The sequence below is a fragment of the Lissotriton vulgaris genome, chromosome 2_1 (genome assembly GCF_964263255.1).
Source record: "Lissotriton vulgaris chromosome 2_1, aLisVul1.2, whole genome shotgun sequence".
Classification (NCBI taxonomy): Eukaryota; Metazoa; Chordata; class Amphibia; order Caudata; family Salamandridae; genus Lissotriton; species Lissotriton vulgaris.
In genome coordinates, this window is record NC_141687.1 from 618,759,000 (window position 1) to 618,831,088 (window position 72,089).

General features: G+C 45.5%; 1 protein-coding gene across 1 annotated transcript; it reads left to right on the plus strand.

The window, feature by feature from the left end:
- Positions 1-1,930: 1,930 nt before the first annotated feature.
- Positions 1,931-58,257, plus strand: ZBTB8B (zinc finger and BTB domain containing 8B). Its single transcript, XM_086955701.1, has 4 exons — positions 1,931-1,954; positions 11,489-12,461; positions 24,070-24,248; positions 55,541-58,257. Exons 2-4 carry the CDS (start codon positions 11,522-11,524, stop codon positions 55,865-55,867), a joined length of 1,446 nt encoding a protein of 481 aa, XP_086811827.1. The 5' UTR covers positions 1,931-1,954; positions 11,489-11,521; the 3' UTR covers positions 55,868-58,257.
- The last annotated feature ends 13,832 nt before the right edge of the window (positions 58,258-72,089 follow it).

A 72,089-nucleotide genomic window follows, 5' to 3' on the forward strand; every position in this document is an offset into this window, starting at 1 on the left:
TGCCTCACCAGGTGGCCAAGGCAGCTTAGGTTAGTCACCGCTGCCTGCCCGTGGATCGCCCGTAAGTTAACCCACACGCTGGCATACTCCTTGTATGTAATAAACCTGCAGCAAACTGTTTTCCTAACAAAACTTGTGTGGACTGTTTATTTTGCCCAGAGCAACTATTTTTGCTATGCAGGGGGAGGGAGTTCCGGATATAGGCACTATACAATCTCTGCAACAAAAGGATTATTCCATTGCCGTTACAAAGAATACAAATGTGTGACCTAACACTAGAGGCAATGCAGCTGCCCGCGTCCCCCGCAGGGGGCCACCTCGGCGGGCAGCCACCCCTTAGTGGCATCTAGGCGCCTCCCCACTCACTTCTACGGGACTCCAGGAGGAGTTCCCTTACAGGGCGCGCTGGACACGTCATGTCCGGCATGCCGGGGGATGGGGAGGGGTATTTAGGCCTCCCCCACCATTGTTGGGCCTCTTTGCTGCTCGACACGCCGTCTCCCACCCAACCACGTACCCGGCATGGGGCAGGCAAGGGAAGTTTGAGAATGCTGTAATGTTTTCTTTGTCGTTGCAGGCGGAGTTACAGGACGATCTGGAAGCAGTCTGGGTACAGAAGGATACCTCTGCAAGAGCACAAAAGGGTGCCAGAGCCAAATCCCAGGAGCCTCAGGGGAGGTTCCTGGAACAATGAGCTGTTGTGGGCCTGAACAACCGGGGGCTTGCCTTGCCAGCTTCGCCCTGAAAGGGGCGTGAGTATTAAGGGACCAATGTGTCACGTGTTCCGGTAAGGGGATCACCTTTATAAGGGTAGCGTTGATTGGGTTTCCAAAGTGCTTGGCTCATCAGGGGGGAGGGTAGCATAGGTTAGTACGGCTACCTGCCCTTGGATCACCTGTAAGATAACCCACCATAATGTGTATACTATTGTATGGAATAAACCTGCAGCCATATTTTCTCCAAACAAAAAAGATGTGTTGTGTATTTATTTATGCATGCATTTTCTACTTTGGTGCGCGTGGGGATCATGTTGCGCCAATAATGGAACTATGCTACGGAGCACATTTTTGGTAATTAAAACCTGTGACCAGAAATGACTACAGAAAACATGTTAGCTTACCATCATTATATTCTGACACTTAAAGGAAACACACAGCACGGAATCTGCCTGTAGGGACCATGATCGGTTGAGCTAACTTATTATGAGGTATGTTTGTCGCCCAATAAATAAGCCAGAACCAATTTATTATCAACGATTTCCGGTTGGACAGTGTCTTTGGGGGCGTAGTTTGCAAAATACATCAAATGAATAGTCTGTCTGTTACTGACACCATCCATCAATGCTGCTCTTCGTGACTTTACACCCCTGAACTACCGCAATAAATTTCGTGAGATTCCAGCGTAAATGTTTCCCGTTTCCAGCACGGAACCCTCGGACTAAATCCTACGCCTACTACTCCAAATAAGCAGAAATTGTCTGTTGTCTCTTTATGAAACGTCTCCGATTCCATAATAGCTTAATTGCAACATTTCTCTTGTATTTTGTTCAACATTCGTCTATTCCAAAAGACATATTACAATATGCGATATCCAACTCAGTTGGGTTGTCCTCAATGACAGCTTTAATTTTAAGGATGTCCGTGCGATCCTCGATCGCTCCTGTTAGTTCTTATCCCGTTCCAATATGGCGACGCTCTTCGTTCCTGCTGTTTCTGGTGCAGATTGGTTGACGGGAGTAGTAGTTTCTGAATGATTTTCAGTCCCTTCAGTGCTCGGAGACCCAAGCGTATTGGTGTAATGCGCATGCTTTTGGCTCGGCAAAAGGAGAAACCTGCTTGAGAGGCCTTGCTGGTATACGCATCCCTGATTGGAGCAGGGACCTGTCTTTCAAACATGGATGGGCGGGCCGACTGCTCATCCCCGTGCTAGCCTACGCGAAGGGGTCGGTTAAAAGGTAAGGATGAAATGGGCATTAATTCACACAGGGTCAGAAGGAAGGATAATAGGGCTTTTGACCTTTTTCCCGGAATGGACGGTTAGTTTCGTCTTAGTGGAGACCATGCAGAATGGAGAGGGGCGCAGTGGCTCCCACAGGACGAGAGATGCTACTGTTATTATAAGGGGGCAGACGGACAATGGCCATCACCTGGGAGGCAGTGATAGAGGGAGAAGCAGGGGTACCAGAGGAAGGGAGGGACGTGGAGAGAAGAAGCAGAATGACACTATCCGTCACTTGAATTGCAGTACAGAGAACGTATGGGCAAATGCAGTACGTATAATTTGGTTGTGGTATCAGAGACATTAGATACCACCTTAAGTGTGGAGGGTGGGAAACAGTGGGGACACCCAGAAGAGGGGGTGAGGGAGTTTGAGGGGGTCGCTGTCTCCAAGTGTTGGAAATAAAATGGTCTATTACTCAGTTTAAATGGGCTGCTTATTACTATTTACCCCTAGGGCCCACTTAAAGATTTAAACTTTCCTTTTACCAATCGCTGTTAGCAGGTACAGACATTCTTTTGGTTTAATTCAGGCAATATATACCAAAATCCCATAAATCCTAACTTGTAAAATGAAGATATTGGCTGAATAAGTAGTGCCCTCCTGACATGGAGCTGTATGGTCAGCGTGAGTAGGTTAATATTATTTAATTTATCAACCTTGAAAGAATATAAGAGTGGGTTTGGTGTTTCCGTGAATTAGATAGTGAGCTGCAAGTCACATACGCATGTCAACAGGGAGTGCTTCTTTTTTGTCTGTTTTATATAGCCTGAACTGCACCCAAAGGTATTGGAGCGCTCACACGAGCACCAGTTACATTAAACAAAGACACATTCATTTTTAAAACATTTTAGGCGCGTGGAAATTAAGTAATTTGCCCAGAATGACAAAGAGCTATCTTGCTTTCTTAGGGGGAAACGGACAACGAGGATCACGAAGAAGCAGTGCAAGAGCTACAATGAACATCAAACGGGGTTGTGTCAGAGAGACCATGGGGATACAATTGGTTCTCTACTCTCTCTTTTTTTTGTTTTTTTTTATAGTGGGGGTGGAGAGGAGGTATAAGGTCTCTATTAGGTTGTCACTGAATCCTGTTTTTTTGTTGCATAGATCTTATGGGGATGCTGTCCAGACTATGCCCTTAGATCAGGGGTCTCCAAACCGGTCCTGGAGGGCCGGATCCATGCCAGATTTTTAAAATTACTATATGTATCTCAATGGGGATATCCAAAAAATCTGGCATGGATCCGGCCCTCCAGGACCGGTTTGGAGACCCCTGCCTTAGATGGTCTGGCTAAACAGATCAAAGAAAGGTAGACCCTGCAGTGTGAGATGTTTGCTGTTCAGAAGTTGGTAGCTCTGAGCCAGCAAAGGGTGTTAGTCACTCTTTGCCATCAACTAGAGGGAATTCTGTCCTAGTGCAGGATGTGAGTAAACCCTGTACTGGCAGTATTCCAGGCTGCTCCATTAAAGGAAGTTAGTTACATTCTACATCTACATGTTATATAGTTGTTTAGGTCTCGCCTGTCGATGCGCATGCGCATCGAGCAAGGCGAGAGTATTGGCACTTATCCGCTCTTTATCCACACTGCAAGGAATCGTGGCGATTCCTTGCAGTGCACGAGAAATTTAAGCTCAATGCGCATGCGCATTGAGCTTAAATGCGCGTGCCACATGCCCCCAGCCGCCTGCCTTGCCTACTCTCTCTCACAGCCTCCCCCAGCTCCGCCCCCTCACTACTTGATTGCACGGCCGCTAGGCCTACTCTCCTCCCCCCTCCTCCTCTCCTCCCCTGCCTGCCTGCCGCTAGGCCGTGCCTCCCCTACTCTCCTCCCCCCTCCTCCTCCTACTCTCCTCCCCTGCCTGCCTGCAGTGTCGCACCTCTCCCCTCTCCGCCCCCTCCCCTGCCCGCCGTGTTACGGTGAAAGGCTTGTTTGTTTATTTTACCCGCCGTGTCTCTACTGCTTCCCCCTGTCCTGTCTCTCCTCCTCTCCCTCTCTATACCCTCCCCCTCCCCCCCACCACTCCCATCAAGTCCCTCTGGCCCTTCCCTCCTCCCCGGACCCCTCCTCCCCTGCCCCCTCCACCCTTTCTTGTTACCACTTGTTGCCAGCTGCCCTCCTTTCGAGCGAGAGGGCGCAGTACAAGTACCTTTGGGTGTTGCTTCTCAAACCTGGTAGTCCGTTGCAGCCATGAGGACCTTACACAAAATGCTCCTGCTTTTGCTCCTGGCCTTCCCTGTCTCCGTGGTGAAAGGTAAGTGTAGACTGCTCTGCGCACTGTAGGGAGAAGGTGTATGCCTTTGGAGATTTGTGGAGTTTTGTAATCTCGTCTTGTAGCGAAGGTTCTGACTAACGACTTCCATTAGAACTTTCATTTAAAGATTAGTCTCCTTTCCTGGCAACATAGGTTTTCTCTTTCAGTAAGCGTCACACCAAGAACTTGATTGCTCTCTTTGGGAAGCATCCCAAGGGAATTTATCGGTTATGGCGCTGCTTGTTTGGGGTTGATTTCTTATATTTTGACTTGTTTTCTTGCTTTACCGGTAGTGGAATGGGATATTTTGAAGGGCCATTTTATTTAAATCCACGGTGAACCATGTTTTTGCAGGACTTAAAAGGGTTACAATGAGGGCTATTTTGTTGGAACCAGTTGTTGCCTTGTGCCTACTTGTCATGATGAATGCCTACGGAAATTCAAAGAGAGAGACAACAAATACTCTAAATTACGGTTGTTTAATGTTTTCGTTTATTGCCTGATGTCTGCACTATATTGACGTTTGAGGAGTGCCTATGGTTTGAAGTCCCTCCCCCCCACACAGTCTTGGGGCTGACGTGTCCATCCATTCATTCTCTGCACGCGCCGCAGACGTGTTGAGTTTTCACCGTACACAGACCCATTGGAGTTGAGGGGATTATAAGGAAATGGGCAGTTGTATCCTGCATTTTAAATTAAAAATCGGGGGTGCGTAAAGGATCAGAATTAATGTTTCGTTTGGAAGATTTTGCCTCACCTGGTTATTTGTCCAGACTATTTTCAGATCTCTACATTACATCATAAAGTGTGTGTGTGTAGAGAAGGCTTTCACATATGGTGCTGTTTCTCACATCTCTGGTAGAAGCCTTCATGTGCCTGCCTCTATGGCACTGGCGCCCACCAACACCCTATGGCAGTTGTTTTAATTATGAAAAGCAGATTTAAAAAAAGACACGTTGTAATTAGGCAAGTTAAGTCTGATTTCAAATATTATCACATTTTCCTACATAGAGGCTTTCTAAGTCACTGCAAAGTGCTATCCTTCAAACCGGTCTAAGTTTGCTCACGATTTTCCCCAAAAATCAAACAAGCCCTATACTTAATTGAGTGGGACATATGTGCTACATAAGAACGCAGGGCATAGTCTTTCTCAAGAGCCACGAAACCTATCTTTCATTGAGCTTGTGATGGCTGGTTTCAGTTCTACACTTATTGTATTTTGTCAGGCAAGCTCCCTCATGGAGAGGGGCAGAATTATTCTGCAGGATAGGGTCAAATTTTGCTTTGACTGGCTGTGTGACAGGGAAATTGCAGGAATGTGCCATTTTTAAAAGAATACAGTGCATTCCTGCCTTTTCCTCTGCATTGGGGCTGTTTTGGCTCCCTGGCGCCAACGCAGACAACTTTCCACCATGGTAGAAGAGTGCCTGCGTTTGTATGTTTTTTTTGTTGTTGTTTTTTTTGGGTGTGCACAAAGGACATATTCCTCAACCCCTCACTCACCCTCAACCCCTCCCCCTCGACCCCTCCCCCTCAACCCCTCACTCACCCTCAACCCCTCACTCACCCTCAACCCCTCACCCTCACTCACCCTCAACCCCTCACCCTCACTCACTCACCCTCAACCCCTCACCCTCAACCCCTCACTAACCCTCACTCTCACTCATCCTCACTCAACCACCCTCACCCTCACTCACCCACCCTCAACCCCTCACCCTCACTCACTCACTCACCCTCAACCCCTCACTCTCACTCACTCACCCTCACTCACCCTCAACCCCTCCCCCTCGACCCCTCCCCCTCAACCCCTCACTCACCCTCAACCCCTCACTCACCCTCACTCACCCTCACTCACCCTCAACCCCTCACTCACCCTCACTCACCCTCACTCACCCTCACTCACCCTCACTCACCCTCACTCACCCTCACTCTCCCTCACTCTCCCTCACTCTCCCTCACTCTCCCTCACTCTCCCTCACTCTCCCTCTCCCTCACTCTCCCTCTCCCTCACTCCCTCACCCTCACTCCCTCACCCTCACTCCCTCACCCTCACTCCCTCACCCTCACTCCCTCACCCTCACTCCCTCACCCTCACTCCCTCACCCTCACCCTCACCCTCACTCCCACTCCCTCACCCTCACTCCCTCACTCACCCTCAACCCCTCACCCTCACACAGTGCAATAGGTCTCGGAGCATTTGAGTTAGAGCTTTTAGAATTGTTTATGGCTTTTTTTATTTGTAATTCTTTAGCATTGGCTACAGGAAACAAAAATGCTAAAGATTTACAAAAAAAACCCATAAACAATTCTAAAAGCACTAACTCTAATGCTGCGAGACCTATTGCATTTCCAATGCTTGTTTTTGCAAGCTACTTGGAAATCTCACTGATGGTTACAGATACTCTGAATATTGTTCAACAAAACACTGTTAAAAACTTTAACTTTCACAACATATTGTTGGGGTTTCCTGTCCTAGGGGGTTAAAAAATTGAAAGAACCATTAACTTTATCAGTTTCAGTTTATCACCATAGCAGTGGCCAAATTTCTGAGTTGGCAGTGGGCCATCCGACGGAAAAAACTGAAGGGAGGCTAACATAACTCTTACCTTCAATATACAGTTTGTTACTGTTGTAGTAGCTGTTGCACCATTCTTATTTTTATCTTTTTACTTGTCATAGCCTGTGGTAAACCAAATGTACCTTTTTATCGCTGATACTGTTTTAATGATGGTTGTAAATATCGCTCTGTGATGTTAGTTATTTATTTCTGGTATTGTATCGGGCTAAATGGTTTATTGATGTATGATGTCTTTTATGATTTTTTTTGTAAATCGAATTTAAGACATAAATAAACTGAAACAGAAACTGAATAGACATGTGGGCTTTAGCAACTTGGTAGATGACTCCTAAGTGTCTGTAATTCTTCCTAAAATTATCAGGCAACATTGAAGAAGAAAGTACTGAATATATTGTTAAATTTTTATTTATTTATTTTGAGTTTTATAGAGCGCAAACTTGACCCGTTAGGGTAACAGAGCGCTTTACAGTAAACAACAGTAGTATACAAAAGACTAGGAGGGGGGGCTGGATACATAAGGGAAAAAGGGCAAGTATGTACAATTTACAATCACATTTTGCGAGAAACGCAAGGTCCCAAGTTCCACTGTGGGATGCCCGGAGGTGCCGGGTGGATAGTGACTAGGTACTCCAGGGGATACACTAGTCGGAGGTAGAGCAAGGTCTCTGGGAAATTAGAAGGCAAGGAATTTGCCCATTAGAAAGGTTTTCGCATCTTTTTTTAAAAGAGCCATAGAAGGGATTCTTCTAATGGCGGGCGGGAGTGAGTTTCATATTCTTGGTGCGGCCCCAGAGAAGCCCGATTTTAAGTTTTCTTTTTCCACAAACGTGCAGGTTGGAACAAGATGACTCTGGTGGACCGGGAGTTTCTGGTGCTTCCGGATAACACGCGTTTCTGGGCAAGATATGCAGAGGAGTTTGAGTATAATGCCTTGTGCGTTATACATGCCAATTTGAGTTGGATTCTGGCCTCTAGTGGAAGCCAATTCAGAGCTTTCAGATGAGGTGAAATGTGGTCGATTTTCCTTGAGCCTGTTAGTAGTCTGGCGGCAGCATTGAGGCAGGCTTTTCAAGGTGCCAGGGAGATCTTGGGGGAGCCCGAGAGGGTAGAGCAGCTATATTCTAGTCTGGAGATGACTAGTGCCTGGATTGCCATTTTTAGGTCAGGGTGTCAAGTAAGGGTTTCAATTTCCTTAGGTAGCTCAGGTGGAATCTGGCTGATTTGGCCAACTAGTTAATGTGGTCTCGCATGTTCAAGTTGCAGTCAAGGGTTATTCCGAGGGATTTAGGCGAGCCCACAATGTTCGGAGGGCAGTTTAAGGCTGTGATGGCCTTAATCCATATCTGAGTCTCATGGATGGTTTTCTGAGGTGAGATTAGTAGGAATTCTGTCTTATTTGCGTTGAGTTTGAGTTGGTTGGAGGAGAGCCAGACGACAGTCAATTTCAAGGCCTCATTCAGGGAAAGAATCTCCTCAAGGGAGGAGATTTTGATGTAAATCTGGGTGTCTTCAACGTACATGTGGTAGGAGATATTTGCGGTGTGTAGTACTTCGGTAAGCAGTTCTAGGTAAAGGTTGAAGAGTGTTGGGGACAGGGTTGATCCTTGAGGGACTCCAACAGGGACCGGAGAGGGAGCGGACAGGTTTCTGTTAATTAAGAATCTCTGTGACCGGTTATGGAGGAAGGGCCTGAACCATTCAAGAACAGCGCCATCCATTCCCAGCCTGAGTTTGAAGCGTTCGAATAGTATTTCATGGTTGACCGTGACGAAGGCTGAGGAAGGATCAAGGAGGATTAGTAGGCAGGTTTTGCCTTGGTCAAGGGCTTGGAGGGCATCTTCAACAATGTGGAGAATGGTGGTTTCTGTGCTGTGCCTGGGCCTGAAACCGGGTTGGAAGTCATCTAGTTGATGGAAGTTGGCGATATGCTGGCTTAGCTGCTGTTGCACACTCTTCTCTAGAACTTTGGCTAAGAGAAGGATGTTAGAAATAGGTCTAAAGTTGTCAGAGGAGGCTGGATCAAGCAACGTTTTTTTTAAGATAAGGAGGACTTGGCCGGCTTTCAGAGAGTCGGATATTGATCCCTGAAGAAGGGAGGCATTGATTATTGTCGTCCAGCTAGGAATGATGGATTGGGCGGCGGCAGCTAGGCAGTTAGAGGGGAGTGGGTCAATAAAGTGGTTGTTCGGGTTTAAGGTGGAAAAGATTTCCAAGAGAAAGTGTTTGTCATAGAGTTTGAAATCAGTCCAGTGTGCTTGGTTTTTGGGTGAGGCCTGTGGGGGCGTCGTCGAAGAAAGAGGCAGATCAGGAAGGGGTTGAGAATAAGTGGCGGCTCTGAGGTTGTTGCCTAAGTTTTTGATTTTGTCAGCGAAAAAGCAAAAAAGTAGGAGAATTCCTTCGATGTTATAAGTGACTTAGGGGTTTCTTTCGAAGTTTTGGCCAGGTTGTTGGATTAGTGTTTGACTAATTCGAAGAGCTTGCGGGGTCTGTTCTTGGCGTTCCCCAGTTCCGATCTGAAGAATTCTTTTTTTGACTTGAGGATGTTCCTGTTGTAAGCACTTCTGGCCTGGCGGAGAAGTTTTAAGTGTGTGGCTGAGGGGTGCTGTCTCCAGATTCTTTCTGACTGCCGGAGGGATCGCCTCTCGTTGTTGAGGGACCCATTGAACCAGGGGTTTTGGTCTTTGGTTTGAGTTCTTTTTAATTTTAGAGGGGCAAGGTCATCAAGAATGTTAGTTTTAGTCACAGAGTAATGTTGTTAGCCAATTGTTCTTTTGGATATTTTGTTATGAACATTGATTGATTTCCATGATCTGAATATTGTTAATCACATGTTTATTTGAAGATGTTGTTATAAACATGTTTTGGTTAATTGGATTCTGAATTTGAACACCATGTCCTTAGTTAGAAAGTTGATCAAATATTCGCTTTAATTTCTAATATGCCATACATTTGATTGTAAGCTTTTATAGTGTATTGTGTATGTATTCAACCATTTATGAACTATGATGCTATTTAAACATTGTTTGTGTATAAAACCAAAAAATATATCAGTATATCTATGATTAAAGATTATATTTTTGAGACAAAATTGTGTTTCTGGTCACATATGGTTATTACACAGTTTAGGTCCACATTTCTAATTGTTTCCTAAATGTTTATTTGCAAATATAGTCACAAAGTAATGGTCATTGAGGTCACTGACTGGTGTGATATGGAGGGGGGGAGGTTGGATTTGCAGTGAGCTGGCAGTTCGCTGGGATCAAGGTTCTTGATGTCTCTAGCCCAACGTTTAGGAATCACCTGTTACGGTGCCCTCGTCTTGTGGGTGCCAGGTAGAAGGAAAGTGATGACGTGGTGGTCGGACCAGTCACAAGGGTCTATAGTGATAAGCTTGACTGTTGATTCCTTAACGATAATCCAGTCTAGAGTGGCGCCTTTCGAGTGTGTGGGGAGTGAGCAGACTTGGGTTAGGGCTTGGTCGGCCAGGAAATCTTTGATGGCATTGACATGAGGATCTTTAGGGTCGTTCCAATGTAGGTTGAAGTCACAGAGGAAAATGTCTTTAGAGTTGGGGAAAACCTTGGCTGTGATGATTTCCATGAGGTGATCAGTGAAGGTTTCATTCATGGCGGGGGGGTGGTGAAAATTCTGCAGACTGCACAGTTGGGTGGGGTTGCTGCATATGGAAAGTATGAGGTGTTCACAGGCGTCTGTGGTGTCTGCTAGGAGTTCTGTGGCAATGTTATACTATTTAACACCTTCGACGATCATGACGAGCTCAGCTCGTCATGATGTACACCTCTCATACACTCATGACGAGCTGAGCTCGTCATGGAGCATGGGTTTCTGAATATTTCAGCACCCAGCGGGTATTGCTCTAGCAGCCATGGAGTTAAGAATGGATAGGGAGAAATTGGCTAGCCCTTAATGGAAGTAAAGCAGAATTAATGTTTTTGGAATCAGATTCCCCATATCTGCTCAAATTAGTAGTATGATCCCCAAAATTACTAAGGTAAGCACTTAGTCATATGTTAGTCATATATTGATATCACTGGACTCCCCTGACTTATGAAATACTACCATTTCACAGGAAGACCTTCACCTCAGTGGAGGTAATAAAATACGTCAGCAATAGAGTTGGGTCACTGAAGGTACCTTGAAACACGCAGTCAGGTTACAGCCTTGTAATGTGTCAGATCTGTTAAATTAAGCTTGACTGTAATCGCTAAACATATATAACTTTTCTTATTCTCAATGCATGCCCAACTACAATTTTGTGAGAATAAAATCACAATTTATTTTCAAAACCTTCTGTTTTACCCGAGCTCTCCTTGGCTTTAGCAAGGCACAGCACGGCTTTTCCTTTTCAAAACTTCATAAGGGAGGAGGGGGAAAGAGCAGGTCCCGGGAGCACCTCTGGAAAGCCATTTGAAGGGACCTCCTGCATAGGAAGAGTGAATCATTTGGCTTGAGTATTCTGTGGCGCGGCTATCTATAGTGTATGGTCTACTTTGGTATCTGTTGTAGAGGTGTCTTTTGATCCTCGAGTTGTTACATCTACCCACCGGTCTTTTTGAAACGGGGGATTGTTGGATTGGAATCACCATTGGGGATGATGTGTTGTAATAATTTCTTTCTTTAATGCTCCCCTCGAAGCGACCCTGGACAGCCCTGGGCCAAACAGAAGACATGGAAATGCCTTCCTATCACACCAAGCTCCTGGGGGAGCTAAATGAACAACGCAAAAGGGACTTCTTCTGTGACTGCAGCATCATCGTGGAAGGTAGGATCTTCAAGGCACACAGGAATGTTCTGTTTGCTAACAGCGGCTACTTCCGAGCGCTGCTAATCCACTACATTCAGGACAGCGGGCGGCACAGCACTGCCTCATTGGATATTGTCACTTCAGAAGCATTTTCAACTATCTTGGATTTTCTATATTCTGGAAAATTAGATCTATGCGGGGAGAATGTGATTGAAGTCATGTCAGCTGCTAGCTACCTGCAGATGACTGATGTAGTCAACTTCTGCAAAGCATACATCAGGTCGTCTTTGGATATTTGCAGAAAGATGGAGCGAGAATCCACGTTGAACCAGGCGGACAGTGGCAGCTCTGGTTTTGCCAGAGAAGGGACCTCAGGGGGACCAAAGAGTCAGTGCTCAGCATCCACTGTTTCCCCTTCGCAGGACAAGGAGGCAAGCTCTGGCTGCCTGAGAGATCCTCCATGCGGTGACTGTAGCAATTGCAACTCTCTTGACCTTCTTGTGAAAGAGCCATTAAGCAGCAGTTCCATTGAGGACATAAACTGTTCTCGACCCAAGGTGGTGGAGCCCAAAGAGGAGTTTGACTCAGATGATGTGGAGGTGAGTGAGCGGCTGCAGCAGTACACCATGCCGCTGACCCTGGAACAGATGGAAGAGGGGCTGCAAAATGGTCAGGCTTTGGACATGGCCTGCAATAACTATCACATGAAGCAGTTTCTTGAAGCCCTGCTTCGAAACAGCACTGCTCAAAGGAAAGATGAGGCGCATCACTTCCCACGTGGCTTTGAAAGTCGTTCAGATGATGGTGGCGCCCCAATGAGCTCAGTGATGGATATTCAAACTGAATGGTATGCAGATGAATCAGGTGAGAGGAGCGCCCATGTATGCCAGTCAGGCCTGTATTGCCCCTATATGTTGTTACTCAAGAAATATATGATTTAAGGTGCCAGAGATCTTAGCAATGAAAACAAATATGTTGTGTTGTTTCGATAAAACTACTTAAAAGATCTGTTGTCTGAGGTACCAGAAAATAGGTTAAATTATTTAGGGACGACTGCATTCAGCCCCTACCGACTTTTCAAGTTGCTAATAAAACCCTCGATGTTATGTATGATTCTAGAGCATGGCAAGCCAAGAATTCAAGTTCAGGCAGCGCTGGGAACAGAAGAGAAACAAATAGATGGTGAAGGCTGCATAGAGACCCAGACGGAACAAAGCCTGTCACGATATCATAAGAGAGAGGAATGACAATGACTGTTAAAAAACATGAAGTAGGAGGAAGAATGCTGAGGAATTTCATTGGAAGGGTCTTTCTGCAAGTTGCCTGTCACACCTCAAAATGTAATTGCAAGGAGCCATTTGTAGTAGGTCTGGAATAAATGGGTGATGGTAGTGGTTGGATAAGTGTTAGCACATGGGAACCGATCTCCAAGTGATGTCTGAAGTGGGTTCAGTAGCTTGTGACCAACAGACATTCTTGGCGCAGACTGAACGAGTTGAAAAAATTACTTCAGGTGGGAGAAGGCATCTCCAGAGGCCAATACAGGATAGGTGACCACTATATGCAGATGGTAAAGATTCTGCTAACAAGTCTCTTAATGTGGGAGTCTCAAAGCAAAGCTGTCTCTATTGCGTGTGGGTCATAGGCAGCATCTGAAAATGGTGATCTTGGATTAGCTAGGTATGAGTTCCTATTGACACTACCAGAGGTTGAGAGAAGTGTAATGGTACAGTAGAGATGGTATGTTCTAGTCAGTTTTTACATTGATAAGATTGATTGCTGCGAGATTTTAGAGTGTTAGTCCCACAGTTTAGGCTTTTACAGAGTATTTCAGTTCTGGTGGTGTACCCAGTCCTAAAGTGTTTCTTGTACTCTGCCACCAAAAATGATAGTATAGAAAGCCCTTGTCTTAGTTTTAAAATGCTTGATGGCAACTATAAGATCTTACTGTGTCTGGAAACATGTGGTAAACGGAACAAAAACCACTCTGCAGGCTGTTCTGAACAACATAAGGCTTGAAGAAGATCAGGGCAAAATAGTTGCCCTGATTCTACGTGATATCTCGGCAGCATTTGACACAGTCGTTCACTGCCAAATGATACATAAACTCCACCAGACAGGGCTTCACTCTACTGCTCTATGTTGGTTATGGTCATTCTTAAATTAGAGAACCCAGTCTGTCCAGCTGAATACAGTGAAATCGTCACACCATAACTAAAAATGCGGGGTACCACAGGGCTCTTTTCTGAGCCCAACGCTTTTTAATGTGTACGTCTCACCCCTCGCTAAGCTGGTTCGCAAGTGGGGATTCCAGATATGCTCATATGCTGATGACACTAATTGGTCATCTCTATTGGGGAGAAAACTTGACGACACTAGACAGAATATTTCTAGATGCCTCACGGAGGTTGCCAGCTGGATGAAGGCACACTATTTAAAACTAAATGCTGACAGGTCTGAAATTATATTATTTGGCTTTGTCTACCAGATTTGGGACTCTTCATGGTGGCTGGTATCTCTGGGACCCAAGCCTAGATAAAAAAAAGTAGCAAACAATGCCACGTGCTGCAAATACTACAGTCTGCTCAAACTGTTCTACTGGATTCCAGTAAACTGGTGCAGTACTATAGTCCAAGCCTAGTAGTCAGTAGATTGGATGGCCAACTACCGTTTCATCAGATTCCAGGTGATACAAAATATGGCGGCAAATTTAATATGCACCAAAGGCCAGGTACAACTCTGCCTCGGCCTCCCTAAAAACCCTTCACTGGCTCCCCATCTGAAAAGGGCTAAATTCAAACTTCTTTGCCACGCACACTGAGCCCTTCATAACACTGGCCCTATAATTCTTTGTGACATTTGGAATTTGATATACCCTCAAGAAGTTAGAGATAATCTAACTTCGCCTTTGCCAAATCCTTGTGCATCACAAAAGTTATGTCCGGATGCCGATCTTTCACCCATCTTGCTGCGGTACATTGGAATCTGTTACCCCTGGATCTTCGCCTAACGAATGACGACCTTAGCTTCTGAAAAAAGCTTAAGACTTGGCTTTTCCTCAAATAACTATTTCCTCCCCTAAGTGATTTGTCCCCTATGATTTTTTTTTTCTTAACACAACCTGTGACAGCTAGAGCGCTGTGATATCCCCATAGGGATGAGTGTCTGCACTTTACAAATATTGTTACATAAATAAATAACTGGTGTGAGCTTCTTCTAAATTCACCAAAGACCTCACTGTTTGATCAAGCAAGTTCTTTAAACAGGTGTTTTATCCCTAGCCCCCCCAGAGTCACCTGACCTGACTTGCCTTGAAGTTCCTGCATCACACCTCTCCTGGTCGCTCTCTATCTTTCTCCCTCGATCTTCTCTCTCTCTTTCTCCTTGCCTGTTTCTCTCCATTTTCTGATATGTTTTTACCCCCATGTGTGCTTTTAGCCCGATTTTCTGCTATGTTTTTTGACTTTTTTTTCCCCATCTTCAGCTCTTTTCTTTACACAGTTTTGAGACTTTTTGCCCATTTTCTGTTCCGTTTGCACACCATTTTGTGACTATTCAGTTCTGTTGTTTGCCTTTCTTCTACTCTGCGTTTTAGGTCTCGTCTGAGCCAGCACATGCGCTGTACTGGTGAGAATTTTAGTAAGTGGGCTTCAGAAATCCTACCACATGCTTTTGCTTGTGACCTAAAGCTTGCGGTTACGCGCACGGTTGAGAGCAGAGGCGCCATCTGGCTTTCCTTTCTCGTCATGGCTCATTAAGCCATCTGTTGTCTCCTTGCTCCCGCCTCCTCCCTGCTCTCATTGCTGCCTTCCTACGCCGCTGCCTCTGATTTTAATTATGCCTTTATCTTTGGGATTTGGGCTTGTTTTCCCATATCTCGCCCTTTTATTGCTCCCTTTCCTTGCCTCCCCACTCAGTGTCTTCCTCATGCAAGCCGTCTAGCTTCCCTTTCTTCGCTTCATCCTATCACGAATTGCACCCAACATAGTTTCGGTGCTACATAATTCAACTTTTACTTCTTATTCCTTGTGCGCCCTCTTGCGGCTTCTTCCAGTGTATCGTGCTCGTGTATCATTGCACTAAGAAATCAAATACACATATGGAAAGCTTTCATGTAAGCTTGATGTACTTTTCATTAGTGAAAAGTACAGATTGTGGAATGCATTCACTTCTTTATTTCATATGTGCATTGTTTGCAAAAAGCAATCTGCTTTGTTATTTTTTTCTCTGCAAGATACATTGGTTTACTTTGCAGCATAGCAATGGTGCCCCTGCACCCAAATTCAGCTTCTGCACCAAGCAGTTCCTATTCTCTTGTTGTCCAACTGCTGCTGAAATACAAACTTGATGCGCACGTCGGTTTTAGAAAGTCAGCAGATCAGGCTTAGAACTGAAAGTGACTCTTCAAACACTTGCTTTCTCAAAGCAGCTATGCCATCCTTAATGGGACGGGAGCTGTTGGCACCAGAAGAGTAGACAGCGCATTCTCCCCTGATGTCAAACAGGCACATTGTGTGCTTTGGGAGGAAGAATGGTATTGCGAGTCCCTGTTTTGCAATCACAAAGCCGATGTTTTCGAATATTTGCTATTGCAAAACGGGTTTGCACATCATTAGATCTCTCTCTCGCCTCCCACTCTCTTTCTCTCTCTCCTCTCCCCCTCTTGAATTCTCTCTCTCTCTCCCCCTTAATTCTCTCTCTCTGATCCCCTTTTCTCTCCCTCTCTTTCTCTCCCCTTCATTCACTCTCTCCCCTTATTTCTCTCTCTCTCTCCCCTTCATTCTCTTTCCTCTCGTTCTCTCTTCTCTCACTCACTCTCCCACTTGAGCTCCATCTGCCATTTCTTCTTCCATTCTTTCTCTCTTGTATTCAGTCCTCCACGTTCCTCCACTTTCCTCCTCTTTTGCATGCAGGTTGTAACAAGCATTGGTATAGCCAATAGGTCTCGCCTTTGGGACCTTATGTGTGGTTAGCCATGCAACAGTTAATGTTGTTGCAGTAAGGATGAGGTGGAGGAGGCGTGGCGCAGCGGCCAGGGCGACTGACGCTGGACGCTGGGGATCATGGTTCGAACCCTGACACGGGCGGCAGGGGTATGCCCAGCACCATGTGACTCTGGGCAATAGCTTGCTTAATCTTCCCGACGGCCCCCAGCGCCGGGAAACCTACGGGTAGCTGTCTGCTTTACAAATACAGGATTATTATTATTATTATTAAGGATATTGTGCTGCATACCTAAATTATAAGGTCCCAAAGGCGGGACCTATTGGCTATACCAATGCTTGTTCCCTTTGTTTTTGGCTCATGACTCTGTGAATGTGTTTCAATCTCTTTCCTCTGCCCAGTGCTCTTTCCCTTGTTCCTGCTCTCCCACATCCCACAACTGCCTCAGCCCTGCCCACCACCTCTGGGCTCCTCCCCCTTCCGGGACCTACTTAATGGCAGCCGCAGGGTGTAAGAGTGCAGAGGTTGCAGTCATCTCTGGGCACATCCACTGCTAGGAACCATGGTCCTGCACGTACTGTACGCTACCCCACTGCGACCCTCCTCGCTCTCAGTCCTGGCAGCCACTCGCCACACTTTTGCCACATCATACAACACAGAGGAAGAGTTCTGCACCTCTTGTAAGTACTCTTGCATCCCTATAAAGCACCACCCACACAGTCCTCAGCGCTCTCGTGTATGATCCTTAACTCCTGCTCGCTCACCAAACATGTCACAGAAATATGGGATCTGATACATAACCATTGTCCAAACTCGCTCTACCTCACAGAAACACCTAAACCAAACCTCGCCACAGCCATTCTCACTGTCTACAAGATCATCCAGGCAGGACCTCCAGTACAAGCCCATGGGCAGAGTCGCCATCATACGCAAAGACACATTCAGCTGCATCACATCCACAGACACACCTACTAGCTACATGGAACATGTTCCATCAGTAGATCAAAGCAAACTTCAATCTACGTGGAACCCTCGTATACAGACCTCCAGGGCCACGCACCACCTATGCCACCAATATCACAGACTTCATTGAACCCCTCGTCATCGACCTTCTTCCTCCCCGAGACCTGAATTTTCACTTAGAAATTGTGTAAACACGATTTGACTACTAGAAAGCCTTTTGAACCTCGGTCTCAGCCAGCATCTTACCAGACACCCCCCCAGAGGGCAGGACATGTTCTGGATCCAAGTTTTACCTCCTTTAGCAACATCACAGTTGACAAGCCATTGCTTGGACAGACCACGACCACATCAGCTTTAGCATCCCTGTCCTGCAATACCACAAACCTACCACTACCAGACTTACCTGCTACTGCTGGAAAAAACATCCTAGAGGAAGACTCAACTTCTCACTCTCTGCGCACTGGCTGGAGCACACCAGCAGCCTGCCAGAAGCCATTGAAAACTTCAGTATCTGCATTACCACATGTGCTGAGACCCTCGCTCCCCTCAGGCACCACAAAACAGCAAGAACCTAACCACAGACCAGCTGATACACAGATGAGCTCAGGCTGACGAAACGCCACAGCAAATAATTAGAGCGTAAGTGGAGAATAAGTCAAGGCACTGCAGACAAAAACATCTTCACCAACAGATCTGGAATATCCAGCCCACAGCTCTTGCAGACCGTATCAACAGTGGCTCCAACAGTAGCAAGGAAATATTCATCATCATTAAAGAGTTCACCGCACTGCACCACAGCAGGTTCCAGCCCCATCACCCCCTCACAAAACCTATGCAACACGGTCTCTGAATTTTTCTTCAAAAAGATTATCTCCATTATATTGCAACTTTGACCCTCAACTGGCTACCACCACCCCTCCTAAGCAGCTTCCATCTAAACTGACAAACTAACCCTGACAATGTGGCCGACCATCGCCACCAATGACCCTCTACTACCATGAAGTCCATTTACTCCGGGCCCCATCTGACCCCTGTGCCACCACACCCTCACCACAGGGCTCCTACCACTCTGCAAATCACTAACACACATCCTCAGTTCTTCCATGACCTCAGCCACCTTCCTGGATGCTTGGAAACACACCACTGTCAGCCCACTCCCTCCACCCTACAAGAAATCCTCTGCTGACCCTGCATTGCGAGCCAATTACAGACCAATCTCCACACTACCATACCTAACCACGGTCTTAGAGAAGTTCATCATCAGGTGCCTTGACAACTACCTCAGCAACAACCAACGCCACTCAGTCTGGCTTCAGACCAAACCACAGTACAGAAACCGCCCTCACCACTACCACTGAAAACATCTGAATGATCCTGGACAGATGTGACTATGTCACCCTCATCATCCTGGGCCTCTATGCAGCCTTTTACATGGTCTCCCATCACATACTCATCAGGCACCTTCTTGAGATCGTGTTCATGAAAGGGCCCGTTTGCCGCTGGATCCTCCCTTTCTTAACGGATAGGACACAAGCTGTCAGCCTAGTCCTGTACTCCTGAGAAGCCCGCAAACTCATCTGTTGAGTGCAAGGGAGGAGGGAGCACACTGCCTCTCATCTCAGCACAGTTCAGCCGTTGCATTCTGGTAAATGCAGTACGCTTACTTCAAAGTTGCTGTAGTTTTTTACCAAAGTTGGTGCAAATAGCGCTGTTATCTCTAGACACGTGTTTCTGGATTTAACCCTTCACTAGTAGAGAGCAGAGAAAAGTCATCTGGGTTGCTAAAATGCCTCCCAAGTCTTCACATGTACACACTGCCTTTCATCCCTGCACAGTTCACCCATTGCATTCTGGTAAATGCAGTACACTTACTTCAAAGTTACTATAGTTTTTCACCAACGTTGGTGCAGGTAGTGCTGTTATCTCTAGACACGTGTTTCTGGGTTTATCCCTTCATTAGTAGAGAGCAGAGGAAAGTAATCTGTGGTTTCTGAAATGCTGCCCAAGTCTTCACAGGTACAGTGCCACTCCACAGGCACACAGGTGCATTCTGGGTGAGCGGTGTTGGTTCAAAGGAGCCTTTTAAGGACAGGGGGGAGCACACTGCCGTTCATCCCTGCACTGTTCACCCCATTGCAATCTGGCAAATGCAGTACACTTACTTCAAAGTTGCTGTAGTTTTCCACCAAAGTTGGTGCAGGTAGTGCTGTTATCTCTAGACATGTGTTTTGGGGTTTTACCCTTCATCAGTAGAGAGTAGAAGTAGTAGAGAGCACAGAAAGTTCATCTTGGGTTGCTGAAATGCTGCCCAAGTCTTCACAGGTACAGTACCCTTCCACTGGTATGCAGGTGCAGCTAAGGTCAGCATAACAGCTTGTTGGCTTCAGGAAACCTTCAGCGCTATTCACCCCATTGCATTCTGATAAGTGCAGTGCGCCTGTGAGAGGTACTGAGACCTGAGAGGACTGCAGCAGCATTCTCAGCAACCCCTGATAAAATGCGTTTTAGATTGCTACTGATGAATGATACAATCCAGAAGCATGTGTCTAGAGATGACAAGCACTACCTGCACCAACTTTGGTGAAATACGACTACTAATATTAAAGTAAATGCTAATTGTTAACTGCACTCACCTTATCCAATGAGGCGAACTGTGCTGGATGTGAGACAGTATTCTCCCACCCCCCTTCTGTTTAAATTGGCTGCCTTGAGCCATTGAGCGGACGAGCTTTTGGAGATACAGGTGCAGAGGTTCTGAGACCTGAGAGGACCGTGGCAGCATTCTCAGCAACCCCTGATAAAAATAAATTTTGATCTCTACTCATGAAGGATAAAGTCCAGAAACACGGATCTAAAGATGAGCAGCACTACCTGTGCCAACTTTGGTGAAATACTACTACTAATATTCAAGTAAGAGCTAATTGTGAACTGAATTCACCATAATGCAAAGGAGCAAACTGTGCTAGGATGTGAGGTAGTTTTCTCCCATCCCCCTTCTATTTCAAATGGCGCCATTGAGCCAGTGGGCTGACGAGCTGTTCGAGATGCACCTGTGTGCATGTCAGAGGTACTGAGACCTGAGAGGACTGTGGCAGCATTCCCAGCAACCCCTGATAACATTTGTTTTTGATCTCTATTGATGAATGATAAAATCCAGAAACATGGGTCTACAGATGAGCAGCACTACCTGTGCCAACTTTGGTGAAATACTACTACTAATATTCAAGTAAATGCTAATTGTGAACTGCATTCACCATAATGAATATGTCCTTCTGTAATGAAACCGGTGCTAAGTAAAGCGCTCTGATACCTGATGTCTCAAGTCTAGTTTGCGCTATATAAAACTCTAAAAAATAAAAAAAATAATGCAAAGGGGCGAACTGTACAGGGAGTCGAGACAGTGCGCGCCCATCCCCTTCTAATCTGTGGAGTGCCTCAAGGTTCATCCGGCAGGCCAACCCTTTTCAATGCACACACGACTCCTTTGGTCATTGTCGTGCACGCTCACGATATCAACATCCTCTTCTTCGCCATTGACTCACAACTCATACTTTCATTCTTGGACAAGACCTTCGACCAAGGAATGAGGTCACCGCCTGCATGGCCAAAGTCACCAACTTGATTAAGTCCAACTTTCTCGAGCTGAACACCAACAAGACAGAAGTAGTTTTATTCAAGAACAACACCTCACCATGGAACACCACCTGGTGGCTGGATGACCTTTGACCCACACCCACCACCAGCACCCATTCCAGGATCCTCTGTATCATCATTGATAGTAAACCGGACATGACTGCACAATTCAACGCCATCATAGCGAATTGCTTCTGCACCCTGAGGTTGCTGAGCAAAATCTTCAAATGGCTCCTTGGCAACATTAGAAAAATCATCAGTCATGCCCTTGTCATCAGCAAACTGGATTACTGGAACACCATCTATGCCGGGATCTCGAATAAACTCACCAGAAGTCTACAAACAATCCAGAACTGAGCAGCCATACTCATCCTCAACCTTCCACTCATAACACACACCACACCTCAGGGACTCCATTGGCTCCTAATACATAAACACGCTCAGTTCCAACTCCTCACATGTTTAAGGTGTTCTACAACACAGGCCCGATTACTTGAACAATCACATCACCTTCCATCAACCCCCCAGACACTTCCGCTCTGCAGGACTCCTACTAGTACACACCTTGCAATAAACACAAACAGATCCAGAGGCCGGGCCTTCTTGTACATTGCTCCTAAAACACAGAATGGCATCCTAAGAGACACCAGCTCCTCCTCCTCTCTTCTTGAGTTCTGCAAGAAGCTGAAGACCTGGCTTTTTGATTAAACCCCTGCACTGGACAGGCTAGGTACCAGGCCCGGACTGGGAACCAAAAATGGCCCTGGCAAAGAGCTCGGCCGGCCCCCTGGGAGCGGCCGAGTTGTTTGCCAGGGCTGCGTTGGACGATTTTGTTACAGCACCGATTTTGCTGCAAAAACGGCCCTGTAACAAAAACGGCCCCCAGGGGCCCAAAATCGGCCCCCACCCTAGCGGCCAACTGGGGAAATGCACGGTGCCCACTACTGCCAGTCCGGCCCTGCTAGGTACACGCACCGCCAGGATACCCTCACCGATGATAGTGTGCTTAACAAATACACTTAACATAACAATTTTTGGGGTCCATTTTGACAGGGGATATGATGGGGTGTGGGCAGCACAGTTACCGGATTTTGCTCACAGTGCTTTCAGATACTTCATCTCAACAGCCCTTGGCAACGTCAAAATGACACTTCGAAACAGTCTTCAGGCCAGCGGAGACTCTTGCTGAGTAAGACAACTCTTTAGCTGGCCAGAACATGTTCAAAGTAGTGCTTCACAGATTGTCTTTCTGAAGCTGAATCCAAACTGTGGGTTGGTGAGGTTTTCAAGCTTCTATTCTCCCTATCCATATAAACGATCCTAATCTCCCACCACCCTCGTTCTGTATTGCAGGCCAACTGATGTTACTATAGCTCTGGAATACCACTGGGTGTCACTGTTGTGCTATATCAATTATTATCGTTGTCTGTGCTGGTTTAACAGGAGTCCTAGTTTGTCTTTACAGCCCTTAAAGTTAAACTCCAGCTCTGTACCCCCAACTCCACATGGGAGCGGTCCAATACTTTATAACTAAAGGGTTTTAAGGCATTTGTAGAAATGTATCTCCCTGTCTGGCCTTGCATTCGCGTTCAGAGCTTCCATTGATAGCCATGTTATCAGTTTCATATACCACGCGTTCCCACGCAGTGCTGGCCCCATCAGCCCGTGCATCATGCTGGCCTTTTTTTTGCTACGAGGAATTCAAGGCTGATAAACGTCCTTTTTGGTTGACCCTTCTTTTAGTGAGCGTCTGCCGCTGAAATACATTTTTTCAGGAAACACATTCGCTTCTGTAAAATCAGTTGATGTTTCTATTGCCGCGCGTCTGAAGGGAATGCTTCTTCTACTGGAGAAGGACCGAGACCGATAAGCATGTGGTTGTTGCCTGCCTGATGTGCTCAGTCCACAAAAAAATCGAGGTACTGGATTGCGGCATCATCTTTTGATCGTTTAATATAAATATACTCTCTTAGTGCACCTTGCCGTGTACGCTGTTGTGAGCGAGTGACTCTCTATTCCGACATGCGTGCTGTGTACATACTCCAGGCATCCTCCATAAGTATTCTTTATGCAGATGACTGAAGGTCTGCATTGCTGTTTTGCCACCGCACACTCGGACCACACACACACCTGCCCCAGGGTGTTCTTCCCAATAAGAGGCGGAATGCCTAGCTGGGACTTTCTCTGACCATTCTGTTTGAATTCTAAAACCTTCTGCTAGTTTGATCGAAATACCTTTCAATTTATATATCATGAAAGCTTTTGAGGTTTGCTTACCAATGGGAATAACCACGCTGCTCTGCAGATCAGTTTGGACAGCGTGGCGTGTGCATGGGTGGGCCATGTGGTGTGAGAACAGGGTGGCAGCCCGCCTCAGTGGTCACTGGTGGGTTCTGGCACTAAAGACTTAGCTGTGGGAACCCGTCTGTGTATGGGCATGGGCATAGGAAGACAGGCCCATTAGAGATTAACTGATGAGTTAAGCACCCCACCCCCCTTACATATCCTCCCCTTCTGCCCCCCACCGGAGGCGGTTGTGACTGACCTTCTTTATCAGGGTGCAGATACATGTTTTCAGGCCTCGGAAAGCTTGGCCAGGGCTGACCTTGAGGAGTCAACAGCTTCAACAAAAGCATGTATAGAAGTGTGAGCAAAAGGCGGCCCTCTGTGAATTTACTAAAGAGATGGTCAAGGCAGGAACTAGGGACCTAGCTGCAGGAGCTCTTTAAAATATCTGGACACAGAATGATACCTGGTTTCACCGCTGAATTAATTAAGTAAAGCTTTTTATACTAAGATGCTCCTATCATTCTTTCTGTGGGAGTGGGCATAGGGGGTTTCCTTAATAAGTGACGTTTTAACATCTGTTCATGGTTTCTTCTTCACTCTCCGTCCCTTTACGGTATGTTTCTCTCTCTCTTTTATTGTAAAGGGGAGGTTCTTGTTGTTCCAATAAAGCTGCATAAGTGCCCGTTCTGCCCATACACTGCCAAGCAGAAGGGCATTCTGAAGCGCCACATCCGCTCCCATACCGGTGAGAGGCCATACCCCTGCGAGACCTGCGGCAAGAGGTTCACACGACAGGAGCACCTACGCAGTCATGCACTGAGTGTAAGTCTGGGGGTTTAGCATGTCAGACATTCAACTGTGGGGTTGTTTTTTGTTAATAACGTATCATTTCAGTCAATTTGTCTGATTGGGTCTGGTTAATGCAAACACTGTGGCCTGGTTTTGATAAAAGCAGTAACCGGTAGTAAACACCATGGTGTATCATGTATGGCCAATGGCATTATCAGTGTTTTCAGGTGGTGTCAGCTGCACTCATTTTTGGGAACTGAGATTTATCTCTTATCATCACCGTTTGATCCAGAGCTACAGAGACAAAGCCAGCAAATGGAAGAGAGAGACAGAAAAAAGTGACAAAGGGAGAAAACATGGATCAAAAAGAACCAATAAGAGTGAGATGAAGAAACTAAGTGTAGGGTGGTGGAAGCAAGAGGAATGAGGTGACATCACAACTAGTCAGCCTCGATATTTGGTCACGTATTTATTTTCTCATTTGTACAAATTAAGCACTGGCCAATGGCTGCATTTAATGTGTCCTTCCATGAAATAGTGTGTTCTGTACGTCTCGCTCCCCTGCCCTCCAGCAGAGCCCCTCTCGCTCTCTTCTTATGCTTCTGGTCTCCTTATTCTCTTGTGCATGAGTGAAGCATGTGCTGCCGCCTGTCCCCTCCCCCAAACTGTGCGAGCAACTCACAGGCCCTCACACCGTTTCTTCTTTCCCATCAATTATGTACACCAAGACCTTTAGTGGTGTTGGAACAGCCGCAGTTTATTCACATCATAGTTGGTCCACACTTGTCATGATGACATTGGTCATCAACATGCTCATTTCTGGCTTATTGTGTGTATACAACGTAAGACATTTTCATAACAGGTTACAGTCTACATCCTTTACTTTATTACATTTTACTAACCATAACTTGCCTAATCCTGCAATGCATCATCCTTACAGTCATGATGTCTCTTCAAGGTTGTCATAAGTCACTTTCAAACTGCAGTGACAACTCTACTTCTGTCACTTACTTGGTACAGTGGGTCGCGGCTTCGAGGCTTCAACGTGCTACCCAATGTCTGGCATTCCTGGCCCGTGGCCATGTCCGGGGTGCAAGTGTTGTGTCCGCCCAGCGCTGACCCTATCTTACCCTTTTTTGTCTCCCCTCAAGTATGCCTGCCATGATTCATCCCAAGGACCTTGTCTTGGCACTTGTCTCAAGAGTCCATGCCGTAAGGCTTCATAAGGACCTTGTTCGAGCAATTGCACTTGTCTCAAGAGTCCATGCCGTAAGGTTTCCTAAGGACCTTGTTCGAGCAATTGCACTTGTCTCAAGAGTCCCTGCTGTAAGGCATCCCAATGACCTTGCACTTTTAATGCCTTATTTGAAGATGTTTATTGTTAAACCTCATGACTCCCTGCCACGCTGGAGGTGGTTTACTGACCACCAACAGCTCCCCCACGACTAGTAGATCCAGCAGCTCGAGTATCCCTAAAACATTCAGGAGGAACACGTCAACCACTCCACTGGGCATATGAACCCTGTCATCTGTGTAATCTCTGTGGAAAAAACCAGAGGCAAACGCACATGACTCCTGCAGGAGGTGCAGGCCACGCCCTTTTAACCTTGTGGTGCACCCAGTGGGCCCACGCCGATTGGTTGCTTCAAACCGAACTGACCAATCGATGCCTGCCGTTTTCCTGGGCTTCGCTGCAGCCCACTTTCATTACCGCCCCCTGGTAGAGGTTTGTTGCGGGCCCCTCATCAGTCCTGCTGCACCCATCTAAAGGGCCACTGCTATCTAAAGGTTCACTGGATAGATGAACCCTTGTCATCTGAGTAATCCCAGAGGAAACACACAGAGACGAAGGCACATGGCTCTTGGGGGGTGGGGAGGTGGGGGGCATGTCTTTATAACACTGTGGCGCACCCAGGACGCCCCCCCTAAGATGGTTGCTTGAAACCAAGCTGACCTGTCGGCGCCCATCGTTTTCCTGGGCTTAGCTGCTACCTGCTTTTGTGACTGCCCCCAGTAGGGTTTTGTCACTGGCCCCTCACCGGTCAGGCTGGGCCTCCCCCGTCCATGTGCTATCTAAAGGACCGGTGATCTCCAACATTGCCGTATCCACCAGAGATTGTGAGGTTTGTGTCTTTGCTCTTCGGAAAGACCCATCTCAGAAGCCCTAATTTCACTGGAATTATGCAGCAAGAAATGGCAATTATGCCGCATAAATTATTGTGGCGTGGCCGTATTACTAGTTATTTTCTCATCTTGTCTTTGTTGACTGTGGTGTAACGGTCTAGTCTCCCTAGATCGGCAGTGGCTGTACCGGATATCAGGCGGCGGCCATCTTAGATAATTGAAGTGCGGACGGCTCATCCGGCGCTCCCGGTGTATCTAAGATAAAAGTGTAGCGGTTTTACATTAAACCATTACAAAACCGCAAACGGAGTCTTGGGTATCATTTCTAGGCACAAGGCAGGCCACTACATTGTAATGGCATTATAATGTCTGATAGTTCCACGGACCCAGCAGCACAGCTCAGCCGGCCTATGCCACGAGAACACCAACGCACACACGGGAGCGTGGCAGCGAAGAGCGAAGGCGCAATTACACTGCACAGACGACCACAAGCCCATCCCCGGGAAGTGTGGTGAGAGGCAGTTGGCGTGCAAACAAAAAGAAAAAAAGGGGGGTGACACACTCATAAAACCACCTACATGCAGGTGGGACAACAGCACTCCCCGCAACCAAAATCCTAAACCCACCTACAGGCAGGTGGAACAACGGCGCTCCCCGCAACAGCGACACTGGAGCCCCAGACCAGCAGAGAAGAGCGGGAGGGGGTAGAAGTACCGCCAGAAGGTGCTTAGTCAGAGGAGGACATACACAACACCTCAGACCCAGAGGAAAGCGAAGGGGGAGCAGACGACGCAGCAAGGGGACCAACCATGTGCGCCCAAACGTCAGCATTGACCACTCCAGTACCATTCCTGCAAAAAATGGGCGAACCTGACATGCCCTGGGAAGACTGGAAGCAATACTTCCTTAACTATCTATCAGCACTGGAGGAAGAAGGCGAAAATGAGTTCACGGAAGTGCGGCGAAAGAAGATATTGTTGCACAATCTAGGGCCTGCGGGTCAGAAAGTATATTCCAATTTGGTAAAGCCAGACAGACCGGCCACAGACACGCACGTGTTCCAACATGCGCTGGAAGACCTGGACGCTCATTACAGACCAGTAGTCTGCACAGCCATCGACAGGTACAACTTCTACCACAGAAAACAGGACAAGAGCGAGACGGTGGATAAATATGTAGCGGCGTTGCAAAAGTTAGCTCTCACGTGCAAGTTTGGAGCTTTGCAAGAAGACTTGATCCGCGATCAAATAATTATGCACACTGTCATCACGTCGATCCAAGAAAAACTGTGGGTAAATGGGGATGCCCCCCTGAAAGAAGTAGTGGCGCTGGTGAAGAAGGCGGAGATGTCTAAAAGGTGTGCAGAAGCGGCAAGGCAAGAAACCAACCATGGGGTTGCGGTGTGCAAAGTGACGGATAGGAGGAGTACCGAAGCCAAGCAACAAACAGGGCACCAAGGACCACGCACCTACAAAAGGCAGAGCCAGAAAACATACAGGACTCAAGGGCAAAGGAACTGGAGCAAGAACGCATGCTACAGATGTGGGAGCACAGCGCACGCTGCGAGCGACAAAGGGTGCCCGGCTTTTGGGGCCAAGTGCGCGTTCTGTGGCCTAGTGGGACACTATGAGAAGGTGTGCAGGAGGAAACTGGCGAGACCCGAAGTCAAGTACATAGCACAAGAGTCTGTCCAAGGAGGGGAAGAAACAGATGGGAGCGAAGACGATGAAGTCCTGATGATCGAAGACCAGATACTAGGAATCGATGGGACCACGGAGAAGAAACCAAAGTGTGAAATGGAGATAGGTGGAGTACAGACGACGATGGTAGCAGATTCGGGGTCGCCTTACACAATCATCCAGAGGAGTGTTTGGAAAAGAGAATTTGCGCCCAAAGTGGGGCGATAATTATTACCATCGGACATTCATCCGGTAACATACACGGGGGAACCCATTCCCATGGTAGGATACTGCCCATTGACATTCACATTCAAGGGGAAGACCACAGGAGGCAAGCTGTACGTCGCAGAAAAGGGCCCAATCGTGCTACGATGGAAAGACCAAGGAGCCCTAGGAATAAAGCTGAATCCAGGGGGACGTACACAGGTAGTAGTAATGAAAGAAGCCGAGACATATGAGGCGAAGGCATGGAAGGATGAGTTTCCAGAAGTGTTCAGAGACACAATTGGTCACCTCACAAGGTATACCCACAAGATTTGTCTAATGGAAGGAGCAAAACCCAAAAGCCATAAGGTACGGAATATTCAATTCAGGATCAGACAGCCGTGCAAGAAGAAATAAAACAACCGCAAAGGTGCACCACAAAAAGCAAGACAATAAGTGCAAATGGTATTTAGGCACAATGAAGAAATATTTCTCAAAGAGATGTTGATAGTCTTCTGATAATCTTTATTTTCAGTTTCGTCCCAAGCTGGGACTTCTTCAGGGCTTTAAATTTGTGGTACGTCGCTTTTAAAGAGAATGTGGGGCGCCTTCCCGGACACTGTAATCCTGATGTGCGAACCGGAATATATATTATTTCATTCCAATGCCGAAATATCAGGGTTGGACTGTAAGCATGTTAATGGACGATGAAGTAGTGCTTTACAGGGTTCCTGAGCAGTGAAAACGTTCTTGCCACCTTTATTTGTGTCTGTCTCAAATCGTATACTGAGTAATTTGTAGAAATGGAAGTGGACAAGTGGTCCTATTAGTCCAAGGGAGGAGGGTGTGGGCACTGTGTTCCAGCAGGCCATTCGTAATAAAACAGCCGGCGCCCATCCACAGCCCTCGTTCCGCCGAAACACCCACAGCGACGATGTGTTCGAGTTACGGGGAGAAAGATAGTCAGGTGCTGACATTAGGAAGGGTCCATCATTATATTTTGTTCCTTAGCCGTGCAAGAAGAACTGCAGAGGCTAGAAGACAACGGAGTGATAGAGGCCATCGACAGTGCAGAATGGTTGGCACCGCTGGTGGTGGCACAGAAGCCTAACGGAAAGGTGAGGCTTTGTGTGGACCTCCGCAAGTTTATTGTGGTAGACAAATTTCCGCTCCCCAAAATAAATGAAATGCTGGCCAAGACCCAGGGAGTGGAATGGTTCTCTACGATTGACCTCACTTCAACCTACCACCAAATTGAACTGCACCGGTCATGCAACCACCTGACGTCCTTCATCACACCCTTTGGGTGTTACAAGTTCTTAAAATGCTGTTCGGGCTGGCATCCGCGGCGGCAGTATTCCAAAAGCTGATGTATCGCCTGTTCCACAAACTGGAGGGGATCCAATATTTCCAGGACGACATCCTGGTCATGGGAACGTCGCGAGAAGACCACGACAGGAAGCTTAAGATAGTCCTGACCACCCTCAAGGACAGCGGACTGACGGCCCAATGGGACAAATGTAAGTTTGGAGTTAAGAAAGTCACCTACTTAGGACACAAAATAAGTGACCGGGGCATTGAACCCAAAGCGGCGAACGTGAGCGCCATCAAAGGTGCACCCACCCCAAAGAGCAAGGAAGACATAAGGACTTTCCTCGGAATGGCAGAGTTCTATGGGAAGTTTGTCCCTCACTTCGCATCAAAAACCCATCACATGCGTCAGGTATTGAAAGACAAGCCCACATTTCGATGGGGTGCGGAGGAGCAAGGAGAGTTCGAGGAGATGAAAAGGAGCATCTGCGAGGCAGTCCCCATACATGCAGGGCCGGCTCTAGGCATGGGCAGGGTGGGCAGCTGCCCAGGGCCTCGCACTCAGCCCACCAGCATGGGGCCACGCACTGGTGATGTGTCCTGTCGGTTCCCTGGCGATCCATTTCAAAGAAAGGGGTCACCTTTCTTTGAAATGGAGGGGCCCCCCTCCCTTGGCCTCTCAGGGATGGTATCTGGATACATAAGGAAGGGAGACGCTCCCTTCAATTGAAAGGAGACCCATTCACAGACACTGTGGGAGGCCCATTGTCCATCATTTTGGCGCCCCCATAGTTTTAACTTTTAGCCCACAAGCAATTCTCACACCTATCGGACTGAAGGTGTGAGAAATGCTTGTGGGCTCAAAGTTAAAACTGTGGGGGGGGGCGACAAAATGGTGCACAATAGGCCTCCCACAGTGTCTGTGAATGGTCTCCATTAGAGGGGCCTCGCACATTCCCTTTTAGCCCAGGGCCTCGCAAATCCTAGAACCGGCCCTGCATACAAGGGTTCGACCAAGAAGCACACACTATACTAACCACAGATGCCAGCGATCGGGGATTAGGGGCAGTGCTCACCCAACAATCAGCAGGAGGTAAAGTCTCCACCGTGAGTTTTGCATCAAGAGCGTTAGCCCCCAATGAGCCAAATTTCAGTGTAATTGAAAAAGAAATGCTGGCGGCAGTGTGGGCGATGGAGAAGTTCAGGCAGTTCCTATGGGGAGGCAGAATCACGCTACGAACCGATCACAAACCCTTAATCAAAGTGCTTACATCAAGCGGCCACGAGCGAGCGACCCCACGAATCGCGAGCATGACACTGAGATTGTTGGACTACGTCTATGACGTAGAGTACCTGCCGGGACAGAAGAACAAGGTGGCCAACTTCTTGAGCCAAGCGGCAGCCAAGGAAAGTGCGGAGGAGCAAGACAGAAATGAATGGGAGGACTATGTGATTGCGACAACGGCCGACTCAGAAAGGGCCATTAGCATACAAGAGTGGGAAGACGCATACAGCAAGGATGAAAAGCTAGATGTGAAATCGTATGTGGCCACTGGATGGCCAGACAAGAGAATGCTGGATGAAGATTTCAAACAGCTGTGGGAAGTCAGGAAAGAGCTATCCGTGGGGGACAACCCCTGTTTCCTGTTGAGGAGCGGGAAAGTGATACCACCAGATTCTCTCATAGAACAGCTCTTGAGCATTGGCCACGAAGGACATCAGGGGATAGTCAAGACAAAGTGTAGAATGAAGGAAGACTACTGGTGGCCGGAAATGGACAAACGGATAGAAAGGCATGTCCGGTCCTGTGAACACTGCAGCAATGCGGACAAAACGCAACGGCTCTTGCGCCCACACTTGGGGATGCATGAAACTCCAGAAAACCCGTGGGAGGAAGTAGCGATCGACATTCTTGGGCCTGTCCTGGATTCTCAAGGCACGCAAAAATACATCACGGTGTTGGTAGACAGGTTTTCCAAGTGGCCCGAAATCAGCGTTACAGAAGACACGGAAACAGAGACATTACTAGCGTTCCTTACAGACCTGTTTACGAGAGAAGGAATACCAGAGGGCATACTAAGTGACAATGGTCCCAAATTTGCTTCCACCAAATGGACCTTATTCATGGAGAGAAATGGCATAGCGGTCAGACACACCCCAGTATACCACCCGGCTTGCAACGGCTTGGCGGAAATATTTAACCGAGTAATCATGGGTTCCATCCAGGCCGCCATCAGCCAAGGTATAGACTGGGAAAGGGAGTTGAAGAGGTTGTTGTGGGGTTACCGAATAACACCGACGGCCACCGGATATAGCCCTTTCAGGATCCTGAGAGGGTGAGAGCCATTCACCAAGGACAATGTCGCCTGGAAGCGGCTCACTGTTCAGAGCCAATGGTCCCCAGCAGTGGTCCGCAGAAACCTGGAGAAGGCCCAGGCAATATACACAGAACACTATAATAAGAGACGCAACACCCAGGATACCAACCTGGAGAAGGGAGAGTGGGTAAGAGTCAAGCAACCCATTCAAAGGAAAATGGGGGACAGCAAATGTACTCCTCCTCTCCGCGTGGTGGAGCCGTACTCCCGATCAGCGTTGCATAGTGACGGCAAAATTTGGTCTCAAGACCGCATGGCGAAATGCAATCGTGTGGTGTTTTCACTGTTTTACAGTTTGCAGTGTGCACAAATACTTCAAACATTGCCCTTAAATTAAGCCTGAGGGTTAAACGAAGGTTATTTTTTTACAGAGGACATGAAGGCTCATATTCATATTGCAAGATACATGGGCCTCAAAGCAACTAAAAGTAAATGTGACCTCCTTGGAATTCTTTCCGGAGTCAGTCTTTTAGACGATAACCACTACTGACCTCCCAAAACACGAGGAGTAGAGATTACAAATAAATGCAAAGCGTGTTAGCCAAGACAGTAGTGACTTGCTGAGCTGCAACAACTGCTGCTGCTCATTGACCAGCCACAATTACAATATTCCCTAACCACTTGTTTATTCATAGATTGATAAGATAGAACGTGTGTGCCCACTGAGATGGGGGCACAACACTGTCACCGCAAAAGGATGTTTTGTGCTGCCAGCAGTTGCAGCTTGGAAAAGATTTTGCTAGCAACGTTAACGTTTGAATAATTCTTTGTATTAAGCAATTTAGGGACAGGGAGACATTTTATGTTGTCTTTCTTCTTTGGAAATCAATTTACTGCTGTTCCAAAAAGACTGTTTGTGATTTCTCTTGGTCTGACTCGTTAATAAGAACATTCTTGATTGCTAGAATTCAGTTTCACTTTGAATTTTACAATCAACTCCACTCACAAACACAATGTATGCAGGCAGAACACTGACAAGCCTATATAGAGATCAGCTTTTCAAATCCAGTTGAGGCTTTTAAAGGCACGTCTTATGGTAACCTCGGGTACATTTCGCAATATACCTTCTCCTCAGAGTGCCTTTCGAGAGCACCAAAGGCTGCACATCTCTTATTAATACATACTGGTTCTGCCAAAGGCGACTTAACTCTATTTTATACATGTGGCCCAAGCCGAATAGTTTCAGGTTTCCACACTGAACTAACATTTACCTAACTCGGATGTCTCAACTGCATAAAAAGTTGGGAAAAACCTGAAAGCATCTCTACTCAGACAAAATTTTTATGACAGGTCTGTCAAAGCGGGATCCCATCTCTCCACCAGCAGCGTCTGGGCCACGGCATCGGGACCTTTGACCTCGTCCTTTTGCTACTGTGTGGAAAGTTAAATACCGGACTATCGATATGCACTGCAATGACATATCAATGCAGAGGTTGCCATACACGTGTTAGTTAACAATAGCATTACATTCTGACCAGAAGAACCTCAAGTGACTGCCGCAGACTTACCAAACACAGGCGCCTCACGACGAGGGACCCGACGTGCTGCAGGTTGAGGGCTGAAGACAGCCTGCATTAAACAAAGACTTGAAATGCGCTATTCTAAGCATTAACAGCAGTGCCAAACCAAGCCAGTTTTTGGTATCCACGTAGTTGCCTCGGTTGGACAAACACGCAGCAACGACTGGAACCTGCTAATCGTAGCAATCCCATGATTGCGTGAGATTACCATGAGTCAGTGTGACATTAGCAAAATGCGTAGAAGCATATTTTAATATTTTTGGCACAAACTGACACTTTCCTTGTGTGTACACTCTGTTTGTGTCTCCATCACTCTTACCTTATGCTGCACATTCACTCCGGGGCACAAGGAGACATGCAGAGTACACCTTCTCTGCATGAGGCAAGGGGCGTTTTGCCTCTGTTACAAGCTTCTCTTTATCCGTGGAACGCAGGCTGCTCTACATGCATTAGCTCAAGTTCAGGCTGTGCTGGCTATTATTGGCCTTTCCTCTCACCACTGACCAGCATAAATATAACCTCTGAATCTTCTTGGACGACTTTTTTTCCAAAGGATAAATCACAGTCGAAGCAGGGAACATGCTACACCCATCGTGCAGAAGTCGTCCTCTGTCGGGATTTCGTGCTTGCTGTGGCTCAATAAGCCCTTCTTTTAAAGCGCTAGTGCCCCGGTTGTGCCGGTGAATAGTGGAAAAATTACCTTCTAACACTTCGCCTCCGGTGTTAGGGCTTGCTTCCAATAGATGTGCCTGTGACACCAATTGTACAACATCTTGCCTCTGCCTAAAGGAAGGTGACCCTTTTTTTTTGTTTGTATTTTTTTTAAGCAATTAAAAAAAAAGTTCTATTGAAAATAAAGACAGATCATGATACACATTAAAATAATATGAGATTCTGACAGAACATAAATCAATACAATCATCTACAATATCTAAAAGAAATTATAATCCTATACAAACATCTAGAAAACCGCAGGGACGTAAAGGGGGGAGAGAGTTCCATATGTCAGCTTTGTTGAGGGTCTAGGCTGGATAATTTGGTAAAATATATATTATAGGTAGTCTACTAGGGCATTTGCCATGGTAGTAGGTCTTATAGGGGGAGTGGTGTTACTGTGTCAGCATTACGGGTGGCATCAGGAACTGGACAGGCCTCTGCGCTCTCATGGTATGCCTGTGGACTTGGTGAGTGGGCTCGGGAGGTGTCAAGGGTCTGTTGCAGGTACGTAAATAGATGCACCATATATCCCTTGGTCATGAGGTTGGAGGCTGAAGTGTGGCATGAATCTCAGTTTGCAAACTATAGTAGGCCATGCTGTGTGCCCATACCGTTTTTGTAGGCCTAGTTTTTGCCCCTCAATGTACAGCTATTTCTCTTTTGGCAAGCAGCAAGGCACTGGCTACGAACCTACGGTAGCAAAGCTTAATGCGGTTGACCAAGCCCAACAGTCCTAGTCGTGAAGAAGGGAGGAGAGGAGCATCAATGACTTTCGCTATTGATTGAAATATCTCTGTCCAGTATGACAGTACCTGAGGACAGGACCAGGCCATGTGGGCAAAGTCGGCATCTAAAGTGTTGCTTTTAGGGCAGTTGGATGACTTGGAAGGGTCAAACCTGGCCAGTTGTCAGGGAATGATATAGATCCTGTGAATACATTTAAAATGGAGGAGTTTGTGCCTATGGTTCGGGGAGATTTTCTGGATTTGGTCAAGACAGAATGTCCATTCTTTATTTTTCAGAGAATTACACAAATCTTCCTCCCAGTGTTGCCGGACCCCTCTGTTCCGTATCTTTTTGAGCAACATACAGACTTTGTATAATTTAGTAACCAACTTTGTACCTTTTTTATCTGTAATAAGCAAAGTAAGCGGGGTGAACTCTGCATATTTGGCTGGAAAAGTAGCGACGGTGGAGCGGAGTGTGACCCTGAAGTATGGCGACTATGAAATTGTCCATGTAAGTCATCCCTGGGAGTGCTGCCAAGTCCGACAGTGTCCGTGCCCGACCCTCGGGAAATAGGGAGCCGCGAGTGTCCAATCCTAACTTGGCGAGGGTGTTCTGAAGCACCTTTTCGGAGGTGAGTGGGAGGAACGGGTTGTTTGGTAGGGGAATAGCCGGCGAATATAGAGGGCTATCACTCAGCATAGTGTCGAGCTTACGCCAAGCCCAAAAGGTGGTATAGAGGGTTTGAATGTCCTGCGGATCTAGTGATATGCCCTTTGGTAGCAAAGTTTCCAGTGGCGTGGGGGCTGCAAGTTCCCGGCCGGGCTTTATGTAGGGTATGCAGACGTCCGGATGAAACCAGTGATGCGCATATTGTGCTTGCGCCACTAAAAACTAAAGATGAAGATCTGGAACCGCAAACCCACCCCGGGTATATGGGAGTGTCAGAGTATCCCAAGAAACTCTCGGCCTGCGTCTGGCCCACACTAGTTTTATAAGCAGCCCCCTTAGTTGACAAAAAAATGTGTTGGAAAGCGGAATAGGTATAGTGCTAAACAGGTCCAGGAATCAAGGCAGTACCTTCATTTTGATTAGCACTATGCGGCCCGCCATATATAGGGGTAGCTGTGTCCACCTCTCAACCTCTGTAGTGAGCTGCTCAACTGCAGGCCCATAGTTTAAAATGTTTGACTTGTCCTTTGTCTCTATGCAGGTGGACCCCGAGGTAATTAGTAGTGTCGTCTGCCGTCAGCAGCGGAAGTTCAGTCTTGTCTGCTAAGGCTGCATCCGTGATGGGGAACAAGACCGACTTGCCCCAATTTATCTTTATGCCTGACATGGCCCCAAAACGGCCAATCTCCTCAATAAGGGGTTGTAAATTATCTTTTGAGGGTCGCACGAAAAGCAGGATATCGTCCGCATACATGGACAGTAGTAAGGGCCCATTTGGAAATTGTAGGCCTCGGAACATGTGTTTTTCCTGCATTTGGCGGACTAATGGGTCCAGTGCTATTATAAATAATAATGGGGACAGCGGACATCCTTGTCGCGTTCCGCATGTGATTGCAATGGGGGTGACTTAGAGAGCCATTTATTCGAAGTTGAGCTGTTGGAGATGAGTAGAGCAATGCAATCAAGGCTATAAAATTGAATGGAAGGCCTATTTTGTGCAGCGTGGTCATGAGAAAAGGCCACTCAAGGGAATCAAAGGCTTTTCTGTGTCTAATAGCGCCACTGCCGCAGGAGTAGTGAGTTCTATATGGTTTATAACAGAAAACAGTTCTTGAATTGAGGGCTGTGGAGCGATGCACAATAACACCTGGCTGTACTGAGGAAATTATTTGTTCTAGCAACAGTGATAATCTAGTGGATAACATTTTGGCAAGGATTATATTGTCAAAATTTATGAGGGAGATGGGGCGATAGGATGAGCAGCTGGTGGGTTCTTTACCCGGCTTAAGTAGCAGAGAGATAGCTGCCTCTCTCATGGAAGGAGGGAGGGTGCCAATTTCCAGAGCCTCTGCATAGACTTCCGGGAGTTGTGACGCTAAACTATCCTTGAAGGCCTTATAAAATACTCCAGATAGTCTGTCAAGTCCCAGTGCTTTAAAGCCTGTGAGGGCATCTATAGCAAGCGTAATTTCCTCCACCGTGAAGGGGTCTGCCAGGAAATCCGTCTGACCCCTAGTGAGCCAGACCATGGCAACATCTCCCAGGTATGCTAGGTGTTGAGAGAAATCCTTTGGAAGTGTGTAGAGTAGAGGGAGCGGTAATATGCCACCAGTTCCACTAATATGCTGTTGTCATCTGTCGTCACCGTATCGTCTGCGCGTATGATTGCCACTATGTGTCCAGTTCCTCTTGGAGGGCGCACCAGGCGCGCCAGCGTCTTCCCGGGGTGTTCTTCCTCACTGTATCTAAGGGTCGCCTGATACTTCCCAAGCAATGATACCTCCCATTCGGCATGTTCGTTAAACTCTAAAATGAGGGCACTGCGTTTATTCTGAGTTTTTGGTTCTGGTGAAGACGCATCCAATAGTGTTAATTCAGCTTCTACTCTGGTAAGGCTACCTTGGATCGCCCGCCGCACCCAGGCCTGATTGGATATAATAATGCCCCAATTATATGCCTTAAAGGCATCCCACAACATGGAATAGTGATCCTCCATACCCATATTCAGGGTAAAGTATTCAGTGATGGCCTCTTGTACCTCCGACAGGAATACCTCGTCTAATAAGTGTGGAAGGGTATACTCAGATGTGAGTCCCTTGCTCATTGCACCATCAGGATTCAAGCAAGCCGGGCCGAAGACGGCTGTAATGCCAGAAACCGGTCCCCGGAAGCTTGTTTCCTTCCCAGTATAAGAATTGGCTTGGTAGTTTGGTCTGACCTGTTCCCATGATGCACTGGGCCAGGAACAGACTAATTTGCATATAGCCAGGTTCTGAGATGGGATGGTGCAGTGAGAAACGGTGATGGATCAAGCCCTGATCTGTTGACTGGGTATGAGTGTTCTGTTTAATTCAGATACTCTGTCCATCACCACCCCCTTTTCTGAATCGTACCTCGTCTAATAAGGCAGAGGCCGGGAACGACCATCTGCGCTCCCATCCAGCCGAGTGTGGAATGCGCAGGTGAAGAAGGACCGGGGAGTGATCCGACAGAGTACGCGGCAGTGTGTCCACACCCTTGACCCATTGACAACCCTGTGCGAAATAGTCTATATGAGTATGTGTGGAGTGGGATGCAGAGTGAAAGGTGTACCCAGGGGTCATGGGATAGTGTCTACGCCATAGGTCGCGTAGGTCCAAGGGATGTATGAGGTCCTTCATCATGCCAAGTGAATGTGTCTTGGAGGTGGCGAGTGGATTAGAGCAGTCCAGTGTTTGATCAAGCCACAGGTTCAAGTCGCCCCCTAGGAAGATTGTGTCATAGTCATAATGATTGAGCAGGGTGTGCAGTTCCTCAAAAAAACTAGGGTCGTCCACATTAGGCACGTACACATTTAGGAAAAGGACCGTGTGACCTAGAAGTGTGCCCATTACCAAGAAATAACAACCCTCCATATCTGATGGAGTGGTGGATAGGAAACATATGGATCCACCCCAAAGAAAACGTTCCAAGAAGAGTGTACTCACAGGTCATGCGCATTTCCTACAGTGGTTGGAAGCACATAGTGTGTGTTTAAATACCCCTCACACACCAAAAGGGCCCTTGCTATCACGCTTCATCATGGGGGTCTTCCCTCCCCGCTGCGGGACGGGGCGTGCTACTTCCTACGACTGCGTGGGAGCACTGATGTTCAGTACTATGTGAAGTGTAGAGAATTGTGAGTGGAAGGGTCAGGGGTGAGTGAAAACTGTGTGTTAAAAGGTACCTGGCTCTTAAGGATGAATTTTTTTAATATACCTTTGGAGCTAGTACTATTAAAAAGGTGGGTCGGCGGTGTCCTGCTTTATTGAGCGATCCCTCTAGTGTTTGTCAACATGTTTCGAAGCTCACAGGCTTCTTCAGGACAAAAAACAGATCCCTTAGATTCTCACTACGCTATCGAAACAATGTCAGTATAGTAGGGAAATCGGTGAAGTAATAAATATATAAAAGTGATTATATTGAGTGGAAAAGGCACAAAATCATGCACAAGATACGGTACACATTAGGTATTCCATGTGATAATTTGTTTTTGTGAAGACATTGCCCCATGAGCCTTTAGAACGGGTGGCAAGGGTTCCTACAATCAGATTTGACTCCAGGAAATCCCTCGCTTCGATAACACCATCCCGGGACACCGATTACCCTACTATACCAACATTGTTTCGATAGCGTAGTGAGAATAGAAGGGATCTGTTTTTTGTCCTGAAGAAGAAGCCACTGTAGGAAACGCGCATGACCTGTGAGTACACTCTTCTTGGAACTTTTCCTTGGGGTGGATCCATATGTTTTTTGGAACAATTCTAGAGGAGGACGTATCCACCTCCAGTGCCCTTTAAGGACACTACCTCTACACTCTCACTGTTTGTATAGTGGTGGATAAGTAGGCAGACCCCGATAGTAAGTGCTGTAGCTTGCGAAAAAACGGTGGGGTCCCCAGGAGGACGCAAATGGAGTTGTTCCCTGTATGGGAAGGTGAGTTTCCTGCAGAAATGCTATTTTTACAGTGTGTCGTCGGAGATATGCTAACACTAATTTACATTTTTATGGATTATTAAGTCCCAGAACGTTCCATGTGATAAGAATAACATCTATCATAGGGGCCATCACCATACTATAAGAATAACATCTATAATAGGGGCCATCACCATACTCAGGGATAGGGGAGCGTACACCTGTCTAGCCAAACTGTACAACTCCAAATGGGAGTCGTCAATGAGGGGAACCTACAGTAGGACACACATGGAGGGAGATACACATAATGCTGACATAATAAATAAAAAAACAGCACAGTACACAAATCTTGCAAAACCCACCCACCTCTCACACCTGGGCCCGTAGGCCCCGAAAGCATGATTCCTCCCCCGAAAACCCGAAAAGGGGGGAATAAGAAAAACAACAACAGAATTAGAATCGGAATCATCCTAAGGAGGCGGGCAGTGCCTCGGACGCCCGATGCTCAAATCAGAAACTACGTAACTTTAGCATTATAAAGACTTTTGAAACAGCTTAACATTTAGATCCTTGAAAATAGAAGTGCCCCAAAGGGTAAGAAATCCCTCTGATGTAGCAAATATAAAAAACTTAGTCAACATATTTTTACTAGTAATAGAGTTCAGGGTCCTCAGCTCGCATTAAAGAGGTCAGCTTTAGCGGGCATTTGGTTATCCGGGGAGTAGTGTCCAGAACACTGCGCCAGGCTTCTCTGTACCGCTCGCTGACGTTGTTTGCGGAAGGTCAGAGTATCTGTAGCATTTTCAAAGAAGCGGGGCTCACCCTTTACTATCACTCTTAATTTTGCTAGATAGAGCATAGCTTATTTGATACCCAGGACCTGAAGTTGTCGTTTGGCTTCTTGGAATTTCCGACGGGCCTCCTGCAGTGCGATGGTATGATCAGGATAAAAGGAGAGCACAAGGGCGTTCTCCCGGGCCAGACAGAGGACCATGTGACGATCTCTGTAATCAAGCAGGCGCGCTACAATAGAGCGACCGTGGCCTCCAGGGTGAGGCCACGGTCCAAGAGATCAATGTGCCCGCTCCACCACGAACTATTTGGAGAGGTTCTCTGCGCCAAACAGATCCGTCAACTGGGTTTCAAGGAAATGCTCAGGATGGCCCATGTTCGTGGATTCCGCTAGGCCCATTATGCAAATGTTATTTTTGCGGTACCTGGCCTCAAGGTCCTCATTATTGATTGCTATCGTTTTAACAGTCTTTCCAGTGTTCAAGCCTGCGCATCGTGTCCGCAGACCGGTCCTCTTGAGTAGATATTCGTTGTTCAGCCTCGTCAAGCCTAGTGGTATGCACTTCCAGTCTCTCACCCATCCTATCAAGTCTAGAGAACATCATGTCGAGCCGTGCGTCTATTCCACGAAAATCAGCGCATAGTCTGGCCATTATGGCGGCAGTCCCATCCAGGGATTGCGGAGGGTCTGTACGTTCCGGGCCTTCCTTCCTTTTAGGAACACGGTCTCTTCGTTCTGAGGTGTCAAGTTTGTCGAAGGTAATCTTGTGCTGTTTTGGGTCTCCTCGACCCATCTTTGCATTGTAAAATAGCAAGAGTTACAGCCCGGAGCAGGACCTTATCAAAGTCAGCAGGGTATTCTGACTTATGCCAGAATGACTGCACCGGCAGTGCTGCGCTCCCGCCTGGTCTGATCCCCTTCGGTGACCCCAAAGGCGCCACAAGTAAAGCAAGGCCACGTGCCAGGCCCCCGGTACACCCCCTCTTGGTATGGTAGACCCGATGAGGAGCTGGTTTTCCCTTAAAGTACGACTTCCGGACCTCACTGTGACCAACCGGGGTAGCACTGTTGTTGGCTTTGAGGGGGGTCTTCTCTCCAGCGTTTGAACCCCACCAGACCTCCGGGGTATTCCGGCGTGTAAAAAATGGCGGCGGCCTGGCCCTGCCTTCCTCACAATCTGTGCTAACCTCCTCAAAGCGCCCAGGCGGGGTAAGGATATGAGAGATGCGGGCGAGGTCTCCGGGTGTCGTCCAGGGCGCAGCGTGGAAGTGGAGGGGGTGTAAATGGACAAAGACAGGCCACCATGGTTGGTGCCAGGTCCATCTCGCAGTGTCAAAGCGCCAAACCGATCGCCACTGGGCTCACCCCTCTGGTGGTGCCTCAAGAAACCAGCAGTGTCCAAGGGGAGGGGAGGGTCCGGGGGGACCCCAGAGGGAGAAACGGGTCCCAGGAGACAAGTAGAGGCCCACCGCAGCAGACGGCTCCAGCGCGGAGGAGGCCAGCGACGACTAGGCCTAGTCTTCCGGCCCCCTCCCCACGCCACTCACCCAATATCGAGCTCCGCAGTGATGGCAGGATAGGTCTTCTCTTCTCTGCGATATCCGGTTCCTTAGCCACAGGGCCCGGCTTCCACGGCAAGGAGGTGGGACCCAGCAGGAGTTCCACAACTCCGGCCTCAGGTTCACAGGAGGACCCTGTCTCCCCGGGGCCTCCGAGGCGGGCTGGGCATCCACTGCTCACCTCTCAGTGTCGGCTCTTTGCGATTCCTGGGCCAGTGCGAACTCCGGGTTTAGTGTCTTGTGGCAGAGGGAATCCCAACGTGCTACAGAGGGCTCCTGCAGCGTTTTTTCGCATGTGGCGGGTGTAGGTTAGTGCCGTTTCATTGTGATTTCGGGCATCGGGCGCCAGACCTTCAATACAGAGTAGCCATTACCGTCAATGGCTTGGCCACGCCCCCCAAGGAAGGTGACCCTTCATCTGATACCATTTGAACTGCAGTCATCCAAGCACCGCACCTGCCTGCCAGCGACAGGATATGCCAGCACAGTAGCCACCTGCCAGCACTGCGCCCATCTGCCCGCACAGCGTCCTCCTGCCAGCACAGCACCATGGCCAGGCTGCCCCTTCTCTGGCTTGCTTTAGCCGTATAATGTCTATTTAATGGGCACTTAAATCATCTGAGTGAATAATAATGCTGTATTTAAGTGATGTGCAACGCTGATCCCAGAGGCTGTATTCTATATCTTAATTTACAGTGATCAGTAGGGGACACCGAAAAAACCAGTTATTGTTCTGTAGATTTTACCCATTTGCAGTGCATTGCGGAAAATGGGTATAAGTGAACAGGAGCCATATGAACAAGAAGCTATATGCAGTGTGCTCACGCACAGTATGAAAGTGCACCCTTGGTCTTCCGTTACGCTTGTGATCCACCATGAGCCAATAACCATCAGTACAGGAGCTCCAAACGCAACTGCAAGAGGCCCACATCAGTCCCAGAGCTAGATTCACATCTTTCCCCGTCTGTCCCAGCCCTTTCTCCTGTCTGCACACCAGGCCCGTTTCTAGAGGAGGGGCCAGGTGGGCCAGGCCCACCCAAACATGAGCCTGGCCCACCCAAACATGAGCCTGGCCCACCCAAACATGAGCCTGGCCCACCCAAACGTAACCCCTGGCCTTCGCAGTGACGGCGCAAATGCCAATACAAAATGGCATCTTTAATTTAAAACATTACTCCTAACGTTGTTTTCCTTCCTGTTCTAGGAGTTGAGTGATTTGGCCTGGGCTCTTTCTTATAAGATAGATAATCAGGCCTGGAAGTACTTGTACTGAAGCCTGGCCTGTTTTTTTTTAGGGTTTGCACTTAGGTCCAGTCATTGCTCTTACTTTCAAATAATTCTCCCCATGCTCTGTATGCACACAGAATCGATCCATTGTATCATGGTGATTGTTTGCAAGTAGATATGTAATCTTGGTCTTGTAGGCTACCACAAGAAGCGACAAATTGGGCTCGCAGTGGCCCACCCAAATGCATCCTTGGCCACCCAAAAAAGAATTCCTAGAGCCAGGCCTGCTGCACACCCCCTCCTCTCCCGAATACTCCTGAAAGGATCTACTGGTACCTCATGGGGCTAAATGCTAGCAGTCACCAGCGAAAACAAAGCATACTCTGCAGCTTTAACCGCTTCTGCGCTGATGACGGAACCGCTCCGTCATCAGCCGCTGTAGCGCTGTGCTGATGACGGAGCGGTTCCGCCATGGCCAGCTCGACGCGCCTGCGCGGCGCGTTTTATTGAGCGGGCGGGGCCATGACGGAACCGCTCCGTCATGAGCACAACTCAACCAAGGCTGGTGACGGAGCAGTTCCGTCACCAGCATGGGCGCGCCGCGCGGGCCCCCTGCCCCCTTAGCGCTGCGGCAGAGTAGCCGCCGCAGCGAAGGGGTTAATGCCCTTTGGTGCTTCTGCTATAACTTCACAGCTACTACCTTGTAACTCACACAGTCTTCTAATTTCAGAACCGTTTGTTTGCAGCTCTATAGCACTTCAGTTCATGTCAAAGGTGTTGGAGCGCTTCACATGTGTACCATTTACTTGAGCTAAGGCTCCAACCTGCTTCCGAGCTCCACCATCGGCAGCTCTAGCTGTTGGGCCACCACCTTTCCCACAGCGTATCAAAGCGCCTCCATTACTTCCTCCCCGCCCGAATTGCATCTTTGCCGTGCTTCCACTCCCAGGGCTCATCACCCTAGGCGAGCGTCGCCCGATAGAGGAGCTGCGGGAAAAGCACTTTGGTCCCTGCATGAGCTTCGCCTATGAAGCCTACCCGCCTGCACCAGATCATACCTGACGTGGCAGTAGCAGTGAGAGGGTTCCCAGGAGGCTAGGCTACTATCCCCCAGCCACCATTATTGCCTAAGACCGCCTCTTGGTGTACATTGCTTACAATTGCTTACACTGCAGCTGCCCATATGTATTTGTTCTTCTGCTGCTCCCTCTGTACCAGACATGAGAGAAGCTTGCAGCGTTGTCTGTGTGTTGTCCTTCAGCTTTAATACTGTCATTTTGTAATTTTTTTACTTCACATTTTAAGCTTCTCATTAAAGGATATTCTGTTTGTTTCAGTTTATAATACCTGTTGGTGCAGGTATGTTTCTTTTTAATAGTAATTTTAACAAGTCTTTTGATGGAAGATTCAGGTTTAGTGGAAGAACTCAAATATTTTGTAAGTTCTAAAGATCAAGAGAGAGAGAGGAAAAAGGGAAACAGGAGGTTGAGACTCACCTTCCTCTATGTAACATAGCAATCAAAAGAGAATCAACCTGGATCATGTGAAGGTAGCCCTCTCGTTCTAGGGAAAAAAAATGCTCAAAAGGAACTCTCACTGAATGTTATTCAATGACATGCTTCAATATAGAGTTCTTCCTGATCATCTGAGGATCGTGGCATGCTACGACCTTTTTCCTTGCAAGGGAGCACCTTTTACGGAAAAAGGATGTTGGATCTATATGAAGTGAAGGTTAAAATTCCATAGACAGTGCCCATATCAGTGTTTATTCTGGGGTCCATTAACTCAGGAGCAGGTGTGTGTGTCAGTGTATTCTATGCCAGTGTATGCTGGTAACATTGCAAACAAATGTTATATGTGAAAGGTTCAGTACAGACGACAAAAATACATATATGCCCCACGCTTTTCAAGATGGTATAAGGAATTAAACGGCTACATAATTAGTGGAAGCTTGATGCCCCATAGGTATCCTCAATGGGTAGCGTGCACTGTACTGACACACTGTAGATTAAATTAGTATTATAATAGTTGAGCCATAGCCAGTAAAACCTGTGCTCACCCCAGCTGCCTCGGGTAAAACAAATGTGTGTACTGACCTCGTCATGGCTCCCCCCCTCGGCCAAAGACCTCGTATCCGACCCCAGCACCTGCATGTTAATGATTGCAAGCCCCAGCAGAGTTTAAATGCAGCCTTGCTACTCAATCCGAAACAGACAGACTTCAGGGTAAGTGCAAGTCACAACTAGCCATGCCTTACAAGATGGTTGCCCTTTGTGGGACTATTTCCCGGTTAGCTGGCGGCCAGGTAATAAAGAGATTCTTCAAGCACTCGGTCATTGCAGTGATGCTGTGTAAGTTGATGAAACATGAATAAGATGTAAATAAATGGACGAGTACAGTTACTTCATAGTCTGCAAGATACTTAAGATATTTAAAATGTTCAAAGCATTAAACCATTGTAAAATTTTAAAGTATCCAAAATATCAAGTCAAGTCAATCAAGCTTTATTTCGATATAAATATCATAAAAGCAATTAAAAAATTCAATATAAGAATTAATTCATTAGCAAATAAAAGCAGGCAACAGAATTCTATTTGGTTTGTTAAAATGTACAGCTTTTGGAATATAGTTAACCAAGTGAATAAAAGCATACGACAAAGTACTTCTTGATTCAATAAAAATGTAAAGCTTTTGACGATGTTAAAAGTAAACAAATTTGTTAAAAATCAATTTAAAACACAAGTTCAATTGGATTTGCGGTATAAGAAATTCATTATCTAGATCAAACAGTGGCATTAGAAGTATCAACTTTACAGTGGTTTTGATCTTAGCAGCTATGTCAATTATTGGTAGTCCTTAGTATAGCCCGGCGCCTGATTAGCCAGGCTTGACCCAAGTACTTGGCAACGGCAATATATATATTACATTTCTTTGTTGTCATTTCAAAGTGCAAAAAGAAAACCAACAATAATCGGCAAAAAAGCATTACGCAGCGTTGTTGTTTTACATCTCGTAAACATAATGTACACCTTGCTTAACAGTTTAAACTTGCCAAAACGAGGTGTCGGGACAAAGCCTAGCCCCTTCTCTAGAGCCACCTGTTCTGTAGTTGAAATGTCACAGTTTGTTAGATCAGTCAATCAATCAGGGGCATTGTAAAGCATGGCTACTCACTGTGAGGTGGGGCTTATGGTCGGACTGGGTGGCGGATCATTCGAAGAGCCAGTTCTTGAGATCCTTCATGAATTGGGTCAGGAAGGGTGGATTTCCTCGTGTTTCCAGTCGTCGGGGAAGGTGGCAGTTTCAATGGGGCAGTTGATAGTGCAGCGGAACTAGGGGGCGGTGACGGCAGCTGCTCTGTGGAAGATGTGGTACGGGTATGGGTCCGTCGGGTCCCCTGAGGGGATGCTCTTCATAGTCTTGAGTGTGTGAACTGTAGTGAGCGGGGTCCAGCAGGGCAGGTTGGTTGTCTGCGATGGTGACGGGTGTGGCAGCCGGGTCTAGGGTCTCGAAGCTGTCGTAGATCTTCCTGATCTTGTGGTGGAAGAAGGGGCTGAGTTTGTTGAAGAGGTCTTGGGAGGGTGGTACATCTGAGGTCTCGCTGTTGGGCCTGGCGAACTCCTTGATGACGGTGAAGAGTTCTTTGCTGTTGTGTGTGTTAGCATTGATTCTGTCCCAGATGGCCATTTTCTTAGTGGTTTTGAGGAGGAGGTGGTGTATGTTGACGGAGACTTAAAGGTTGCATGAGTTTCCGGAGTTTAGTTGCTCCTCCATTTCTTCTTGAGACATTTGAGGGTGCATCTGGATTTGTGGAGGGCAGGGATGAACCAGCTGGCCACCTTGGATCGTTGTTTGCCTGGTCTTCTCTTGAGGGGCTGCATACAAAAAGGAGTCTAGAGGGGAAGACAGAACTAGGACGCCCTCCACTCAAAGAGTCATCAAACACACAAAGTCCTAGTTCTCACTGCAATACTTCCTAGTGATACATAGATATCAATGGTTGCTCCTAAATCACACCAGGATTTCATGTCCGGCGTCTTCTCATTACTCGAACGCCATTACTGGCGTTCGAGTAATGAGAAGACGCCGGACGACTATTCTCCAAGATAACCACATAGAAGGGAGATAGGATTTTGCTCACCATAGGGGGCATTCTTTCTAGTGTGTTTTCCTCTCGGCTGGTATGAGAGGTTGAACTACGCAGAGGCGTTGGCAGCACAGTGCCTCTAGCAGTGGCATTCAAAGTGAGTGGCCCTGAGGAAATTGCCTGATCTAAACCACGGCAACGAAACATGTCGGCTGTAAGTGGGGTGTGAAGCGATAGGTAGTCTTCACACTCTTCTGTTTTATATCTAATTGTTCTACTGTTCGCAACAAAGAAGGGAGCATAAGTAAAGTTTAATGCCCTGGTTGCTCAGTATCTTATATGTGTAACTGTTTAAATGTTTGTTAGTTTTTGTTACATATAAGTTGTGTTCACTGCATCACGCACTGTTATTTTGGGTTGGAGACACGTTTCCGTTAAAGCTTGATGGCACCAATGATGATAACAGGGCCATCCTGGTGAGTACCAGCCAGGGGTCCCATTGGTGGTGCGCCCGTGAGGTGCCATCTCGCTCTTCACACATTTTTTGTCCGTCCAAAGTGTCTGTGAGTCTTGTGTTGTCTCGTATTGTTGAGATCAGAGCAAGGTTGCTTTTTAAGTAAGCAATAGATTGAGATATCGCGAGTATCCTTAGATTAAGGAACTCCCCTGGTGTGATTTAGGAGCAACCATTGATATCTATGTATCACTAGGAAGTATTGCAGTGAGAACTAGGACTTTGTGTGTTTGATGACTTCTCTTGAGGGGCCCAGGGTGTTGGCGCAGTTGGATATAGATTGGTGAAGGTTGCGTGCTGCAGTGGTGGCGTTCGTGGGCTTTGACGGAGTGGTTGTACAGAGGAAGTTGACAAGGAGTTCTTCGGTGGTCTTGGTCGAGCTGGGGCTGGGGGTTGCTACGGTGATGGGGGTGCAGTGGGCGTGTCAAAGGCGAGATGTACACAGTGATGGTCGGTCCAGGGGAGTTTGGTGGTGTTGCTGTAGCTGATCTCCCAGCTAGCAGAGATGATGGGGTCGAGTGTGTGTCCTGCTGTGTGGGTCGGTGAGGTGACTAGCTGCTTGAGTTTGATGTTGAAGCCCTAAAGGAGGAAGACGGTATTCGGTCGCTGGGGTTGTCCATCTGGAAGTTGAGGTCTCCAAGCAGGATGTAGTTGGTAGATGCGAGAGCCTGGGGTTCGATGAGGCCTACGATGCAGTCGGTGAAGGGGGTCGGGGCCTGTAGATGAGGGTGCAGCTGAGGTTGGTGCTGTGGTTGGTACTGATCTGGAAGTGGAGGTGTTCCATGATTGTCATGGAGTCATTAAAGTGCGTGGGTAGTTGGAGCATGCTTTTGTTGATGATGGCGATGCCTCCTCCCAGGCGGTTGGGACTTGTAGCCCTCTGCGATATCAGGAGCGGCGGTGTTGAGGAGGTCCCAGATTTCATGGCGTTTTTGTTGATGGATCGCACGTTGTTGAGGATGCAATTGAGGCGGACGGGTGTGGTCGGCTGGGTTTGCAAGGGGGGCTGGCATTGTGGCATGGCTGAAGGTGCGGTTGCAGTTCCGGCAGGCCAATGGTCCAACGGTCTTCTTCGGTGAAGCTAGGTGGCAGGTGGCGTGGCGTCCCAGGTTGAGGTCAAGGAGCGTCCTGGCATCGTAGCAGTGGGGGGTCCAAGAGGCAGGGTCCCTGGCTCTGGGTGATGTCCAGGCACGCCAGCGGCGTTGCTGCACAGCGGCCGCCATTCAGTAGTATTGTGAGGGCACTGGACAGCTGGTAGGTGGGAAAAGAACATTAGAGAGGGGCAGGCCGCGGGAGATGACCGCGGCAACGAGAGAGAGGGCAGATAATTGCAAAAACCGGAAGAAAAGCAAAAAGCCAGCAAGAGAAAAAACAAAGGCAGAGGCAGAAAAAAGAGAGTTTAAAACAGAGAGAGGGACAGAAATAGCAAAGAGAGGGACAGGAGGGCAATCAAACAGCAGAGCAGTGATGCTCTACCACTGGTCAACCACGGCTGAGGCGCAAGCAGGAGCCTGCAGGTGGAGGAGGGCCTTGAACATTTGACCTCCGAGTCAGTGGCGTCAGCAGCAGGAGGGTACCGCAGCATCAGCTACCAGACGGCGCTGTGGAAGGAGCAAGTCAACTAAGGATAGTGGACTAATGGAATGCAAAATTTGGTTGCAGGTCCCTGTTGCTAGGTCCGTCGACATACTGCGTGTGGTCATCCTCTGAAGGTTCTGGTCTTCTTCCCATTAGGTTTTCCCGCCTATCTTGCATCTCATTCTCTGTGGTCCTCGGACACTCCTTAAAAAAGACTGCCCTTGTTGTTGGTGAAAGCATGGGATCTGTATTTGGGGTACATGGCAGAAACTATTTGATCATATTTAGGGCCAAGGAGTGATTTAAGTTATAGTAATTCCATAGTCTTCCCCAGAATTTAATCTTGCCAGACGGACACCGGAATAAACACTGATATGAGTATCGGCTACGCAATTTTAGCCATCACTTTATATAGATCCCACACCCTTTTTCCTTAAAATGTGCTCCCTTGCAAGGAAAAAGGTTGCAGCACGGCCCGATCCTCACAGGATCGGAATGAACTGGATGATGAAGCATGTCACTGAATAGCATTAGTTAGTGAGAGTTCCTTTTAAGAAAAATATTTTTTTCCTAAATGAGGCGAACCTGTTTTGATTTCTATATTCTAAACATTCCACAAGGCCACCCTCCCCGTATATGATATTTCTGGTAGGCTGGCACGGCCGAGGCAGGATTAATCATAGTAATAAAAACAAATGATGAAAAGTGTATCATACAAGTTTGCACCAAATCTGGTTAGGTGTTTAAAAGGTGAGGTCAAATTCTATGCCTTTTCATGTGTCATTGCTTTCTTTCACAGGTGAAAATTCATTAATTGAAGTGGCAGTGCTGCCATATTAAACATTCAGTTGTGCAGTGAGAAATCAGGGCAAAGAATTGAAATGTAACATAATGCTATTCTCTAGAGGCAGTTAGATAACTAGATCCTTCAGCGGTGACTGCGGCTACCCGGCTCTATAAAAAAGGGTACCCCAAATTATACTTAAAAGTTGGGAGAGGGATTATGTAATTGAAAACAATAATGACTCCCACTCAGCGTCAATTACTTCTGTCTTTGCAAAACTTCACAAGATCTAGAACACACAATACGGCACATCATTTCATAATGGTTAGTTATTCTTTTTCACATTCCTTTTCAACATTTTATTCACATCTCAGTTCAATAAATATTTATAAAAAAGTTAATATCAAAAATTATTTCTAGTATTGTGTCCCTATCCACTTATTTCACTCATTCACACATTCATGCTTACTAATGTCTCTAAAAAAAGCAATGGATCCCAAAGAACGTCAACAGTCCCCAAGACAGGGTGCACATCATATTATTTGAATTCTGCACATTGCGGGTCAATGTCTGGTAAACCTAAAAAAAAAATGTTGATGCAGGTTTTAGTGTTTGCTGTCGTCATGTGGCCATTTTCTTCAAGACAAACATCCAATTAAAAGTATGTTGCACCCAACAGGGTTCCAGCTGTCTTTGTGTGCATTACATTGAAACCAATGATTTAACATTATTCTTGTCATAGATCATTAATATTAGATGATTAAATATTTTAAAACAAGTCCCCAACAAGACTACAAGTGATTGCCAATAGCAAACGTACTAAAAAGTTGTGCTACTCACTCCACACCTAAATCAATCGTGAGTTTAAACAGAAAAAGAAAATGGAAAGATTTCATATAATGCTTTCAGTAGGTGCCAGAACAACCATGCTACCAATCTATACTTTTCATTGATTCATAAAATTATCTGCACCTCAAGAAGTGTCATTTACACTAATATAATTTGCCAAAGTAAAACACCTATCCGGGACAAAGAACAAATAGGAATAACAATAGATACTGTCTAGACAAGTAGAAACATATTTTCCCAGATTGCTGTTTCATTCGTTTTAGAACTTGCTGTCATCCTCAAAACTGCAGAGCTAAACCCTTGCTGCTGGTACCACTACACACTCTCAAGTGTCACTCACCAGTTCCTTTAGGGGTCCAGTTGGAGAGCACCTAACTTTAATAGACTGTGCAGCCTATCTTACGTAGAAACAGAGCTTTGTCTCAGATAGGTGTTTGACTTTGACACATGAAATACACACTACTAGAGTGAGTGAACACTATTGAGGTTTAGATCACTTTGTTAATCAATACGATTTGTAGATATGTAGCGTGGTAGCTCTGGAGTAAAGAACTAAAACGGTATTGCTCCTAGTAAATGACATGGAATTTTTCCTTTTCCTTTTTCTCTGTTTAAACTTACTCTTGTTTTCAGTGTGCCAGGAGTAGCACAACTTCTTGGTGTTTTGGATAATCACTTGCAGCCAGGTTGGGGCACTGTGTGAAGAACTCGAGAAATATGATGTACAGTGTGTCTTGGGGATTATTGATGCTAACTGAGATCCATTGTTTTTATTTTTAAGAAATGAGTGTGTTGAATGAGTGGAATTGGGGGCTCCGGGCACAATCTGATAAATGAATGTTATAAATTAATTTTTATTACGAGATATTTAATCAATCAACATTTAATGAATTGAGATAAAAATATAATGTTAAAATAGAATGTATTATGAATTGATGTGCAGTATTGTTGTGTGTCATAGGTCTTGTGACATGAAGCAAGGGCATAAGTAATAGAGGTGGGGTGGTAATAATAATTGTTGCAGCTGGTACCTGGAGCAGAACATACTGGAGTAAGAGGATGTAGAGAGGGCATAATGTAAACAATATGGAGCAAGGGTCCAGAGAGAACCTAATATAGCAGGCTCTAACAAAGCACTTCTGATGAGGCAGTGGTTAGCAAATGTAGCACAATCAGAAACGAATTGCCAAGGGGAATAGACTAGAAAAAGGGAAATGACAAGAAACACAGAAAGAAGCCCAATACAAAAGAAACCACGGACTGAAGAATGCAGGGTACTACCTGAGACCACTGGATCAGGGAGCAATGGATGCTGAGTAAAGGGAAACAGCATAATGAGCAAAAAGATTAACTGAAGGCATTGAGGAAAGGACTGAACATTACCAGGGAAAGACTGGCAGACCCTGTAGGAGGCAGGAAATGTGTTCTGGTAAAAGCAAGAGCCAGAAGGTTCGGCAAGAAATTAAAAGAGATTTCAGAAGCAGTTTTGGTAGAATGTATTTCAGCGAGTAACGCTTGGGCATTCTGGGAGCTTCAGGTGTCTGTGGCATAAGCAGTTCCAAGTAGTAGCATGCCCCAGGACTAGCCCGCCCAAAGTAAGTCAATGGAGTGTGCAGTTTCCTTCTGTCACAATGCCTGGCAGAAAGGAAGCCAGCCGTTTGCCATCCCTAAAGTTGTATGGGAAGCAATGCATGTAGTGGCCAGAATGTTATCATGTGCAGCCATTGGATTCTTGATAATGAAGTGTTTGGGGTGAAGGTCCAGTTTTTGCTGAAGGTCTGTTTTATTGTTTCCTTAACTCATGCATAACTTTTGAATCTTTGGTCTGTGCACAGGGCTAGCGCAAGAGTTTTTATTTAGTGATGCTCTGATGGTTAACGGAGAGATGTTAAAAGAGGGTCTGAGCCTCGGTTTGAGCAGAGCAGTGTTGGCCCGCAAGCCCCAGAGCTGAAAAATTAAATGGTAATAATGCTTTATTTTTCCGCTGAGTGGCAGCAGCAGGGAGCTGTGCACTTTAAAATGTGCATGTCTATTTGGCCGACCGTCTAGGGACGGCCAGCCAGACATGCACTTTTTAAAGTTCTCTAACCTAGCTGTCTTAGACAGCTGGGTGAGAGAAAGCGCATGCCTCCAGTGCTCTTAGGAGCGCCGGGAGAGGCTGCTCTATCCAATACCGATGCTGCTCTCAAGCTGTGAGAGCAGCACCAGGATAGGGTGATGCAGTTTCCTGCATCAAGAGCTTCCTGGGAGACACTCGATGGAGGAGGACGTCATGCTGCGGGGGTAAATGATTTTTTTTTTTGCGTCACTCCACCCTCGGAATTCTTTCCCCAGAACCCCCGGTCGCGGCAGCAGCACCTCAAGAGGAAGACACGGTTATTTGCACAAACTATCGACGTAGAGCTGAACCTTTGGAAGCGCCGTATGTGAGATCAGAACGTTATAAAACAGCAACTACTCCCCTGTTCACAGAAGTCCCCCGGGTGGCTCAAACAGTAAGAAAACTTAAGGGCGTGTGCCTCGCATACTGAGCATATGCTCTAAAGAGTCCGGCCAGAATCTTACCTATTACATGCCTAGATTCACCATATTATAGAATCTTGTATTATGCCCTCATATTTTTAAGACTTTATATTACCTACTTGTTTATTCGTTGTCTTTGGCCCTGAGGAAGGTGATTTTCACCGAAACGTACATCGACCCAACATCCGCTGTCTTGGATACGATCTGGTTAACTACATCACAACCAATAGAACCATACCACCTAGATTCCTATACGTACCCTTCTAAGTACACCTTAGAGCTACCATCTGTGTTAGTCTAAATGTTATGTATAACTTTGCTTAAGTGTTCATGTTGTTAGGTATGTTCCTTATTCTTTATTGAAAATGTGTGACTGATGTGTGAGTCTGTGTTTTTGATCATTAGGATCAACTGCTATTAGAGGGCACCTTGAATGATAGGATTACCACCAAATGTATGTAAAAATGTTGATTTGCACAGTGACAATGAAATGTATTTTTGTACAAGTGTCTCTAAAACATTTTTAAAAAAATGATAAAACAGTTGAATAAATTTTTCATGTTTGAATAATATTTCCAAGTATCTCTCTTTGGCATCTTTCTTACTAACTATTTGGATATATTCAATGTTAAAAGAAATATAGGTCCCTACAGAGGCTCTGTCTCCTTTTCACTCCACCCTCGGTACAAGCCAGCAGTCACTGGTTTAAAATCTGCTGTCTGCCGCTCTCTGCTTAGCCAGCCAGTACTTTAACTCACGAATAAAGATGTTGACCACCATCTGTGCACATCTCATCAGAAAGCCTTTGTTTTAATGTACAAACATTCAGTCAAAGGACAGATAAGAGGTATAGACCAGCTCTGTTGATATTTGTGAAGCCCTAGTGCATCACAGCAAAACTTTTTCTTGAAATCGGTGACGTACTTTTTCTGGTTTTCAAGGAGAGCTTAGGCACTGCAGTAAGTCTTGCCGACTGCTGACATAAAGTCCACCTTCATATCTACACCTATCTTTGTTTTTACATTTTTGGAATGTTGTATGGTAAGACGGAGGAGAGTTTGAAAGACTAGTGGAACGTGAAAGGCAACAATAGGATTCTGGAAGAAGGATTCAGTGGACTGTTTTACTTGTGAAATACAATGATGCTGTATCTTGCTATACTGTTTATGTGCTGCTCCCTCATTTAAAGGGCTTTATAGTGACGAAGAAGTAATGGCTGTGTCAAAATCCATTGTTATTCCACACTCTGTGCTGGATGGTGTCACGTGAGGGAAGGAGTAAACCAAATGATGATTTAGCACGTTCTGCTCCTTTAATTTACTAAATTTCACTTAACATAAGAAAAATTATAGACATTGCAGGTGTCATAAAATCCTCTGTTATAGAGATGATGCTAAACTGCTTTGTGACTTTCACCAAAATTCTAGGTGTGACTCGTGAGATAGACTTAACTTTGTTGCTGTTTCCAAACTCTTTTGGGATGCCTCTTGTCATTTTGAAAACTAAAAGGGACTTGAGCATCGACATTGAAGCGAGAGAATTCCTACAGTGTATGCCTGTCCTAAGAATCAGATGAGTGAGCCTTCCCCAACCCTGATCTCGGCATGCAGGTCTTAATCTTTCACAGCCTTCTTGTCTTAGATCTAACCTCATACAGGCATCATAGCGTTGAAATAATTGACCAGTGTAAAACAATTTGTGTGCTGCTCAGGTTTGTCATTAATTGAAAATGAGTTAATGGAGCATGGCCGGACTTAGTTGAAGCTTCGAGTGTGTTGTTGGAAAGATTTGACTTCAGTTTTCATAACATAACAAGCTGTTCTCTCCCGGTATCTGTTATTAAACAGTAAGTTTTTGGAGAACTATGGATGGCAGCACAATATTTATACTCCATTCGTGCATGAATTGTTTGTGGTACCAAAAGAGAAAGACATTTCATATGTGCAGCCAACCATAGAGAAGTGCTGGTGTCACCGAGGTCGGTGGCAGTGGCCTATCTCGAGTGCAGCATCCAGCTTTGCAACATTTGGCAGGTTTTGTCCTCGTACCAGAGTGGATGAAAAATATTTGGCTGTTTGTTTTTAGAGGGTTAGTAAATTATAGAACTTGAGCATGGCGTATTTACTAATAAATTCTATGTCTCGTAGGTGCATCGAGCAAATCGTCCGATTATTTGTAAAGGCTGCAGAAGGACTTTTACAAGCAGCTTATCTCAAGGACTGCGGCGATTTGGCCTGTGTGACAGTTGCACTTGTGTGACCACCACGCATGACGATTCCATGCCTATAAACCTAAGCCAAATGGAAGCTAACTCAGAGGGCCAAGACAAGGAGGAGTTGGACAATGACTGGCCCATCTACGTTGAGTCTGGTGACGATGACGATGATGATGATGACAACGATGCCAATGAAGATGATTCTGATGACAAACCGGAGATCCATCAGAGTGGTTCTGACAGAGAGACGCTCATTTAGCGAAAATCAAAATCCAGCAGACACAATTATTGTTCTATTCAGTGATTTGCAGATTTGAATACAAATCTCAAATCTGCTATGGCATAGAACTTTTTTTGAATTTCTTCTCCCATTGGACCCTTTTGATAGTATCAGGAAGGCTTAGATGGTGTTGCACAGATAACTCATTGTTGTGTACTTACTCCATGCTACCATTCAGTACCTGTGTGCTTAGTTTCTTTCTGATTGAGTTCAAACAGTTCCTGTACTGCTTAATGGGTCATCTTATCCCTGGTAAAAGCAAGACACGGGAAGGGCTATGAAGCTAAAGAAACGGTAGAGTCAAAAACACAGTCACTCTTCAGGCGACTGGAGTGAACATTGGGTGCCCCTCACAGGCACTCTTTGCCATGATTATTGTGAATAGCATGATCATCTGCATGCATGACCTCTCCCTGTCATAAACAAGCTTGGTGCCCTTGTTTTTGCAGACATCTGTAGACTCGCTAATTGGAACCATGTCTGGATAAAGGCTGTTGTTTTAGCATAGACGAGGTTTAGCATGCTAATCCGAAATTTTAATACCATGTACAAGAACGTGAGACCAAATAGCAAAGAATGATTTATTCTGTGAAATGTATAAAAAATAATTCAACTAATTCTTATGTTGGTTTAAAGAGCAGTTCATTTGATTGGAGTATAGGTAAAGTCCGATAGTAAACTAACGTTTTAATTTAAGAGAGTACTTTGTGATAAACTTACTTCTTTCTCAGTTGGGTTTAAATTCCAACCTGTGTGTAAACCCCTGCTTATGCACTGGTCATAATTTCAAATGTGGCTGTATTTAAAGTATCCGAGAATTATGGGATGTGTTAAGTATATCAGCTGTCGTTAAACTTCAGAAGGATAAACCTGCCGAAATTTAACAGGGGAAATGATACAGTATATACAGTACCATGCAGATTTTGGTGCGTTAAATCACCAAAATATGCATGTAATGACCTTCAAACTCATGACAGGTGTTATTTATCGCACAGGATAAATAATGTCCCCGTGGTATATTTGTTTATCACGTGCAATAAATAATGCCTCAACTTGTAATCGGAGCCTAAGAAATTACTATTTCAGTTGATCACCTTTGAATATAAGCACACCAAATTTACAAGGCTTAGAAAATATATGCAATGTATTTGGAATAACAGCAATAACTGACTTATTAGTAACTACCCCCAGCAAATAAAAAATACGCAAAAAAAGTAATTTAGACAACTGGTTCTTAGCCAGCAATTCACAACCCCAAAGTGAGCTATGTCTCTGGGTTAATGGGTCCCAGTGAACAAAAGAAGACCAAATGTGAATAAAGAAAAAGGAAATGGAAGTAATAGAACAAACTCTAATGTACTAAGACTGCAACAAAACAGATGCAACAGATTAAACAACATGTAAATGCTCTTTGCATACTTGAAGATTTTGGTCTTAGAACATATTGTCGGACTTGCCAGGGTCTCACACATTTGGTAACACTAACCTTGTGACATCAGAGCAGGCCATGTCTTAGTGTAAGGATATAATTTCTGCTGTCTTTGAGCAGTGTAAAATTGATCATTCCTACAGCCGCTTACCACTACTGTGTTGCCCATTTGAAAATTGTGGAGCAACGCTCTTTTGCGAAGTTCACCTAAAGTGGCCCTTGCAATTATAGTATGGAATTCGCTGCTAATGACACAAACCTGCGCTGTAGTTCGCTTGCTAAACCAGGAACCTTTCTTTCTGACATGTCTGTGTGTTTCTGTGGAGGATGAAGATATTTGCACTTCAGGAACGGTTGGGCTTCTAAGGTCCACGCTTCATTTGACTGTACCTGACTTGCAATGTAAGTTGCTAGTGTGTTTGCATCGTTTAGACAGGTGAGGTGCTATTTTGGCTTAACTATTATACACCGTATTAGACTGATACCAGTTGCCATGCTTGAAGTTCGATATTGTAGTATGATGGGGTTCTGTGATGGCAGTTAACTTCTTCAGACACTTTAAGTCCATTGAACTTCAAAGAGTGAACAACCTTTGCTCTGGCAAAGATCTGACTGTGATGAGTTCAAAAGCATTATAGAGAACTTAGATGCCTTTGACGTCTGACCTCTTTATTGGAATACCTTCCTACAGAAGCACTTTTTGTAGCAGATAAGAGACACACTTTATGTAAAGGTTTGCAGTACCTTTGAGAAGTGGCACTACTATTCAAGTGAGCACATTTTAACTGTCAACCTCTGTGAAGCTTACATATTGTGGCAATACCTCCAAATGATATATGTTCTGAAATTGTGTTTTAGAGAAATATAAGCACTTTACTCTATTATTTTGTGACAAGATCTGTGTTTTCTTTTTTTCATGGCCAGTCGTCTTTCCCAGTTAACTCAGGGGCATATTATCAAGGGGGTTTATCTCCACTCTTTTGGCTTTAAAAGCCAAGAAAGCTGAGATAAAATTATCTCCCTATTACCTAGCTGTCGCTAACACCAGTTAGCGACAGCTAGTAGGAGATAGCGACCATCTTGGGCCCCACTTTGCATGTCAGTGATATTTATCACTAATGACATGCAAAGTGGGCGTGCCAAGATGTTAGCGACTGAAAACAGTCGCTAACATCGCTATCTCCTATTACCAACTTTTGGAGATATTCGCGCTAAGCGCAAATATCTCCAAAACCTAACACCTGCCCTGAGCAGTTCTTAGCCATGTTATCCAATGGAAGGTGGATAACATGGCTAAGAGCATTATCTCGGTAATGCATGAATATCGCTGACTTTTCAGCGATATTCATGCATTGCGGCGATTTTTATCGCATTTGCGATAAACCTTGGTAATACCAAGGTTTATTTGCGGTAAAAATCGCCGCAGCTCAGGGGTAAATTTTTCCCGCTAACCAAGCAATAGCGATAATTATCGCTATTGCTTGGTAATATGCCCCGTAGTTTCCAGAGATATGTCTAGTATGAATCCAACTGCTCAGAGAGCTTTTCCAGCCTACGATTGCGCGTAGTCAACACATACCAATATTAAGAATACTGTTTTAAATTCGACATTTGTTGTCTTTTAATATTCTAAAAGTAGCAGGACTTGTTTTGAATTGCTTTGCCACATTTCTCTTTAAAAACAACTCCAAGAACTATAGATAAAGGTTAACGAGGAATGTTTTGTTTTTGTCTTAAATGTATAAGAAAAGTATGAAGCTGTCTGTACGCCAGTAGAGACTGACACTTTTTAGTTTGGAAATCGTGTCACTAAGACTCGTCCCTCTCCTGATGAGTGAGGCCCAGAAATGTGCAATTTTCAGTAAATGATAAATACAGAACTAGAACTCTGAATTTTTATTAACTGTCCAGAGATGAATGAAACTGTAGCATAACTCGGACAGCCTCGTGCAATATTCAAAGTGGAAGTAAAGACAAAGTCGGCACCTGATGCCAGATCTGCATGCAGGAGTCTATGGCTGCTAAGACCCAGGCTAGTAGCTGAAGGCTGATGGATGGTGAAACACGGAAAGGAAAATGTGACTCGTTTCTAATATGCCAATTTTGTGGATTTATCAGTGGCCCTGGTGAAGGACTTTTTTGAAAAGGTGAGAACAGGGCTCTGTCAATGAATGAAACCAAAGTTGGAACATGTTACTCGGACTACAGACTATCTCTACCGCAGCAGCTGGCTCTGTTTTGAACATTTTTAATGTATTGTAAGGTGATTTCTTTAAATGTATTCTTTTTCTCCGTGGTGCATTATTGATGTAGTTTCTATATTGTATGTTACATATTGCCAAGGGAATGTATGTTTTTGTTATTGTTTGTTGTACAGTTTTTTTATACACAAAGCACTCGAAACATAAATGATGATGAATGATTGTCCAGCTATTGTTGTCATTTACAAAGTGATGGTCATGAACAAGCATGGTACAGAGGGCCCAGGACTACATGAACATGTGAGTAATTTATACTAATTAACATAGTACGGTGACTGTGGTGAAGTTTTATTCAAAACAGCTGGGTGTATTGTAGGGCGCATAACATTTATGCAGCCTCCTGAGTGATGAAGAGGAATGATTTGTGCCCTTTGCAGGAGGAACGTCTTCAGATAAAGCGGAAACCTTGCTTTAATTTTATAGACTATGGGAATCTCAGCAGGGATTGTCTTGTCATGGATTGAGATAGGAGACTGCATGAGGTATTAGATTCGCTCTCAGAGTCAGAGCAGTAGAACAGAGGGTGTTTTACAACTGAGGAACAGCAATTTAAAGAAAACCCATAAGAAAGTCTTTGCTAACATCAGTGTATAAGAGCACCAAAGATTGGAAGGGAGTGTAGAAGTTATTTGGTGTAAAATTAAAGTAAAGCACCTGGGCTTTGCAGTCTGGAATTAGTGTGGTGAATAATTAGTATGTTAGAAGGTTTGAAAACAGCCAGTGGTATAAAATTGAATAGGCAGAATTCTCCCTACAGGACGTTCAGAGAGCTAGACATTGTTTCACCTCTCTTATCTGATCCCAAAAATAGGAATGGAGTATCCCCTACGAATCTGCATTAACACACCTGATTTATAATGCACATTGGCAATGATCAAATTAATGTCAGTAAACAATAACCTTGTAGTTTGGATCCAACAGGAACGATGAATGTTTCGGCACTTCTCCATACCCCCAGCCAAACACAACAGAAATATGTTGGTTAACTGTAGACTTTGACAGGGATAAGAGGGAAGACAGACACTGGATATCACCATTCTGACTGGTCACGGTGCTGGGAACTGACGCTTACTGTTTGTGAGAGTATACATTCTCTGATTCTGATATGCATTCAAGGTTGTGTTTAGTAAAACTTCAATTCAGTGTGTACATCATAAATATTTTAACTGTCTTCAAAATGAAGTGGATCCTTTCCGCTTCCTCATGAAATATAGGATCCAAAATGTGCAATAAAAACAGCTGTATACTCTTTCAAGGTAAAAATGTGTTTCCAAACATCACTTAAATCCTTGGAATAGTTCCTTGTATTCAGCTTCCTCTTTCAAACACGCTTTCAAAAGGAAAATAATCTCCAAATTTTTCACAAGCTCTGGTAGCAGAGTTCTGACTGCAGTGATTAAGTAATTTATTGCCTACTTAGAATGATGTCAACTACGAAGAAACTTATACACAATAACTTCAAAATAGCTGCTGCCATTTACAAACAAAGTGAGAATTCAGCGGATTCATGGGAAATGCAGTTTGCGGTTGAGTGATGATGCATAGTGTGTCCTCTAGTGACACAAAAACCTTTCCTTCTCCAGAATGAACTTGCCACAAGTGAGTTTGGAGTATTGCACTTGTGAATGTTAGCTATGAAAGGTATGCTACTGATCATGACAAATACAAATGTGGGCTTTTTTTTAACTAAGCCTGCAACACCCAGAACATTTAGCAGGTTGAGTTTGTATAGGAAAATAACTAAACATCTTGGAAACTGACAAAAGTTATTACAAAGTGAAATGGACATTTGTAAGGATGGAGAAGAAGTTGAAAAAGAATATATGCAAACCTTGTAATAAAAAAACAGAAGAGAAGTACCATCTTTTACATTAAAAGGAGCTTATGAAAGGAAGCTTTGAAGGAAAACAGTTTTTTAAATTAGTTTTACTAGATGGTGAATGTTAATCATCTTGAACATTTCAGGGAATTGGTATTTTATAGATTTATTTTTCGTGAAAATTAAACACAGTAGATGGGTGTGAAGAGTTATGCATGACCGAAACTAATTGCACCTGGTGGTGAAGACAGGTTTGTATCACCTGCGAACTATCAGACTTCTTCTACTTTTCGGTCTGTTTTGTTAATGAATAAGCTGCTGGTTCGAGCTGCTACCCACGTATTCCAATCACCTCCTGCAAGTACAGATGTTATTAATTTTGTAAGTCTAACATCTTGAGCACCTGCTGGACCCAGCGGCAGACATACTTTTGATTCCCTTTTCTGCCAACCTGTGCCAGAAGGTCTGCATCAATTGTTGGGTGCATTTCTACCTGTGCTCCCATTGAACTTTTTCTTTTCCAGGCCTGCTGTTTTGAAAGTGCCAGACTACATTTTCATATTGTAGATTTATTTAACACATGAGTCACAAATAGAGTTGATTCAGTAAATGGCAGAGTCAAAACGTTCTCATGAGCATTCAGTCCAAGACTTGAGAGTGGTAGTGAGGCGATAAGCCGCAAGAAGAGATCATAACAAAAGCAGTGATATAAAGGGTTTCCTACATCTACTGCAGCACTTATCTGGTTTGCGACTAACAGCCTATTGGTCACTACTTTAACCCCTTCCATGCTCATGACGAGCTTAGCTCGTCATGAGGCACAGTTGAGCTGTGCTGATGACGAGCTGAGCTCGTCATGACACCAGCAAAATGGAAATTTCCAGCACAGGGGAAAAATAACCACAGCAGCGATGTGGTTAAGAAAGTCTTGCTTTTTGTCCCTGGTTGTATTTATTCAGCTAGATGTGATATACTCCTGCCTATATCATACCTGGTTGACAGTTTTGTAGTGTTTGTTCCTCTAAGTGATGAGGTTGATTACCCAATAGGAAAAGTGATCAATGTCAGGTGGCTCTATATTTTCTCTTGCATTGGGTTACATAGTTTGATCGAAACAAGCTTTTGGAATATTTCTGTTGTTGACTACAACAGGTGTGTAATATGTTAGGTTCACAAAATGCTTGACGTCTGTACATGCGGGAGGTCACTGGAATTTTTTGCTTGGTACCAGCTCTGTTCAGATTGCTATTGGATGTAGTAAGGTTTTGTAACGGTGGTAGCACTAACCTTATTTGATAAATCATTGATTGCAATAAAACCTGAAACATAACATCTGATATTCCCTTAATAGCCTGCATCCCAAAGTTCAAATGCAGCAGATGTTCCATGAGCATTCAAATTTGAAGATTGGAATGTACAGTAATCTGAATCTTAAAAATGTTTTTACATAACCTTCCACATTCTAACTGATTTATGGTTTGCTTGCAATAATGTTAAAGTATAAAACCAAATCTACAAGTTTATATTTCAATGGTGCTCGAAAGACTTCTTCACAACAATTATCGAACAGTGTTTTCTTTATTTGTCTCTTCCGTACACCCCTTGGAATCTCATTGAGGATATCTGGTGGGGGTAATTATTCTAGCACAGTACAAAAAGAGAGAGAGCCTTCAAAACACCAAGGATACAGGGTCACAGGGACAGAAACCCAATAGACCTCCCCTAGGCAGAGACAGGGACTAGTTAAAGTGTAAGCTGTGCAAACAGATACACAACACATAAATATATATTTATTCATTTTGATCACATGAAATTCATAAAACATACAAATCAAGACCACACCATACCGTGTAAAATTCAATATTTTTCACAGCACTTTCCATCACACATCATAAGATCATGAATTCATATACATTTTAACATTTCAAAGACCAAATATGGCAAGAAATCTGCAAAATATGCTCATCTACACATTTCGGTGGGTATACCGAATAAATGCGGTAGATGGTGGAATGAACTCCGGTTCTTTCTTAATTGTAAAGTACTCAAGGCAAAGGTTATGTTTGCAAGCTTGACTAACGTGCTCTGTCCCAATCTCACAAAAGAGATCATGAAGGTAGTTGGTGCATCGTCATGCACCATTCAAGCTGCACTGCGAGTTACATGAGTCAACAAACATATGAGAATTCTTTGATCCAAGTAATCCACATTTATCCCATAACGTTCAAAGATTTTTTCAAATTAATGACAGAGGCAATGTGATTCCAAGCTTCAGATGCTAAAAGACATACTCATCCAAGCTTTATCCAGTAGCCCAATGTAAATTCACAATCCGTCCTGGGCAACCATATGAAAATCCACTCAATGATTTCGAGCTTAAAGCACTTCTTCAGGAGTGACTAAAATGTATAAAATAGTAATAAGCCCATCAACATCGTAGGGAATCTAAATAAACAGTGACCTAAACATCAAATAAAATATATGTATATCGTATATAAATGTGCAGTCCTTAGCACTGTGCTCAAATCCGTCATGTGTTGAATGCAGAATATTACCTAAACATGCGTGCGGTTGCACCAAATTGTATATGCAATTGCAAGAAAGACAAATAAATGAATAAATAAAACAGATAAATAGTGCCGTCCTCTAAGTAAAACATGAACAAACCATTATAACAGAAATCCATCACGAGTCCGACAGTTTACTCACGCTGCCAGAGAAGTACAATCAAGACTTTGAAAGTGGCGCTTCAACTGGCATTTGTGAAACCTACTAAAAATGTGCTCAATATCAGCTGCTCGTTTTAAGCCCAGTGAAATCTCCACTGGTTCCACCGTTACTGAACTCGAAACACACTGCAGGACTTCTGAGTGCAAGAGCAAATAATAGATGTGGAAAAAATAGGTGAACACCCTTACTACAAAAACGAAACCTTTGTATCTGCTGTGAAGTTCTCTGTTACAAAACAACCCTCCCCCCCAAAAAATGATGTATTATGCATGATAAATGAAACATGAGCCTCCATATGTTGTTGGCATTATTCAAGATTTGAACGTTATGAAATAAATATGGAGTACTTGGATTATCATATGTTTGTTGACTCATGCGACTCACAGTGCAGCTTGAATGGTGCATGATGATGCACGAACTACCTTCATGATCTCTTTTGTGCGATTGGGACAGAGCACATCAGTCAAGCTTGCACGCATAACCTATGCCTTGAGTGCTTTATAATTAAGAAAGAACCGGAGTTCATTCCATCATCTATTCGCATATTGTTAATTTCTTTCCCTCCAATTGTTTGCACCCTTTCTGAATTTAGAAAATCTTGAATAATGCCAACTACATATGGAGGCTTCCTAAAAACACGAAGTTACAGCTACATATGGAAATATGTTTACAACTTTAAGACAGCATATCACTTAATATAGAGGATTGCTTTTTTATGAGCATGTTAATTTCCAATTGCATTTCTGTTTACTCATTATGTTTCATTTATTATGCATAATTTTGGAGGTATTGTTTTTTAACAGAAAACTTCAAAGCAGAAACACAGGTTTAGTTTTTGTTGTAAGGGTGTTCACTTTTTTCCCCACATCTATTATCTGGTCTTGCACTCAGATGTCACGTGGTGTGTTTCGAGTTCAGTAAGGGCGGCACCAGTGGAGATTTCACTAGGTTTAAAACCAGCAGCTTGTGGAAAACGTGTAATATTTTACTTAGCATAAGCGACAACCATTTTGACTGTGATGTCCATTTAATTTTCCTTTGTAATTCTTTTGTCTTTTCACTCTGCTTGTGCGATCTGTTTTAGTTGACTTCCTGCCTCAGCTAAAAGCAATGTACGTGCTGGGAGTTTGTAGCTGCCAGTACATCTGTTAACTGTCAATCATTTACTGCTGCCATAAGCACTCCTGCTCCCCCTCCCACTTTGCTGACCATGTAGTTATTTATCTGCCCTTGTTTGCTGATAACTATTTCTAAAAACTTGTTCTTCCTATTTCTGTTCACGTACTTACACTGCACAAAACCTGTATAAATGGGGCACTGGTTTGTGAAGCCAGTGTACTACCTCCTCCAGCACTTTAGAGTGCGGTGTGGACGGTGTCCCACTCATGAGTGATTAATAAACTTGTTATTTATTCCTGCTCCAGTGCTTAGTCTCTACTTTATGGTTTTTTGAACCTGTGTACAAAAGGGAGATCTTGCACCAGTGTACCCCCAAAAAGGTATATTTCCACAGTTTGTTGCCTGCGTCGTGGGGCTCCATTGAAGACGCTGCCGTCCGAAGGAGTGGTCTTAACGGAGTATTGGAATCTTACTAAGAAAGCGCACTGCATGAGGAGACTTTTGTCTTTGCAGTCCGACGTGAATTTTCCGTTTTTTCTGATTTGACCCTCCAGGTGGTGGCCGGTTTCAACTGGGGTTTTCTTTGGCTCACTTTTGTAGTGACCATTAGGTCGAACAGAGATCAGCAGGTGGGAGTTGGAGTCTTCTGTTTGGTAAGGTCGCTAAAGCTGCAGTATTGATTTGTTAAGCCTGGGCTTTTTTGTTTGACTTTGTTATTCACTCTTTGCAAAGTTTGAAGGCAGGTAATGTGGAGGTTTTTCTCCTTTTGAAATATTTTGAAGTAGTAATATTTTACACATATTTTTTAAAGCATGCCTGTTCTCAGCACACTCCGTAGGTGGTGTTGCTGCTCTGGTGGTACCAAACAAAGTTTGGAAAAAGACATCTAATAGAGACATGTATGTCAAATATGGTATATCTTCCATAATATACAGTCCACTATGGAACAAATACACAAAAAAAGATTCTGATCTACAATGGCCAGTGAATGGGTCATTTTATTTTAAAAAGGTTCAATATGTAGAGCAGTGTTTATTTAAAAGAAAAAGTAGACAGTATATGTTTGATTGTGTGCATATGTAGGAGAAAGAAGTACGAGAGAGAATGAAGAGAGCAGAAGCCATAGCAGAAAAAGTACAACATAAAACGATATATAAAAAAGTGCTAGAATTAAAAACATTAAAAAAAGAAGGAAAAAATAGAGGGAAAAAAAGAAGATAGGGAAAGTCGATTAGAGGTAAATGGCCAGTACCCTATTAGGCACCCTATTTATCCCATACTTAATAAACCTCAGGATGACTGCATCCTATTAGAATGCCCCCCACCTATGTATACATTTCCCACTCCTAGTGCCCCTGATGAGGTTTCTGACGACGAGCATTTGTCTTCAGAAGAAAAAGATAAAGATAAACAAGATGGGCAACAGACACGCTCTACTTTGATTAGAGCAGAAAAAGATTAAAATTAAAAAACGCTGCTAGGGAGGAGGCTCGCCAGCCTCACACTGCATCGCTCATAGTAACTACGGTTCAACAGTGGAAAAATACAGAGCAATTTTATTTTGTAGAAAAATTTGTTTGGGAGGTAACATTTGATTATAGACACATTTCTCAAGAATTAGAGCCAAAGGATATAAATACTGATAATAAATGATTAACAGATGGGACACAACATTACGTTTACGAAAGGAGCAAGAATTAGCTAGAAAACATAGAAATAGACGCAGTTCAATCCCCAACATAGAAAATAGATGCTCCAGTGGATGAGGTTGCACCTGTTAGTAGTACAGTTGCTATAATACCTATGCGTGAAGCTGCACCCCTCTATGTTCCTCCTAAGAGTGCTGGAAAGAAGGATGATAACACTTTGGATGATGGAAAGGGATATTTTATATATAATTGGGTTTACACCCCTTGGAGTAGAGCTGATGTGATGGCTCTTAAAGCTGCTTTGCTCGACCCCCGGAAAAATCCTGCTGCCTTCTATAAGGCGAAGAAGCCGTTAGCTCCTGCACTATGACCTTGCCAGATATTGATATGTTCTCTGTGCTTATTTTACCTCTTGACATGTGGACTACAATATGTAAAATAGATTACAATGTAGCATATGGTGATACTTGGGAACTTTTAGAACAAATAGATGCGGAAAGGGAGCCTGCGCAGAAACCTCAGAAGGAGGTATTAGATCTTCCTAAAGCTATTGTGACTAAGTTAAAGACTCTCCTACCCACTAAGAAAATAGATTGGACTACGTTAGCGTCCTGTAAACAGAAAACAGATGAGTCGGTTTCTGACTTTTTTGAGGTTTGGGGAAACATTCCATGATTTTAGTTGTCAGTAATTGGCCGATGATATGGGTATTTGTTTGTTCACAAATTTGTCGCTAATATGTTACCAGAAATAGCTAGTCGCTGAAAGGCCAGCAAGAGTTCTTGGACCACGTCTCACCCAGTTTCCCTTTTCACTATGGCCCAATATTGTGAGCGACCGGCACAGGAAGGAAAAGGCAGGGAGGATAAGAAGGTTAAGGAATTAAAGACAAAAGTTATGTTGGCTCAAATATATGGTCCACCGTTTAGGGGAGGTTCGAAGAGGCGGACGTGCAATGTATACACCTGTAGCACCCACTTTTCCTTCAGCAAATTTGTCCCTTGATCAGTGTGCTTATTGTAAAAAGACTGGGCATTGGCGTTTTGAGGGACCTCTTTTGCGAGGTCAGCAGTACCAACGGGTAAGGGGTAGTAGGAGAGGATGCCCAGGGAATTCAGGAAACAGGAGAGGTATGGGAGCGAGTCCCAGGTTTGAGGCAGTTGAACAGGGACCAAATTACTCTAATACTTTTGTTAGACAAAATCAATATCAAATGTCTGATTATTCTGATGAGGTCCTCTTAGATTCCGATTATGCATAGGGATGCCTAAGATGGGGTAAGGAACCGATTGAGGCACCAGTAGATCAAATGGGTCCTTATATTGATGCAAAAAGTCTTGCGATCTACTGATCGGTTTCTGGTTGATACAAGGGCTACTCATAGTGCTTTGTCCAAAAAACTGGTTCCTAGGGCTCCCCTGTCTGGCACAATGATAACGTCGATAGGATTTGATGGGACACCTATACCTAGCCCACTTTAACAGCCACTTGAATTCAGACTTGATAAATTTACTGCAGCAAGTCCATTTTTGCTTTCCCCTACCACACAGGACAACATTGTGGGTATTGATTTGCTTAAATAATTTTGTGCCACAATACGTTGTTCTCCGGAAGGTGTGCGTGTTATTTTAAATAACAATCATCCCATGGTTGAGAGATCCTTTCTTGTCAATGAGGATGCCACTTTGGCGTCCTTACCTAGTGTGAAGAAGAAACACTGTTATTGTTACTATTTCTTTCTGTCAAGTACCCCACAAGACTCACCTGGGCTTGTGAGGCAATCCCGCAGAGACGACAGAAACCACCGCCCCTGATCCCAACAAACCCTCACGGGGAATAACGCCCGACAAGGATGAGATGGATCCAGGGATGGGGGCCAAAAGGAACCAAGGAAGTGGCTTTGGTGGTAGGGACGGGTCTTGGCACAGCTGAGGGAATAAGACACAGATTAGGGCAAGGTACTACGCGCGGGCTGGACAACACCACCACAAGACACATGCAGACAGGAGCCCCTGTTGCTGACACTCACCACTGATTATTGTTCGGGTTGTCTTAAAGAAGAGGCCAGTGCAGTGTCGTCCAGGAGCCTCACGTCCGTGGCTAGGGAAACGAAGAATGAGGCACTTCTGCGCCGGGACCACCAAGGAACCCATAGTACTTAAAGAAAAGCGCTTCTGTGCTGAAAAGGACAAGAACTCCAGGGTAAGCGCTATAGCGCGGCCCAAATGAACAATGCTCCTACGCTTCCTGCGTGTAGGAGCCAAGCAGTAGCGCTCCTGCGCCACCACCAAGGCAAATGTCTGTCCAAAGGAAAAGGAAAGTTAAGCGCTCCTGCGCCTTGGGCAAAACAACAAAGGAACCAGAAGGCAAAGTGCACCTGCACTTCGAACTACAAACAGGCAGTAACGCTCCTGCGCCACTGCCAGCAAAACGAACCAAGGCTGGGAAGTAGCAGCGTGTCTTTGCAGCTGCTTTGTGAGAGTTGTATCAGCTGCGCTCCTGCGCGGCTGACACCAAAGAATGCAGACTGAAGCAGTCACGTAACGCGCGAGGCAAGGCAGCGTTACCGTGACCTGTAGAAACCCTCGGCGTCTGCTGGGCTTCAGCGCGTCTGTCAGGTAGGATTAGAAGCACCGATCCGGCGGCTTCACGCACTTTTAAATGTGCTGGCCCGGAAGTGCTTAATGCGGTGAAGGACTGCAACGGGACACCACTTCCGGCCGGAAGCGGGTATCCCAATGTCTGTGGTGGAGGACTAGACCGGGACACCACTTCCGGCCGGAAGTGAGTGTCCCGATGTCTGCATGTATCCTGCGGCGCCCGGGACCACTGAAAGCCGCCACACGACACTTGCCTCCCATTATCACAAAGTCTCTAGAAAGAAATTACAATGTTGTAGAGAGCAGGTTACCTATTTAGGTCACCTCCTGTCTAAGGAGGGACGTGCACTTACACCAGACCGCATTCAGACTATTTTAGATACTCCTGTGGCCCGTACTCAGAAGGATGTTCTTGCACTGATTGGCCTCACTTCTTTTTGTAGGCAGCGGATCCCTCGTTTTTCATACATTATTAAACCTGTATTGGCCCTTTTTGACTAAAGACACTCCGATGCCTTTTGGATGGACTACTGAATGTCAGAATGCCTTCCAACAGTCAGGCCAAGCTCTTTGTTCTGCACCAGTATTAGGAACTCCAGACTACACTCACTAACAAGAGCATGTGAGCTTAGTACAGATTTACTTGTCAATATTTTTACCGACAGCCAGTACGCTTTCGGGGTGGCACACCATTTTGGCCACTTATGGAAAGAAAGGGACTTTCTCACCTCACATGGGACATAGATATTGTAAGGAAAATTAGTACATAATCTACTTACTGCTCTAACTTATCCTAAGAAAGTGGCAATTGTTAAGTGTAGTGCACACAAGAAAGTGACTGATAAAATAGGAGTAGGTAATGCCTTTGCAGATCACACAGCATGTGAAACCGCAATGCAGCGAAGTACCTCACCCATGTATGTAGTGAAGTCACAAGCTGAACATTGGCATGATGCCAGGCAAGAGGTGCTGGACATGCAACGATCTGCCTCCACTGATGAACTAGACCAATGGTCTAAGGAGGGAGCAATGGATGATGAGGCCTGCTGGAGGAGTAAAGATATGACCGAATGGAAGTTACCCACAGCTAGGGGTGGGCGGAAGTCGCGTAAGGGATTTACGCGGAGAGGCATGGAGATTAAACCAATCTCCGTGCCTCTCTGCATATTTTCGCTATGCGCCCGCCTCCCGCCCGCAATATTAAGTGACTTTAAGCCTAAAATAAGATTTAAATAACTTACCTTATCGCGGGATCATCTTCCTTGTCCAGCTAGCCGTCTTCTTGGAACTGCGCATGCGCGGGAGCCTGCGCATGTGCATTCCTGGTGAGGAATGCGCATGTGCAGGCCCCCGCGCATGCTCAGTTCCAAGAAGACGGCTAGCTGGACATGGAAGATGGCCCCGTGATAAGGTAAGTTCTTATTTAAATCTTATTTTAGGCTTAAAGTCATTTAATATTGCGGGCGGCCAATTTCCGTTACGCCCCCGAGTGTGCGGAGATTTGCCTTGTTTTTCCGCCTTCATTGCGAAAGGCGGAAGGGGAAAATCTGTGCAAATTCCGTGGGCGGAACGGAGATGTCCGCCCAACCCTACCCACAGCCTACCTATATCCCTTGATTCACATGGCACATGGGCCGGCACATGTTAGTGCATCCTCAATAGCAAAACAACCTATGCAAGTTTGGAATCATCCTGATATTGTCGGCACTGCTAAAAAGATAGTCCAGTCTTGTCTGGTCTGTCTCCAGTATAATCCTGAAAGTTAACGCAAACTCCAACAGTAGGGTTTGCGACACCAAATGCACCTTTTGAGGTCCTGCAAATGGACAACGGACCTCATTTCATTGGACAAGTTGTAGAATATATCATGAAAGGGTTGGGGATTAAGCAGAAATGTCATGCCGCTTTTCACCCACAGTCAGCAGGCCTGGTGGAGCGTTACAACTTCACCCTGAAATTGAAGTTGGCTAAAATACAGGCTTCCACGTCTTTGAAATGGCCTGGTGCACTGTCCCTAGCTCTGCTTTCCATCAGATTGATATTACATACACAGTCTGGCCTTACACTGCATGAAATAGTCTTTGGGAGGCCCATGAATATTTGGGAGGTCACTGAGCCTCGCCCTATACATGATGTACCCCATATGTCGATGAGTGACTATTTGTCCCAGTTAACTGACAGCTTGTCTTCTATTTATCAGCAGGTACTGGAAGTTCTTCCAGACAGGTCGCCGGGTGAAGGCCACAATCTGCGGCCTGGCGATTCCATGCCGCATGCTCTCGTGAGCCCAGCTGCGTTGACAGATCACCACGACATTCTGATTACCGAGAAAGGATGAGCTGCGTCACCTGAAGGACCTGAGGAAGTCTTCCCCAACCACACGATCCCTGGTACGTCTAGATATCTGTTTCGATCCAGGAGGAAAGACATTGAATCTCAGAAAGAGACTGTTTAAGCCACTGTCCCGGTGGTTAAAGACTGACTACAAAGGGGGGTAGCCTATTAGTGACTACTCGTCTCAATGTTAGGGAAGAAACCAACGCCTGCCCAGGACCTTAGGGCATCATCTATTTTGTTGTTTGCCGATGAAAATG

Bases quoted from the DNA above. Each gene is read 5' to 3' on its own strand.
- ZBTB8B (XM_086955701.1), top strand. From the start codon at position 11,522: ATGGAAATGCCTTCCTATCACACCAAGCTCCTGGGGGAGCTAAATGAA. The intron at 12,462-24,069 runs GTGAGAGGAGCG...TTTATTGTAAAG, and splicing joins ATGGTATGCAGATGAATCAG to GGGAGGTTCTTGTTGTTCCA. The intron at 24,249-55,540 runs GTAAGTCTGGGG...TATGTCTCGTAG, and splicing joins TACGCAGTCATGCACTGAGT to GTGCATCGAGCAAATCGTCC.